The sequence below is a fragment of the Salvelinus namaycush genome, chromosome 26 (genome assembly GCF_016432855.1).
Source record: "Salvelinus namaycush isolate Seneca chromosome 26, SaNama_1.0, whole genome shotgun sequence".
In the NCBI taxonomy this organism is placed as follows: domain Eukaryota; kingdom Metazoa; phylum Chordata; class Actinopteri; order Salmoniformes; family Salmonidae; genus Salvelinus; species Salvelinus namaycush.
Window position 1 is genome coordinate 27,902,168 of NC_052332.1, and position 60,948 is coordinate 27,963,115.

The window sequence follows — 60,948 nt, forward strand, 5'->3', positions numbered from 1 at the left end:
TGGGAGATGGAGGTGCGGGGAGCTTGAAGCGAGCGATGACAACAGAGACAAGAGCGCCTCTCTGTCCTCAACATGGCTCACTCCTTGCCCCTCCTCCCATCTTCCCAGCAGCCTGGGGAAAACAGGCCAGACATTTAGCATGACTTCACACGGTTCCCACAGCCACTCAAAATACCATCGACACAAAATAGAGACGAGACACATTGCAAATTCACATTTGTGACAACACACAACTACACACAACCATGTACAAACTCTCACTAGATTGTTAAAAATAAACCTTCAGGACCCCCCCCCCCCCCCCCCCTACTGAAAGCCAAATGCCACTGAAACATCGTCCTGCATTTCTGTCATCTGCAGGGTGCAATACTGTTCTACTGGGATTGTTGTAGTTATTTAGTTTGAAGCAAGATAAAATAAGAGGAACATAAACAGAGACAGAGTCAGCCTTTCTAGTCTTTTTCCCATCTCTGCTATTCCAAGTGTATTTGTAGAGGTCTCTTTGTATATGCTGAATAAATAAGGAAGAGAGCATGAGAAAAGGAGAAGATATAGAGAAATAGAGAGAGAGGAAGAGAGAGAGAGAGCTAGGGAAATGGGAAGAGAAACACATAGATCCAACAGTGCAGCGATGGTCACATTGTATTGGATAAAAGAGCTGTGTCTTAATATTTTATTAGACACATTCAGTCTCCACTCCCCCTCATTTCTCTACTCTCTCTGCTCAACCCCAACACAGGAACTCCAAAGGCAAAACATTTCAAAATGGATGGACATCCCTGAGTGAAGTGAAGTGACCTCTCCCTCTGAGAGACAAGATACACCACGGCCAAAATCAGAACACTGATTCTCCAAAGGAAAAAGCAACAAGGACATGTATTCATAAAGTCACCAGTTAGAAAATAGGTTTTTACTGAGAACATTTTGATCTCTAATTTTATAGGAAGGTTATTTGAAAGACCATAGTTACCAACGTGTGTTATCAATAATTGGGAGTTGGGGATACGACTGTAGATATGAAGTCGTCATTTTCGCTCCCACTACTATAGCACATTCCAGAGAAGCATGATGAGTCCTTTGGAAGTCTTGAATATTTCTGGCCTCTAACAAGATATGTCATTCCCTGGAGCAGTTTTCCAAGTCTATTTATAAGTCAACTCAAAAGGATAGCAAAGATCTGTCTCCATGAGACATTTGAATAGATGATGCTCGGTGGCTTTTTCAAGCAAATTGTGAGGACTACTTGCCTTGTGCTTTGTGCTTTACAACAATGCAGGTGTGCTTTACATCAGGGGTAGACTGGGACCAAAACTCGGCCCTGGCATTTCTAACACACCGGACCATTTTTTTTGTTGAGGCCTCGACACCTCAACACTCCTCAAAGCCCACATCATCAGACAGATTATTATAATTTTGCGGGGAAGAAAACAGGCCCACTGGGCTAAAAACAGACCAGCCCATTTGGCATTTGTCCGAAATGCCAGATGGCCAGTCCACCCCAGCTTTACATTTTAAGCAAACAGCTCCATTCATCACATATGATCGCATGATAGTGTCAGGCCAATGATGAACAGTTTTTAATCCATTGTCATGATATCATCATCATGTATACAACTAACACTGAGTATACCAAACATTAGGAACACCTTCCTAATATTGAGTTGCATTCGTCGGGGCATGGACTATAAGGTGTTGAAAGCATTCCACAGGGACGCTGGCCCATGTCAATTCCAATGCTACCAACAGTAGTGTCAAGTTGGCTGGATGTCCTTTGGGTGGTGGACCATTCTTTATACACATGAGAAACTGTTGAGCGTGAAAAACCCAGCAGCGTTGCACTTCTTGACACAAACCGGTGCGTCTGGCACCTACTACCATAACCCATTCAAAGGCACTTACATTTTGTTGTCTTGCCCATTCACCCTCTGAATGGCACACATACACAACCCATGTCACAATTGTCTCAAGGCTTAAAAATCCTTCTTTAACCCGTCTCCTCCCCTTCATCTACACTGATTGAAGTGGATTTGACAAGTGACATCAACAAGGGATCATAGCTTTTCACCTGGATTCACCTGGTCAGTCTGTGTCATGGAAAGAACTGGTGTTCTTAATGTTTTGTATGCTCTGTGTATGTGTGTCCACCAATGGTAGAACAATAGTTTTTTACATATACTTTTGTAAAAATTGGATATTACCACTCGACCACAGACCGTGCAGGGTTATGGTTAGCTTTGGTTATGACACAATAGATCAAAATACATCACTGCAGTAGAAAGTGTAAGCCATGAAGCTAAAGCATCCTCTGCTTTCTGACCCTTTTCTGCTTTTTCCCCCTCAGTGGAGCAGTCATCAATTTCTGGCCCATGTTAATGCACCCTTTCAATATTTGATGTTTTTATATGGAGTGCTGACAATAGAACATGAAAATGGAGGGCACATTTTGTCGATCTAGTTCAATGGCTCTGCATCCATATTCTTAACAGAGCAATGCACTCCAATCCTCTGAGTGCTTGTCCTCTACTGGGGCCATTTTCAAAGTTTAGAGGCTCTGTGTGTTTGTGAATGAGAATCTTTGACTCATGTAAGTATCAATGTGCTAGCTTCACAAGACCAGATAGATGACACTGGCCACATGCTCTTTGTCCTCAACAATCTCTCTAAATATCTTCACCACTCCAGATACACCAATACAGGGAACAGGACTTTGCTGCTGTTTAATTATTTGTAACTTTTATTTTATATTATTTATTTTTTATATTTTTCTTCTTAATTTCTTAAAGCATTGTTGGTTAAGGACTTGTAAGTAAGCATTTCACTGTAAGGTCTACTACACCTGTTGTATTCGGCGCATGTGACAAATAAAACTTGATTTGGAAAATGAACCAGAGAACACAAAATGATCTTAAGGATCGTAGACAACAGTTAGTGCTAGGTGTCTACCTTATAAAAGTCTCCACCTCTCTTCACACAGAGTTTGATGTTTGGCCAACATTGGGTATGAGGGTTAAGCAGTGCTATGGCTTGAGTTGAATAAGGGGCAAACATTACACTTCTCAGCAGGAGTCACTTTGTGTCTTTATTCAGGAAATAGGCCATGAATGGAGGTATCCTCTCATTATTTGTGTCGGTTGTAATCTAATTAAAATCTGGTACAAGAAGTCTCTCTTGTCTTTTCTTTTACTTGTACTCAAGTCTGTCTTCATATCCCAACAGCCCTTATGAGAAAGCAACACACCAACAAATAGGTGAAACCTCCCACGACAGCTTGGAATTGCAACGGTAAAGAACTTACTACATTTTTCAATAGATTTTTTTTCAACTGAGTATTTTGTTTACCTTTTGGGGACTAACACAATAAAATAAATTCATCAAAATGTAAATTCAACAATAGATATTAGTCCTCAAAGGGCAAACGAAAAGACATTGTCATTCTTTAGTGTATAAGCCTTTATTAGTCAAAAGTCAGTTGTTTGAATGATAACCCTTTTTATACCACATACTTTAACACCTTGTATTTGTAAAAAAAACACATTTCGCTCAAACACCTAAAAAAGCTGCTTGACACTATAACATTAATTGGCATAGACAAAAAAAGGAAATACGACTTCATATTATAGAAATGTTGATAGAAAACTCATACCCCAAATGAAATAAAACACCTCATTAGATAACTGACCAAAATAAAGCGCTCAATGAGAACAAAACAATTACAGTACAAAAACTAAATGCATTTTACTTCCAGGGCAGGTTGCAAGTAGAAATACATTTCCTTTTTATGAGAAAACCACAACTACAGTAATAATAACAATCCATAACAAAATGCAACAAAATACAGCCAATTACAAAAAATATATATAAAAAATAACAATAATAATACTGATTAAAATCTTTAAAATAGATCAGGGTCGTTGGCGTTTAAATTTGTTTAGCCCATTTTTACAGAATTTTTTCTCTAGCTTTTTGTTTTGCAAGTATGTTTTCACTGGTAAAATCTCCTTGAAAGAGGGAGTTATACTGATGTATAATTGGGACTCAGCACAACCTCCTGCAAGTATCATCATAATCAGCAGCAGACCAGAACCCCCCAGTCCAGAGGCAACTCATTTAAGAGAAACGGCTGGGAATACACACTCAGCATGCAATCCCATGGCTTAAATTCAGATGCTACTGGTGAGCTTCCTTTACATCCTTTGTAGCTGGAGGGTGATTGATGTTAGTGCTAAAGCTAAACTTGATAAAACTACAGTTTGTACTTGGTGTATCGATTCCAAATTGTATGTGCTACACATTAAGTAAAAATGATAGATAGGTACATATTATTCATGTTAACCATGAATCATATAATGTACATTCTATTTTTTAGTTTTTCTCCAGTTTTATTGAATGTATAGTTTGCTTTACAGTGTTTTGTCAAGCTGGCTGTAAAACAAGTGCAACTAGAGCATGTAAACACTGGGTCCTTCCTTTCCTGTCTGTGAGAATGAAACTGATGAATAGTGTGGAATAGAAAAATACGAAAATAAACCTTTCCAAACTTAGGTCATGCAAAACAAAACCTTTATATTCTCTTCTTAAAATGTCATTTTTTTAGGTTTTGTTTGCAGAAATATGCCAATGCTATAGAAGCTGTCCATGCCATTAGCAGTGAAGCTAGCTGCTATTATGAACTTCCCTGTTTTTTTTTCATGCATTAAGAAATATTAAGCGAAAGATAACATATTTACAGTACAATTCACATGTAATTACACATATACACAAGAGGCAAGAACATTCCCATTGGAATGAGTTCAACAGTTTCTTTTTACCTCCACTACTCCTTGTACATTAATGTGTCAACAAAATAGATGTGGCATAACCAAAATAAATCATCACATGAAAAATGTGTTTCCTCACAGCTGTCAAAAAACATGAACGTGGTTTACATTTCCATATATAGTAGGTATGAGTTCAATGTAATGAGGATATTTACTGCAAGCATGCAAGGGTTTCCATACGGACCAATCATTAGTTCTTTTTTGTAAAATTAAGGAAGTTATGTTTTACTGTATGTTACAGGAAAGAATACCTGTCATTATGTGTGAAAAAAAAGAAATGCATGAGCTATCTAGTGCATTTAAGTGAAATTCAGATCAAATGGATTATTTGGATTATTTCCAATAAAAAGGGCAAAATCTTCTACTTTTACTTGATATGTTCACTATGCCGTTTAAATGCAAATGCTAAGCTAGTTCATCTTCCCCTAAATTGTTTGTTGAGTTGGATAGCTTTATGTATTTTCTTTTTGTTTTTCAAAGCTTTGTATAGTATGCTTTTGTAAGACTTGTTTGGCACTTTAAATAATTGTATTCATTGTATTGCCATTGAACATTTTCACAAAATGTTTTGGTGAACTCCATCTTGAGGCAATGTAGGCCAGGTTGATTTGTTATTTTGCTCAAGACTTACTTGGCCAATTGGGGGTGGGGAGGTTTATCTACACTGAACAAAAATATAAATGTAACATGTAAAGTGTTTGTCCCATGTTTCATGAGCTGAAATAACACATTTCATGAACTGAAATAAAAAAATCCAGAAATGTTCCATACGCACAAAAAACGTATTTCTCTCAAATGTTGTGCACAAATTTGTTTACATCCCTTTTAGTGAGCATTTCTTTTTTGCCAAGATAATCCATCCACCTGACAGGTGTAGCATATCAAGATGCTGATTTAACAGCATGATCATTACACAGGTGCACCTTTTGCTGGGGACAATAAAAGGACACTCTAAAATGTGCAGTTTTGTTACACAACACAATGCCACAGATGTCTCAAGTTTTGAGGGAGCATGCATTTGGCATGCTGCCTGCAGGAATGTCCACCAGAGCTGTTGCCAGATAATTTAATGTTCATTTCTCTACCATAAGCCGCCTCCAACGTTGTTTTAGAGAATTTGGCAGTAGGTCCAGCTGGCCTCACAAATGCAGACCACGTGTATGGCGTTGTTCGGGCGAGCGGTTTGCTGATGTTAACATTGTGAACAGAGTGCCCCATAGTGGCGGTAGGGTTATAGTATGGCCAGGCATAAGCTATGGACAATGAACACAATGGCATTTTACAGATGGCAATTTGAATGCACAGAGTTAACGTGACAAGATCTTTTTTTAAGGTATCTGTGACTAACAGATGTATATCTGTATTTCCAGGAGATAGATTAGGGCCTAATGCATTTATTTCAATTGACTGATTTCCTTATATGAATGTAACTCAGTAAAATCTTAGAAATTGTTGCATGTTGGGTTTATATTTGTGTCCAGTATAGCATGACGTTTGATATTCAGTGGGCTCCATCTATCCAGCCCTTAACACACCATAGGTGGGAAAAATGTGTAGTGCTTGTATTGACCACTGAGAGATGAAAATCAATAGAGCTCAACATTTTATCTACAGGCTGTGGACAATAACAAAATAACAAAAACCGCAAGATGGTGCCAGATCTAGATGCTTTCTGTCTAAGATCTGTTTGGACATCTGAGGCTACTCTGACGATATGATCAGATCATTCGATGTCTCCAATGAGAAATTAAGGACAAAGTGAACAATATCTTACAGTAAATGCAACATGGCACTGGGTTCATTCTGAATTCTGAAGGCTAAAGCCCATATAATGCCATCTTAACCATGACACAATCCATGTTAAAACCATTCATGGGAATCCTAATTACACTATCAAACATACATCCTTATATGTGACACCACAGGGGTCGTTTGCCAAAAGGAGATGTATGGTTACAACAACAGTTATGTCATGTTTATGAAGTATTATGTAGACTAATCTGACATAGATCAATAGGGTGCAGAAGCTCCTTCAAATCTGACGCCAGGTTCCTGAGTAACGGCGAGTGACGTCATACTTCGGCCCCCTAAAGATTAGTATCATCCACTGATTCTGCTTCAGATTAAACAGAAACTCCCCTTTTTAACCTTTAGTCCCTGTACTGCTTCATTTTCTGCTGAAGTATAACCTGGCAATGCAGGTGAGATTTAGTGCAAACTCTGGTTTCTTTCTCTCAAACGTGTTGCAGAGGCTAATCGTCATCGGTGGCACAACTACCACTGTGACAGGTAGAATATTGGAGTGGCATCCAACCATATAGATCCTATTAAAGTTTTATAATTCCTAATTCTATGCATCCAACTTACTGGGGTGAAAAATTTCAATATCCAAGATCCAAGATCTCGTCTCTGCTCCATACTACAGATATAGGATCTTAATTTGATCACTTTGTTGCAGGAGAACTTTCCTGCAGTGCTTGTAGTGTATTTGAGGTTTAAAAGGGCACCTGAAGTTTGTAATTTCCATTTAGAAATTTCAGACTTGATTTTCCCAATGTATCAACCCCTACAAAAATGTCCATGAATTATAATCCACATTATAATTCACATTTCCTGTTGCTGCAGGATTATTTTCCTGCTGTAGCAAACAGACTCAAATGAAGATCCTACATCTGTACGCTCTCTCACTTTTTCTGTATTTTCTGCATCTCTCTCTCTCTCTCGGCCACATGGTGCATCCTGTCCTGTGCTAGCCTTCCATGGGGCTTGGCGCTCCCAATTAGAGGTCCGTACCCTGCCTGTCTGGTGCCAGCCCGGCCAGGGGATGGAGACGTTGGAGAGAGAAGCTCTTGGAACTTAGGGGAGCCCATCAGTGAGCTCTGAGGAGATTAGTCACTGCAATGTGCAAGGCAGTAACTGTGATGCTCTCAACATTTTCTTCTCTCCTATCCTCTGGAATGTCCAAAGGACCCCCCATCTCTTTTTTTTTGGCTACCTCTGTATCTGATCTGTGACTTTGCTTCCCTCGGTCATCCAGTGCCATTTGATTATCATGCAAACCCAGTAGGTTCTGATTTAACAATGCTCTAGATGTTTCAGTCATAACCACGTTTACAATACAACTTTAATGTCCATAGTTACAGCCAACAACGGAAATGTGTCTTCTGCTCTCTCATTTATATCTTGGAGGAATCTTAAAGGAATTTGTCATTCCCTAGCATGAATATCAAATGCACTGCACCTCATTGCATTGTTGAATCAAAGCGATACTAGTTTGAACATGGAGATAGTCTGTAAATGCCTGTTTTAATGTATGAATGCATTTGCTCTCCTCTTCACTCTAGACAGAACCAAATAACGAAAAAAAAGGTATTGTTTTTCTCCTGTAAAGGTACAGTTTGGATCAACATGGCATCAACCCTGCAGTGGACATATCATTGGTTAGTAGATCTGAGCCAATGGAAATTAGTGACTTTAAGAGCAAAATCAAAAAAGAAAATGGGGATTATAGGCCTTTTTGGTTGTCTCTTTAGTTCATGGCTATTTATCACACATCTTGTCTTGCCTCTAGAAACTTAAACCCCTTTCTTCAGATTCTAATGATGTTTCTGATCTTCTGGGTTTGATCCTCCGTGACATTTGAAGGGTGGGTGGGTCTGCAGTTTTTTCAGAGGTACTGAGTGTGAGAGGTTGAGTTTTTTTCTAATCCCGCCCCTCTGCTACAACCCTTAAATAAATAGAGTAAATTTGGATTTAAGACAGGCATGTTTCATAGGAACTATAATATCAGTACCCAACATTCTAAGGGTGAATTATTATTTTTTTACAGTGAGAGAATAGTACAACAACAGGTCACACAATGCGATGAAATGTTGATTTCAATATCAAACAAATAAACAATGGCAATATCTCTTTTTAATGCACAATATTTGTTCTCTCACAACTTTATAGTGGAATAACTTTAAATAATTCACTATAGTTGTCCTTCCTTCCTCACAGAACACAAAGCTGGATATGAGGCAATGAATACTGTATCTACAAATGAATCAAGCACAGGAAGTTAAAGAAAGAGTACAATTATATTTGCCAACTATGTCCTTGAGGATACTGGATGACAAAATTTACTGTATATGTCTATTTCTCAAACAAAATGAGTAATTCATACCTGTGACTATTTTTATAATAATGCACTAACTCTAGAACAAGTGACACTCTCCCAAAAACACAATATTTTCAAGTATTTTTTTTTACAATAATCATCATCTTTGTAACCATAATGAAAACACCCCAAAGAACTGCTCTAAAAACAAACATGAGAAGAGAAATGAAGATAAGTTTGCACTGACTCTGGACAGGAACACAGTGACCTAACATCCCATCCTGATGGGCCCCAATGTAGACCAGCATTGTACCAGAGCTGATGTCCCATAAAGAGAACAATGTCACTCGAAAAAATCCAAGGAACGACACATAATCCAAACAAGGTTGCTGTACAGAGTAGAACTGGTGAATTCCTGCATGTTATCCATGGGAGATGGGGGGTAAAGCTGGATATAAGGGACTCTGCCGATGCCTGAACACACAATCCACCTCTGATTTGATGAGCTGCAGTAGAGGACGCTGATTACAGAGTATCAATAAAAAGCCAATGAGACTCTGAGACATCTCTTCTCTCAAGAGCTTTCGCTTTCTTTTTAGCAAAAATATCATGCAGTCTTTAGTTCCAAAATCCCCCAAAGGGATTTGATGGTTGTTCGTTAGTTAGTTTGTTTGTTTGTTTCAGGAGAAATTTCAAAGGCTTGAAATGTTTCTCTCGCAATTATTCTTAAACATTCAAGTCATTCTAATGCTTTATACAGGAGAAAAGTCCTTCAGATTTACACACACACACGTGTATATAGAAATATAATATATAGAAATATGCATATACATATGTATCAACTTGTACATGTGTATACATATTTTCAACTGTATCAAAGCCAATTTAATGTGCTCTCAAAATATGGCCCATGATTCCTAGTGGGATGCACATCAATTCACATAGTACAACCAGTAGATTAGGTTGAAAAATCCAAACATGATGGGGAAAAGGACCCGGGACCATTTGTCAATGGTGCTGACATCTGCCAGATTAGGGATTTTCAGCTTGAGCTTGGAGGAGCGCCGTCGTAGCCGACAGTTGGCCCTGCTGCGCATGGCGCTGCGGTCCAGTGAGTGGTGGCTGAAGCCATCGCGGGGAGCCATGGGCTTCCTGAACTGGACCCCGGAGCTGTCGAATGACATCACTGAATTCCGGGAGTCACTGACACTACTTCCCACATCTGACGGCATCACCTCATTATTCATCTCCAATGTGGTGAGCAGGATGTTCCCATAAGCGTCCACCTTGGAGGACAGAGGGGAGAGAAAAAATGTCAAGGAGAAGCAGAACACGGTGACATTACCCCAAACTGCCCTAATAATAATCTACACCCACCCATTTCATTTTCATTTTTCAAGCTAAAGCAAATGTAATGATGATGTGGAAGGAAATGTAATCTTTTCATGCCTCTTTAAAGAATTCTGAATTTATGCACTTTTCCCATTTTCTCCCTTATAGCTGATGCCTTACGGTGCTTTTTCACTGAGAGTAAATTGACACAAATTAATTGCCATCACTCTATCAACCATTTTATCAGACCTCTATTAGACTGCAGTCCCACAGCTCATATGATTTCTAAATGCATGTACCCCAACTTTTCTTTGCTCCTCGAGGTACAGATTTCTTCTCTGTGTATATGACCTGAGGGTGTTGGTTTGAAACGGCGTGGCAATGGAGTCCTTGCAATGAAAAACAATTATTCAACATTAAACGCCTATAAAACACTGACAATTAAGCACATCTTAAAAATACAGAATGCATAAACATAAGGTTAACAAGAACAACTTTGCATAAGCATGGCATGTCATATTTCAGACACAGAGACAAGGGGCTTCATTCAGTCGGACCGTTTTAGCATTTCCCTCTGAATACTAATGTTTCTGCCTGCATACCCATTCAAATTTGTCAAAAGTGGGTGAATGTTGGTAAAGATGCAACTCCCAGGACAGCACAGACTGAATCAAATCAACAGCCAAAACAAAGACAACAACCTGAGAGGAGAATGGGAATGTAGTTAAATGAACAGCTACAGTATATCTCAATGCCAAAAAAACTATGTTCATTAAAATCAAAGAGTCAGTGCTGGAGAAAAAGCAATGGAGGATGGCTGTTGTATATGTATCTGGTGGAGTAGCATCTTCAGCTTTGTGAAAGTACTGTCTTACGTCAAACCAACATAAAGGAATGCGTATTTTGCAGTCTTGTGATGTCTGTGCTCGGGATTGTTTTACGCTAGGATTCTGATTCTGATACAGAAAGAAAAAGGAAGCTGAAGATGCAAACCTGTTCCCTCAGGCGCTTCTCTTCGTATCGCGGGCGCTCGTTGTTGGTTTTGTTCAGCCGCTCGTGGATTTTCTTCTGTTGCTGGGGGCCCCGGCCAAAGAACACGTAGTTTACGAAGGCATATTCGAGCAGGGCCAGGAACACAAACACAAAACAGCCCATGAGGTAGACGTCGATGGCTTTCACATACGGGATCTTTGGGAGGGTCTCCCTAAGGTGGGTGTTAATGGTTGTCATGGTGAGCACCGTTGTAACACCTGGAAATTGCAAACACAAACATAAATAGATTATTATTAGATATAAATCAGTAGTCATCACCATTAAAGTCAAATATTTGGTCCAAAGTGCAAGGTAATGATTTTGAGTGGGAAGTTTGTGCGCCTCTACACGTTGTTTGACAAGTTGCTCCTGCTGGGTACATTTATACCTTTCTGTTTTCAATGGAAAGTGCAAACTATGAGTGGTAGTAATGGCTCCTTTTTGTAAGTGGGAGATGGTCACTAATCTGTTTATGGCGATTCAAAATTGTGCTTTGCGTAGCATTTTGTAAGGCAACATGTTAGAGCAAACTTGTGAGAAACGTTGAAGACAACCTTGCCCACTGTGTTCACTGAGAATAAATTGTGTTGCTGAAACACTGCAGTGGAGATGGAGTCTTACCCAGGGCCACCCGAGCTGCAGAGGCATCGTAGTTGATCCAGAAGGAGACCCAGGAGAGGATGGTGATCAGGATGGAGGGCATGTATGTCTGCAGGATGAAGTAGCCTATGTTCCTTTTAATCCTGAAACTCAACGATAGCCTGGGATAGGAACCTTTCACAGAGAACAAGAGAGAAGGAGAGAGGATGGAGTGATGGAGGGATTGAGAGGGGCAGAGGAAACACATCAGTGCAGAAAAGGAAGAACCGCTGGCACAATTTATGAGTTCCTAAGTCTGCACTTTGACAATGCGCGGGGTAGTCATTTCTCCATTCGTTCAGACTGAGCACTTCATTTCCCCAAAGCAATGGATTCCTTTCCAGGGACAAGTTCGATTCCAATTAAACATGGCAGAAAGTCGCAAGCACAGCAGATTTTTCTGCAAGCCCCCCATCTCAGCAGGCAGCTCCAGCATCCCTCTGAGAATTGTCATGGAGAGCTGCTGTGTTTTTCTCTGTTTAGCACTTTCTCTGTCCTCTAAATATCACCAAAAGGGGATTTAAAAAGGCCCGTAATTGGAGAGCACGTCTTCTCACTACTTAAGTGAGGAGGAGGAACCCACATGAGACTGTGATGTAGCTGGTGGGGTGAACCTATGGCGATTAACATTAATGCATGTTGCAGAGAAAAATGTCAGCTCGTTATGATGAGACATTAATTGGTTGCATTGAATGTATTGATTATTCAAACAAGCTCAACAACAAGATGTTAATGAGAAAGATAGATTCCCCTGTGGCTTTGACTTTCCCCTACTTCAGCTAGAGAGAAATGTTTACCGCTATGAATGCATAACTAATTCCCTCAAGGGAGTTTGTATGACCACTTTATCAAAATGAGAGAAAGGGCCTAAGATAGTCATGATGGTTTTAATTTAAAAGGCAATCGACTGTGTGCTACACACAATGAAAAATGACCCTTTCATCTCCCTGGTCTGGTAAATCTTTTAATGAATCAATATCCGGGCATACATATTTTATTCCTTTCTGCTATACCTCGTGAATATAAATAAACAAGTGCACACACAAGGGCAAGACTACTTAAAGACTAGACTACTAAATTAACTCAAGTTAACTGTCACATGGAGATTACTTTAAATATTCTGCAGGAAACGTTCTCTGAACTGTTAAGCAGCTAGTTGGAAGTGCTACCCATTGGAATAACATTAATAACACAAAACAGTGAGTGGAACTGGACTGACAGTTTAACTAATCCTACAAGCAAGCCTACATTCAATCATTGTTAAGTTGAAAAATAACTAACATGTACATACAGGACCATCAAAATGTATTTCTGCATATTTCTTAGAATGTATTCTTATGGCATTACTACCCCTTCAGCACAGATATGAGGTGTGGAGGCCTTACCTGTGGTAAACCTGACCTCCCTGGACACCAGGCGAAGTGCTACGATGGAGAACTGAGGAAGCTCCAGCTTATCCACCCCCGTCACCGCAGTGTCACCTCCGTGCCAGTAGAAAACAATGTCATCTGTGGTGTACCCATCTGTCTCAGGTTACAGAGAATGAGTGGAGGGGATTTGAGGAGAATGAACAGGTTCAGTACTGGTAGAATATCTCACCTTTGACATTAGGGAAGCAGAATGGACCAAAGCAGAGGAGAATAGGCCTTCAGTCCCTTGGTACTGTATATAACACCCACTTAGCTAAACTGTATGACAACAAATCAAATCAACATTTATTTGTCACATGTGCCGAATAGAACAGGTATAGACTTTACTTTGAAATGCTTACTTATGAGCCCGTTCCCAACAATGCAGAGTTGAAAAGCAAGAATAATTTGTTAAAAAATGAAATAGTAACACAATAAAATAACAAACACAGGGCTACATACAAGGAGTACCGGTACCGAGTCAATGTGCAGGGTTACAAGGTAGTTGAGGTAGTTGAGGTAATTGAGATAATATGCACATGTAGGTAGGGGTAAAAGTGACTAGGTAATCAGGATAGATAACAGAGTAGCAGCAGCGTATGTGAACAGTGTGAAAGAGTGGGAAAGTGTGTCTATGTGTGAGTGTGTTTGTCTGTGGCGTCAATGTGCATGTGTGTGTGTGATTTGTGTGAGCATATGTAGTGTATGTGTGTGTGTGTGTGTGTGTGTGTGTGTGTGTGTGTGTGTGTGTGTGTGTGTGTGTGTGTGTGTGTGTGTGTGTGTGTGTGTGTGAGTATGTGTGTGTTGGAGTGTTAGTGTAATATGTTGTGAGTGTGTGGGTAGTCCTGTGATTGTGCATAGAGCTGGTGCAAGAGAGTCAGTGCAAATAAAAAGGGGGTCAATGCAAATAGTCAGGGTAGCCATTTGATTAACTGTTCAGCAGTCTCCGTTTCCTATAATCCACGATCAGCTCTTTTGTCTTGCTGACGTTGAGGTAGAGGTTGTTGTCCTGGCACCACACTCCTAGGTCTCTGACTTCCTCCCTGTAGGCGGTCTTATTGTCGTTGGTGATCAGGCCTACACACCGTCGTGTCGTCGGTAAATTTAACAATGGTGATGTATTCGTTTGCGGCCACACAGTCTTGGGTGAACAGGGTGTACAGGAGGGGACTAAGCACGTACCCCTGACGGACCCGCGTGTTGAGGGTTAGCGTGGCACGTGTTGTTGCCCACCCTCACCACTTGCCTTTCAAAGCATTTCATGGCTACAGATGTGAGTGCTACGGGGCAATTAGTCATTTAGACAGGTTACCTTGGCGTTCTTGGGCACAGGGACTAAGGTGGTCTGCTTGAATCATGTAGGTATTAGAGATTGGGTCAGGGAGAGGTTGAAAATGCCAGTGAAGACACTTGCCAGCTGGTCAGCGCATGCTCTGAGTATGTGTCCTGGTAATTCGTCTGGCACTGCAGCCTAGTGAATGCTAAACCTGTTTAAAGGTCTTACTCACATTGGCTACTGAGAGCGTGATCACACAGTCATCCGGAACAGCTGGTGCTCTCATGCATGGTTCAGTGTTGCTAGCCTCGAAGCGAGCATAGAAGGCATTTAGCTTGTCTGGTAGCCTCTCATCAGTGGGCAGCTCGCGGCTGGGGTTCCCTAATCCGTGATAATTTGCAAGCCCTGCCACATCCAATGAGTGTCAGAGCTGGTGTAGTAGGATTCGATCTTAGTCATGTATTGATGCTTTTCCTGTTTGATGGTTTGTCAGAGGCCGTAGCGGGATTTCTTATAATCGTCCGGATTAGTGTCCCACTCCTTGAAAGCGGCAGCTCTTTAGCACAGTGAGGATGTTGCCTGTAATCCATGGCTTCTGGTTGGGATGTGTATGTACGGTCACTGTGGGGACGACGTCGTCGAAGCACTTGTTAATGTGGTAAACTCCTCAATACCATCGGATGAATCACAGAACATATTCCAGTTTGTGCAAGCAAAACAATCCTGTAGCTAGGAATTCGCTTTATCGGTCCACTTTCGTATTGAGTAAGTCACTGGTACTTCCTGTTTGAGTTTTTCATTAGCCCATAGAAACACACTGAATAACAGATGAATCCATGGAAAAACAGACAGTAAAACATTTAATCAAAAGGAAGTATGTTTTGAAGTGTGTGTCCTATTTCTGAGAGATATAAAAAAACTCAGATTTGTATGTTTTATTTTTTTACTGTGGAATTACCTGTAGAATTTTGACGTGGAAATATCCTATTCACTTCCATTCATTTTTTGGCCCAGTAACGGATTACCTCCATCGTGTCCGTGAGAGTCCCATCTTTCCATAGTGGTCATTTTAATTTCAAGACCGTTTGGACGCTACAGATGTGTAACGGATTTCCTCTTCGTCTGAGGAGGAGTAGCAAGGATCGGACCAATGTGCAGTGTGGTAAGTGTCCATAATTAGATTTTTAATAAAATCAAATGAACACAGAACAAAATAACAAAAACACGAACAAACAACCGAAACAGTCCCGTATGGTGCAAACACTGAAATGGAAAATAACCACCCACAACACACAATGGAAAACAGGCTACCTAAATATGGCTCCCAATCAGAGACAACGATAAACAGCTGCCTCTGATTGGGAACCACACCAGGCCAAACACATAGAAAACAAACAATCTAGAAAAAAGAACATAGACTGCCCACCCCAACTCACGCCCTGACCAACCTAACACAAAGACATAAAAAAGAAACTAAGGTCAGAACGTGACAAGATGTTACCATGAGAAGACTGATTGAGATGTCTCCTGGTATGACAAACACCGTTGTAGCTCTTCCACCTTCCACCGGAGATGTGGAAGGCTGACATTTGTGGATGTGGTTGATTGAGACGCAGCCCATGCAAAACAGATGCTTAAAGAGACAGACTTTGACGTGGATTTATTTGATTTATTATGCCTCGAACGGAGCATGGGGGGGCCTGAAGCGGAGAAGTTATTTTAACATTTTATATATATATGCATACAGTATCATCAAGGGGCCCAGCTCATAAGGCCCCTTGATGAGGCGAGGCCTGAGGCAATTGCCTCTACTGCCTATGGTGAGTCCACCAGTGTCTCCAGGGCTCCATCACAATGCCAGTGGAATCAAAGTGAGAAGTATGAGATAGATTTACAGTGCCTTCGGAAGTATTCAGACCCCTTGACTTATTCCACATTTTGTTATGTTACAGCGTTATTCTTAAATTTGCTTAAATCGTTTTTTCCCCTCATCAATCGACACACAATACTCCGTAATGGCAAAGCAACAAAATAGGTTTTTAGAAATGTTTGCACATTTATTACCAATAAAAAACGTAAATACCACATTTAAATAAGAATTCAGACCCTTTACTCAGTACTTTGTTCAAGCACCTTAGGCAGCGATTACAGCATCGAGTCTTCTTGAGTATGACGCTATAAGCTTTGCACACCTGTATTTGGGGAGTTTCTCCCATTCTTCTCTGCACATCGTGTCAAGCTCTGTCAGGTTGGATTGGGAGTGTTGCTGCACAGCTATTCTCAGGTATCTCCAGAGATGTTCGATCGGGTTCAAGTTAGGCCACTCAAGGACATTCAGAGACTTGTCCTGAAGCCACTCCTGCATTGTCTTGGCTGTGCGCTTAGGGTCGTTGTTCTGTTGGAAGGTGAACCTTCGTCCCAGTCTGAGGGCCTGAGCACTCTGGAGCAGGTTTTCATCAAAGATCTCTCTGTGCTTTGGTCCTTTCATCTTTGCCTCGATCCTGACTAGTCTCCCAGTCCCTGCCACTGAAAAACATCCCCACAGCATGATGCTGCCACCACCATGCTTCACCATAGGGATGGTGCCAGGTTTCCTCCAGACGTGATGCTTGGCATTCAGAGAATCTTGTTTCTCATGGTCTGAGAGTCTTTAGGTGCCTTTTGACAAACTCCAAGTGGGCTGTCATGTGCCTTTTACTGAGGAGTGGCTTCCGTCTGGCCACTCTACAATAACGGTCTGATTGGTGGAGAGCTGCAGAGATGGTTGTCCTTCTGAAAGTTTCTCCCATCTTCACAGAGGAACTCTAGAGCTCTGTCAGAGTGACCATCGGATTTTTGGTCACCTCCCTGACCAAGGCCATTCTCCCCCGATTGCTCGGGCGGCCAGCTCTAGGAAGAGCCTTGGAGGCTACTGTGTTCTTGGGGACCTTCAATGCTGCAGACATTTTTTGGTACCATTCCCCAGATCTGTGCCTCGACACAATCCTGTCTCTGAGCTCTACGGACAATTCCTTCAACCTCATGGCTTGGTTTTTGCTCTGACATGCACTGTCAAATGTGGTACTTTCCAAATCATGTCCAATCAATTGAATGTACCACATATTTAGAAGCATACTGAAAATCATATCAACATGGCATGTATTGTGGACCCTTTACCACAGTGGAGTAGGCTATAAACAGCTGTACCGTTATCCTGAATTTTAATTGTATGCCCTCATAATTTGCGTGGATGAAATTTGGAAACCCAAGCTACAGGCTTCTGTACAATTTGTATCATGTTTAATATCAGCCACTATCGGGAGTCACCGTAAGTAATACCCACATACATTTATAACTGTCACTTTTGTGATAGTTTCCTTCAATTTGTTGCCTACATTTTGTATCATTCCATTCCGTTTACCTTTCTTCCCTCTGGCATGTCTGCGTCGTTGTTCCTGAGGGTCGCTAGCATTAGTGGATCATATTAGGTGTATTCTAGTGAGTTTGTTGACAAAATTCTAATTAAAGGTACACCGTATTTAAAGGGATGGCTTAAGATAATTGTACTGAAAATTCTATTGAATGAAAACTACACAAGAAAAGCTACATCAGAATCACCTGGGAGTCAAAGCTACATCAAAATCACCAGCGAGTCTAAGCTACATCAGAATCACCAGCGAGTCTAAGCTACATCAGAATCACCCGGGAGTCAAAGCTACATCAGAATCACCCGGGAGTCTAAGCTACATCAGAATCACCCGGGAGTCTAAGCTACATCAGAATGACCCAGGAGTCTAAGCTACATCAGAAAAACCAGGGAGTCTAAGCTACATCAGAATCAACCGGGAGTCTAAGCTACATCAGAATCACCCGGGAGTCAAAGAAACATCAGAATGACCAGGGAGTCAAAGCTACATCAGAATCACCCGGGAGTCAAAGAAACATCAGAATGACCTGGGAGTCTAAGCTACATCAGAATCACCAGGGAGTCTAAGCTACATCAGAATCACCCGGGAGTCAAAGCTACATCAGAATCACCCGGGAGTCTAAGCTACATCAGAATCACCCGGGAGTCTAAGCTACATCAGAATCACCAGGGAGTCTAAGTTACATCAGAATCACCAGGGAGTCTAAGCTACATCAGAATCACCAGGGAGTCTAAGCTAGAGGGTGAAGTTAGACTGTATGGAGAATTTTGGTCGAATTACTTGGGTTTCATCTCTCATTAACACCTCAAGCCTGCAGGCATAACACATTATAATGCAGTTAAAATGCATTGTAAGACTTCTCGTTTCAGAAAATATGTGAATTACACTCATGCAAACCATACTGCAAAAGGTTAAATTCCAAATATGTTTTGTAAATATTGACAGAAACAACATGAAGTAAACAACATGAAATTCAATAGGCTACTAGAGACATACAGTACCGTATGACAGGTCTAAAGGTTGGCTTTTATTTTAAATGTATAGAGAGACTTGAGATGAATTAAAAAAAACACTAACTGTCTGGGATCATGGGCTGTCCCTACCCAGTGAAAGTGGCAGGGTGACATTCCTGCTGAGATCCTTGAGAAGCCCAGGCAGGCAGTTGTGAGAGGGGGGGGGGGGGGGGGGGGGGGGTGTTATTTAGCCAGAGTGGGGAGGAATGGGGGTGAAGACGTTTGTATTAAGTCCACCTACAGCTTTCGATTTCCAGGGTGCAGTTCTGTTCGTCGAGCGGGTACCTCCTCAAGTCCATCATGCAAGCTGCTGTGGTGGTTATTCTGGAAAAAAAGGAGAGCAGAGACATAGAGTGTGAGAGAAAAGGGGGGTAGAGAGAACCGCTGTTACCTTGGTAACCTTTAAGAAATTGTAGCTTAGCCTTGACTGCACGATGTGAATCTTTAAATGAGTAATGTTAGGCAGTTGTCTCGTATTGAAAAAAAGAAAAAAGGAAATGCAATCATTGGCAGTCTAGTGTTGCATACAGACCTGTCCAAGGTCTATTTCTTAGGAGCGAGGGATGAGAAAAGAAGGGGGAAGGAGAGAAAGATACATGTGGGTTCATTTCTCATAATCTGGCCAACTGTTTGAGACCTTCCATAATAGCTGTGGTCAGCTCTTTATGAATTTTAAATGAATGAAATAGCAGAAGGTGAGGTTGTTGGGAATGTGTTCTGACTGAGGCAAGTAGATTCCAAATAGAGAGAAGTTGTAATACAAAACGAATGTGTCTCAGTGAGTAGCATTTTTGTGCTCACAGAGGTCTTATGACAGCCCTAATCTATGTTGTGACAGCAACCTCATGCACTGGAGATATTAGCTTCATATTTACACTTCCACCCATAGAAGAAACACCATGAATGAATTCAAACTGTTAAACCACTAACTTCAAACAAAACCATAGGTACATCCTAAGTGTTTCATGTAAACATCTAATTCAATCAAGCCCCAAAGCCAACAACCAAATGCAGAAAGTCAAATATAGCAAGCTTGTTTTATTCCCTTGGGATACATTGAATCAGTTGAAAAATTTAGCAAAATGTTAGCACCTGTGCATTGAGTATGTGCTTTAATCTCACACTAAATTGTGATTGACTGCTATATATAAATATATTCATTAAATTCAATTCCAATAAATCCAGAAGCCTAGGAAAATCCCACGGGTTACAGATGATTTGTGTATGATATATTTACCAGTGCAGCACATTTTAATAATTACATCTGCTCTGTTAAATCATACCAGCTTTCGCCTGTTTTCAGGCTTCTGGTTTAAATGAAATACGGAGCTCACTGGTTTGCCTGAATGGAAAAAGTAACTGAGTTACAACTCATCACCCCTATGTGTCAGATGGACTGCCCATTCACAGAGAGAGTTTGATAGGTACAGTACACAGTTTGTGTGTTTGTGTGTTTTAGGAGGCGAGAGAGAGTGGTGGGGAAGTTCACCCTTTACAACAGCCTATTTTACATTTGGGATCCATAATTTAAGATGCCTAAGTCCATGCTGTCTTCCAGGTTGCTGGACGATTCTGCATATAGCAAGAGGTTTATAGTGTGCAGGCTAATACAAGCCACTACAACTACTGTCAAACACAAGTGTATAGAGTGCAAAAGAAAAACAATGTGGAGTGTTTTCTGCAGCGGCTATACAACCATGATGAAAACAGAACACAGTTCCATACAGTAAGTCACCTTTTGTGACGACGTACTTTTTGACTATCTTCACTTTGTTGTGTTAAGGCATGATGCCGTAGCAAAGGTATTCTGACTCTCCCCAAGGCCCAACACACCATAACCTCATCATCACTCCCCTCCGGCTATATCATAGACGAAGGGCATTTCACTCTGCACTGCATATTGTTTTCTATTTCACAGCTTTACTGTACATGACTCCTGAAAAGCAAAGCTGCAACATGTTGGGTGAAGAAACAAAGCCTGTGACCCCTGGGGCTCCGGCTGCTGTGTTGCTTTGAAAGGGCCCCAAGATGCTCCTCTCCCCCCAGCAGCCCCCCAGTCATCTGGGTGGGTCCCTGCGAGAACCTCACTGCAGACTCACTGTCTGGGCTGGTTCATTGATGAAACTGGGACATTGTGGTGATGAGGGATTAGAAGGTTTTTTGTTGCCTTTTTCTGGGGCACAGAATTCTGGATGGGAAGTGCGCCACCTCCTCCTCCTCCTCACATCCCAGCAAAACAAAATAGCCAGGAATAAGTGGTGTGCTATATTTGTTTGTCTCGTTCAGTACAATAGTGACTACTACGTTCGTTCTGTTGGACAATAAAAACAATGTTGTGTCCCTGTGTCATGCCTGCTGAAAACACTCCAGGCTTATACTGTAAGAGAAGCTCACATGTCAATCAATCAAATTAACAGGAAAGTATGACTTTTTATGTCTTCCTGTGAATGGTAAAGGGGTCATGGTCTTTACGATAAGTCATAGAGGCTCACCTCACCCCAAATCTAATGGCACAATCTTAAAATCAGTAAAATTATATTTTCACATTAACAAATAACCTTCAATTCATTACATGTTCATCTCTCTTATCAAAATTAAGAGAACCAATAAATACATTTACTCAATAACATTTTATTTTTCAAATTATCTTTCTCAAAAAGTTTGTATATAGTCCCATAAAATAATCTGTACTCTAAATACCTCCCCACCCCACCCCCTTTATTTTGTTGATTTGAATTAAAAATTTGGCAATCCCACTTGCAATTCCCCATGACCCCAGCTTTGAATAGCACTGCCCTACAGTCCCTCTGTACTCTACACAGGATTTTGTCCTCACTTTATGATTCTGTCCTCAATTCATTCCTCCACCTTTTCACCAACTCCCTCTGGGCAGCAGGAGAAGCTGCTACCACCTCCACCCCTCCATCCCTCCCTCCCCTGCACCCACAGCTGATTCCACCAAGAGACATATTAAGTAAGCATTTACCAGCCCATTAGTTCCCCCTCTCACTTCCAAACATCATCAAACTCTCTCATTAATACGAAGGTCCGCATTTAAAAAAATACTACAGTTATATATATATAGAATACAAACAGTACTTACTATAGAATTATGTAGTAAGCTGAAGAATACTATAGTAAACACTACAATATACTACAGACCACAAAAACAGTACAGTAAATACTACAGAAATGTCTGCAAAAACACTATACTCCGCAAAAACACGACAGTAATTACTATAGTACAGTGCCTTCAGAAAGTATTCACACCCCTTGACTTTTTCCACATTTTGTTGTGCTACAGTCTGAATTTAGAATTAATTCAATTTAGATTTAAATTGTCACTGGGCTACACACAATACCCAATAATGCCAAAGTGGAATTATATTTTAATATTATATATATATATATATATATATTTACAAATTCATAAAAAATGATAAGCGGAAATGTCTTGAGTCAATAAGTATTCAACCTCTTTGTTATGGCAAGCCTGAATACGTTTAGGAGTTAAAATGTGCTTAACGAGTCAATAATAAATTGCATGGTCTGTGTGCAGCAACAGTGTTTAACATGATTTTTGAATGACTACCTCATCTCTGTACTCCACACATACAATTGTCTGCAAGGTCACTCAGTCGAGCAGTGAATTTCAAACACAGATTCAACCACAAAGACCAGGGAGGTTTTCCAATGCCTTGCAAAGAACCTTTTGGTAGATGGGTAAAAAAAGCAGACATTGAATATGGTGAAGTCATTAATTCAACTTTGGATGGTGTATTCATACAATCAATACACCCAGTCACTACAAATATACAGGCGTCCTTCCTAACTTGCCGGAGAGAAATTAAACCACTCAGGGATTTCTCCATGAATGAGGCCAATGGTGACTTTAAATCAGTTACAGAGTTTAATGGCTGTGATAGGAGAAAACTGATGATGGATCAACAACACTGTAGTTACTCCACAATTCTAGCCTGAATGACAGATTGAAAATAAGGAAATATTCCAAAACATGCATCCTGTTTGCAATAAGGCACAAAAGTAAAACTGCAAAAAGTTATGGCAAAGAAATTAACTTTATGTAGTGAAAAGTTTATGTCCTGATTACAAAGCATTATGTTTGGGGCAAATCCAGCACAATATATCACTGAGCACCACTCGTCATATTTTTAAGAATGGTGATGGCTGCATCATGTTATGGGTATGCTTGTCATCGGCAAGGACTAGGGAGTTATTGGGGGGCTAAAAATAAACAGAATAGAGCTAAGCACAGGCACAATCCTAGAGGAAACGCCTGGTTCACTCTGCTTTCCTACAGACACTGGGAGACAAATTCAACTTTCAGCAGGACAATAACCTAAAACACAAGGCTAAATATACACTGTTGCTTACCAAGATGTCATTGAATGTTCCTGAGTGGCCTATTTGCAGTTTGACTTAAATCGGCTTGAAAATGTATGGTAGACAACCAACTTGACAGAGCATGAAGAATTTTTAAAAGAATAATGTGCAAATATTGTACAATCCAGGGGCGCAAAGCTCTTAAAGATTTACCCAGATAGACTCACAGCTGTAATCGCTGCCAAAGGTGATTCTAACATGTTTTGACTCAGGGGGTGAATACATATGTAATCAAGATATATTAGGGTTTTTATAAAAAATTTATGTTAGAATTCTTCTTCCACTTTGGCAGTACAGAGTATTTTGTGTAGATCATTGACAGAGAATTACTATTAAATACATTTTCATCCCACCTTGTAACACACATTTTTGGGGAATAAATCAAGGGGTGTGAATACTTTCTGAAGACACTGTATATACTACAGTATTTAATTTGCATATAGCCCGCCCATCCCACTCCCCAATATACCAATTTGTGCCACACATAAGTGAGAATCCTACATGCCAAGTATAGATTGTGTTTGTTACAGGTTATAGAAAAGAGCAGAAGCTCTGAACTATCCGTTCTGACCCCAGTCCTCCCTACCTACCTTCCTACCTACAGGTTATGGAAAATTTGCTCTTTTAGTATTTCTTCAGTAAGTTTCCTCAAGGAGAAAGCCTCCACTTCTATGTCAAAGATAATATAACTAAAACACTATAGCAAATACTACAGTGATGTCTGCCAAAAGACTACAGTAAATCCAATATTATACCACAGTCCGCAAAAACACTACAGTAAATACTATAGTATAGTACATTCCGCATATACACTATATTAATTACTACAATATATACTACCATTTTCTTTTACTACAGTATTTATACAATAGTTAACTGTAAATACTACACTATACTACAGTAAATACTAAAGTATCCACTACAGTGTTTTTGCTGACTTTAGTAAAGTCTGCAAAAACACTACAGTGAATACTAGAGTATTTATACCATTGTATGCTATAGTATTTGTTCATGTGGGAATGGAGACGACTGTCATATCTTACAGACACTCATTATATTTCATATCAATGGGCATGTGCAAAGTCCCCCATTCTTGAAAATAACAAAATCCTTTTCCAGAGGCTTATCTAAGATATATTTAATATTCTAGACAATAAGGAAAGCTCATGACAAGAGCTAAATGCCATCTCCACTGATTGTGGTGTGGAATGAGGTAATAGCAGTGGCATAACATAGTCATGTTGCCATTTCAGCAGCATCTGTGCATTTAGCTGTAAGCTTCCTATAATTAACATTTGCAGCTGAATTTGATTTTAGCGTTGAAACATTTCAAAATGGGACTGCCCTGTGGAACAAATCAACAAACATCAGCATTACATAACCCAAAGAGCACTGACTCTCTGTCTTGTCCTCCAAGGCCTCCATTCACCAGAGACAAATGATGCACCAGAAATAGACTTAATGGAAATTCATTGATTTAAAAACCCAAACATGTGCACCATATGTACAGTCAGGTCCATAATTATTGACACCCTTGATAAAGATGTGCAAAAAAGACTGTAAAAAATAAAGTATACAAATACTGAGCAATATTGTATGCTCAAAAAACGGCAGAATGGTCTGAGATCCCTCCCAACGTGTTCTCCAATCTCCTAAAACATTTTAGAAAAAGGCTCAGTGTTGTTATCCTCACAAGGGAAGAACGCTAGAGTACTGTAAACGGGTAGCAATCATTTTGCCCCTTATCTTTTTTAGATTTTTTTGTATTACCGGTACTTGTTAAACAAAATCCCTTTCTCTGAGCAATTGTATTAGTATAAAATAATACACTGCTCAAAAAAATAAAGGGAACACTTAAACAACACAATGTAACTCCAAGTCAATCACACTTCTGTGAAATCAAACTGTCCACTTAGGAAGCAACACTGATTGACAATAAATTTCACATGCTGTTGTGCAAATGGAATAGACAAAAGGTGGAAATTATAGGCAATTAGCAAGACACCCCCAATAAAGGAGTGATTCTGCAGGTGGTGACCACAGACCACTTCTCAGTTCCTATGCTTCCTGGCTGATGTTTTGGTCACTTTTGAATGCTGGCGGTGCTCTCACTCTAGTGGTAGCATGAGACGGAGTCTACAACCCACACAAGTGGCTCAGGTAGTGCAGCTCATCCAGGATGGCACATCAATGCGAGCTGTGGCAAGAAGGTTTGCTGTGTCTGTCAGCGTAGTAACCAGAGCATGGAGGCGCTACCAGGAGACAGGCCAGTACATCAGGAGACGTGGAGGAGGCCGTAGGAGGGCAACAACCCAGCAGCAGGACCGCTACCTCCGCCTTTGAGCAGGAAGAGCACTGCCAGAGCCCTGCAAAATGACCTCCAGCAGGCCACAAATGTGCATGTGTCTGCTCAAACGGTCAGAAACAGACTCCATGAGGGTGGTATGAGGGCCCGACGTCCACAGGTGGGGGTTGTGCTTACAGCCCAACACCGTGCAGGACGTTTGGCATTTGCCAGAGAACACCAAGATTGGCAAATTCGCCACTGGCGCCCTGTGCTCTTCACAGATGAAAGCAGGTTCACACTGAGCACATGAGCACATGTGACAGACGTGACAGAGTCTGGAGACGCCGTGGAGAACGTTCTGCTGCCTGCAACATCCTCCAGCATGACCGGTTTGGCGGTGGGTCAGTCATGGTGTGGGGTGGCATTTCTTTGTGGGGCCGCACAGCCCTCCATGTGCTCGCCAGAGGTAGCCTGACTGCCATTAGGTACCGAGATGAGATCCTCAGAGCCCTTGTGAGACCATATGCTGACACATGCACATTTGTGGCCTGCTGGAGGTCATTTTGCAGGGCTCTGGCAGTGCTTCTCCTGCTCAAAGGCGGAGGTAGCGGTCCTGCTGCTGGGTTGTTGCCCTCCTACGGCCTCCTCCACGTCTCCTGATGTACTGGCCTGTCTCCTGGTAGCGCCTCCATGCTCTGGTTACTACGCTGACAGACACAGCAAACTTTCTTGCCACAGCTCGCATTGATGTGCCATCCTGGATGAGCTGCACTACCTGAGCCACTTGTGTGGGTTGTATACTCCGTCTCATGCTACCACTAGAGTGAAAGCACCGCCAGCATTCAAAAGTGACCAAAACATCAGCCAGGAAGCATAGGAATGAGAAGTGGTCTGTGGTCACCACCTGCAGAATCACTCCTTTATTGGGGGTGTCTTGCTAATTGCCTATAATTTCCACCTTTTGTCTATTCCATTTGCACAACAGCATGTGAAATGTATTGTCAATCAGTGTTGCTTCCTAAGTGGACAGTTTGATTTCACAGAAGTGTGATTGACTTGGAGTTACATTGTGTTGTTTAAGTGTTCCCTTTATTTTTTTGAGCAGTGTATAATATCCCAATTCGGGTACTGTATGCTCCTTTGAGCATACAATATAGCTCAGTATTTGTATCATTTATTTTATACAGTATTTTTTGCTCATCTTTATGGACCTGACTGTATACAGCATGTCATGTCATTGTCAAGGCAGGCTATAACTACTTACAATTGAATTCTGGCTTCAGCAATTCAGCAAAATAATTCAAGTTAGTTGTGTTTTCATCTGTGATTCTCTAGACTGTTTATTTCTGGGAAGGAAGGAAGGAACGTTAAAAGGCGGGAGGGTCGTGATACTATTTAGACACAGACCTATTTCCTTCCATGCCTCACTGTTCCCAAGGTATCTTCCAGTTCTGTCTTACAGGCCAGGCTTTAACCACTTTAGGTACAGTAGAATTCCAATGAAAGTTAGCTTTACCTGAGTCCATATAACACGGTGCCATCAGGATGCAGTCGAATCATACGGTTCTTCACTGTCACACCATGCAGAAAGGACTTCTTGTCGTTAAGGAAGTAGGTGTCTGGGAGCCACAGCTGGTCCGCCACGCGGTTATCCAGAGTCAGGTTGAGGGGCAGCTCAGCGTATGCCAAACGCTTGTCTCGCCAACTTTGCTGGAAATACATTGTGATGGTATAATCCTGTGAAAAAGGGGAGACAGCACTGTCAGATTGAGAAGAACTAGTTGTTATGCATGAACAAAAGCTCAAACTATGCGAAGTACAAGTTACCCCTACTGTACTTGCCCTATCCAACTCCAAGCTCCAACTATGGGAAGTCCAAGTTACACCTACTGTACTTGCCCTATCCAACTCCAAGCTCCAACTATGGGAAGTCCAAGTTACACCTACTGTACTTGCCCTATCCAACTCCAAGCTCCAACTATGGGAAGTCCAAGTTACACCTACTGTACTTGCCCTATCCAACTCCAAGCTCCAACTATGGGAAGTCCAAGTTACACCTACTGTACTTGCCCTATCCAACTCCAAGCTCCAACTATGGGAAGTACAAGTTACACCTGCTGTACTTGCCCTATCCAACTCCAAGCTCCAACTATGGAAAGTACAAGTTACACCTACTGTACTTGCCCTATCCAACTCCAAGCTCCAACTATGGAAAGTACAAGTTACCTCTACTGTACTTGCCCTATCCAACTCCAAGCTCCAACTATGGAAAGTACAAGTTACCTCTACTGTACTTGCCCTATCCAACTCCAAGCTCCAACTATGGAAAGTACAAGTTACACCTACTGTACTTGCCCTATCCAACTCCAAGCTCCAACTATGGAAAGTACAAGTTACCTCTACTGTACTTGCCCTATCCAACTCCAAGCTCCAACTATGGAAAGTACAAGTTACACCTACTGTACTTGCCCTATCCAACTCCAAGCTCCAACTATGGAAAGTACAAGTTACACCTACTGTACTTGCCCTATCCGACACCATACACATACTACCATTACATGTATTATCATAATCATTATGTGCACAGAATATCAGAAAGCGCTAACAGTGATTTTCTAGGATACAATGGAACCATAATGAAAGGAAAGACTTACAGGGAAGTGATTTAAAGGCCAAGTTAAGATTAATACGTCCTCCGATGACAGTACAGATTAATACGTCCTCCGATGACAGTACAGATTAATACGTCCTCCGATGACAGTACAGATTAATACGTCCTCCGATGACAGTACAGATTAATACGTCCTCCGATGACAGTACAGATTAATACGTCCTCCGATGACAGTACAGATTAATACGTCCTCCGATGACAGTACAGATTAATACGTCCTCCGATGACAGTACAGATTAATACGTCCTCCGATGACAGTACAGATTAATACGTCCTCCGATGACAGTACAGATTAATACGTCCTCCGATGACAGTACAGATTAATACGTCCTCCGATGACAGTACAGATTAATACGTCCTCCGATGACAGTACAGATTAATACGTCCTCCGATGACAGTACAGATGAATACGTCCTCCGATGACAGTACAGATTAATACGTCCTCCGATGACAGTACAGATTAATACGTCCTCCGATGACAGTACAGATTAATACGTCCTCCGATGACAGTACAGATTAATACGTCCTCCGATGACAGTACAGATTAATACGTCCTCCGATGACAGTACAGATTAATACGTCCTCCGATGACAGTACAGATTAATACGTCCTCCGATGACAGTACAGATTAATACGTCCTCCGATGACAGTACAGATTAATACGTCCTCCGATGACAGTACAGATTAATACGTCCTCCGATGACAGTACAGATTAATACGTCCTCCGATGACAGTACAGATTAATACGTCCTCCGATGACAGTACAGTCCTTCTGAATTTTGCATGATAAATGCTGCCAATTATTCTGGGAACCTCAGTGTCCCGAAATCTCAATATAATTGTCTTAAAATACAAGTGAACCATAATGTACGTCACATATTATAAGCGGACTGAGAGCTAATCTGAGTGGTTATTCAGATGGACATGACCTACATTCTCTCAGTCTTACCCTATGAAAAGGCTAGTCCATATTTTCCATAAAAATATATATATTTGCAGCATCCTGAAAAAATATAATTAAATGAAATGTTTTTTTTAATGAAATATTTGTTTTTACATGGCTTTTGTCTGATTGCAATTTTTTCGGGTGGAATTTGTTATTCTTTTGCTATGACTATGTTGGCTTGCTGACAAAGTACAAAAATGAACAGCTAAAATAGACAAGTTATGGTGTTAGACATAACACACATGTTGAGATTATCAAGAGTTTTCCAAGTTGAGAAATGTCATATTGTTTTCTGTCTGTCTTTGTTCACCAGAAGTTTGTTCAACCTTTCAGCTTTACACTTGATGCTGCCTTCTCAAATGGCCAGGGAAACCAAAATAACATACAACATAAGCTAAAACTTGCTGTGTCTTTAAAAACACAGGAGTACAAAATACATCTCTACAATAACTTCAAGATTAATAAATCAAAGGGCCTCACTTGCATGTGCTTAAAAATAAAGAAAACAGCTAGATACATTAGTGACTACCTCTAACAAATTAAACATGATATCTGCTGTCGCTTGAAACTGGATGAAAATCCTCTAGTGACCCCAAATGGCAATGTTGTAGGGAGAACAAACCCAAAACCCAACAGCAAAGCTCTTCTGGCTTGTGGGTGGAGTGAACTCTGAGTGTGACTGTGCCCCACTAAATACAATTATATTTTTTTAAATACAAGGGAGAGGAGAGCGACAGAATGATGTCATTGCTGAGACACCAGCCATATTGTCTTCTTTAAGGATGTACAAGACTGTGCCTGATTTCTCACCGCTCTCTAATGAACACAAGTTAACGCATAATATAATCAAGAAAAACAGATGCACAACATGTCTATGGTTATCTAATGTTGGCAAGGGCAAATATGACTGATTGAAATGGTATTGTGTTGCAAACACTCAAAGACCCTTGGATCCTTTCTTGATTTCTTGATATTACTATAACTCGACTATAGTCTCTTGCACATTGTTAGATCATCTTCATGTGGTCAGATTATATTATTATATTATTTTGTGAATAATCAAGAAATCAAGAAGGGTCCAAGGGTCATTTAATTAGTTCAATTTGAGTGTTTGTAACTAGGTACCTGTAAGGTTCAGCTTTTCTTTTCTTTGTCAACCTTGTGTCCTTTTTCTTTGTGTTCTTGAACGTAGCCCTGTCTTTCATTTTTGTTCATTTATTTCACCTGTGTTCGTTTCTCACCTAGTCTCATCAGCTCCCTATTTAGTTCAGTTTCTGTTTATATGGTTGTGAGGTATTGTTTGTTTTTGACTGCCTACCTGTGTTTGACCATTGCCTGCCTGTGACCACGATTCCTGCCTTCTGCGAAGGCTTAATAAACATCTGCCGAGCTCTGCGTGTCAATCTACACCTCTTTCTCCCTGAGTATTCATTACAGTACCCTTATAAATAAGAATTGACACATTGAGTCTATGTACTATATAGACAGTGCTACTGTAAGAGAAGGGGTTTTGTAACTCACCATGTTCACTTCTGAGATGGAGTCAATGCTAGCGATGTTGATGCTCATTCCTACGATGACTGGGGCACCTGAGGGAACACAGGAGGCCGTGCAGTCACACACAAACTCACACAGATTATTTACACTGAGCCAGAAATACACTTTTGGCATCTGTTTTAAAAATAACGTAGGAAAACCAATTCTCTTCACATGGTGGGCTATCTCAGTGAATTATCATGATATTACTGCATGTACCATGATATAACTCTTTTTTTGGGATGCATTATGCATTAAACTAGAACTGGACATTTCTGATGTGGGAGAGAGTATCACAATCAAACATTCTCTGAAAACTGTGGGAACAAGCCTCATATGAGCAGGAGTAGGCCATTGATGGTAGCGAGATAGACAAGAGGAGACACAGGAGGAAAGCATGAAGGAAACAGACCAGCATTACTTAAACCTTGAACCCATTTACCTTTCTCATACAGTATGTGCAAAGTGACCAAAAGGGCGGCAGAATAAAGTGGCACAAAAAGACTAAAATGCAGAGGAGGCAAATGAATTGTAACATCCATTTTTTGGGAGGAAAGAGTGTCTCTTTAGGGTCACTGTGTTTAAACAGCCATATAAAATCGGACTAAATCTTTCTTTAATCTTCATAAAATTTGAATCTATATGACATTCAGGTACACCATGCTAATTTCACGCTCAATATTCTCGCCCCCTCAAATCATGTAATCGTATTATCTCATCCTACCGCTTTCTCCTTACAAGAAACTGAAACATTAAAGTGAAAGGGATGTCAAAGTGTGTTGATATTCAGCAATGTCAAAGAGAATAATTAAAGGAAATGTTACTTCAGTTTTAGTTACATTCAGATATAACTGGCCTTCAGTATAAAGTGGCCTGGATTCTATAACGGACTGTAGATCTGTGTTGAGTCGGTTAAAATAACAAATTAAAACGGCATTATGTGCGTGCACCTGTGGGCCTAGTCATAGTAAATGGCAGGTCAAAAAACAAGGCTTACAATTATCCACATATACTGTATACTCAACTACTGTGTATGACTCATTTACTCAATTTGGCCTTTGTCTTAGTAGTGAGGAGTTAGTCAGCCCTGTACAGAGCCTTGCCCCGGGGAGTGCGTTAACCTTCGTTAAAATCAAGGATATTAGAAGAAACCGGTTGAGAGACCTTTGCTCCCATAAGAAATAGCAGTTGTCATTGTGTATTCGTCAAAGCTAATGTTGAATCTTTGGTTTTAAGAAGTGCTGTGCTGAACATGTGACTGCAGGGCGCGAGAAGAGTGCGCATCTTGTGTATAATCTTGTGTTCAATTAATAATTGATTTGAAAATGTGTGCATATTTAACATAAATTCACCTGTCCATATACTGTTTATGCACCATCTAAAAGGTTCATAGGTTGTGTCAAAGAGTGATGCTGAAATAGTGGCATGGTCAATGTGCCACAGGTGGCAGATAGCCTAGCGGTTAAGAGCTTTGGGCCAAAAGGTCGCTGGTTCGAATCCCCGAGCTGACTAGGTGAAAAGTCTGTCAATGTATGCTTAAGCAAGGCACTTAACCCTAATTTCTCTGGATAAGTGTGCCTGCTAAAGGACTAAATTGTACTTTAAGAGCTCTCTGTCTAGAAGATATGTGCAGGCAATTGTTTTGGAAAACTGTAGAAACATACTGCCAGTACTGACACTAAAAATATATTCTGAATGTCACTTAACTTGTGAATATCTCTGGATAGGAGCATCTGCTTAATCAATGAACATACATGAGGATACAGTTTATCTGCATACAGTAAGTTGGTGTTAGAAACAGAATGTAGCTAAATCTGTAACCATGAAAATGGATAGGCCTACACATGTAAAAAATGTAAATAAAAAAGGCATTTTAAACGTTCTAGAAGTTGGGCTATTTCATACTGTAGGTTTTTCACGTTCATGACATCTGCCGATAATTCATGCAGCGCCAACTTTATGGGTCAAAGCAAGGACACCCCCCTCCCCTCACCCCAAATGTTCACTCCTTGATCTGTAAAAAAAATCCAAAATCTCTGCACAAGGGAAATGTGTCACCCTCAAAATGAATTCATTAGCCATTTCCTAATTAGCAGACCACTGAATCATGATGATCAGGTGAAGGAGAAATGAAGTGTAAGCACAAAAACAATGACCAGATGCACACAGAAAAAGCTGAGAGTAACATCCAACCTTTTGTTGCGGAACTTCTCCAAAGCTTCCCCTTTTTTCTAGTAGTGGCCTGGGAAGAGCCATCTCAACCACTGGGTTCAATGCAAGTTATTACAACAGTATGATTTAGGTAAACTACTATTTCCTTGAGCTAAAAGTGATGTAAGTAAAAGAGGCCTACAGCTAGTGTGTGTAGCTATGTACATGTCATGTACCGTGCACTTACAAATAGGCAGATAAGCTGTTACAGTAAGGACCTAAACAATCAATTGAAACATTTTTTTTACTTCAACATCTGTTTCAATGGTCTTTGTTATCGTTAGAGCTTCCAAAGTAGCCAATATGGTCCAGTAAATTCATTCTTTGATAAAATATTTTTTTCCCACAGACCAGTGCTTGGGAGAGTTGCTTGAACAGTTACCTGGGCATTGTCTACTTCATCAGGTGTGTTTTGCTCACAGAGTCACAGATTTGCTTATGAGAAACAAGCTCCCTGCAGGCTTTTGAAATGGCTGGCTTGCCACCAACAGCAATGTTTTTTTAGTTGCATTAATATTTCAGAGGGGGTTTACACACAACAGGACAAGTGCTGCAATGTTGGGCATTTAACAAAATAATCTCTCAAACTACGCCAGGCAAAGGAGACCCATCCAGCAAAAGGTGTTCCATCTTCCCTCCAGAGAAACAACACACAGACAAAGAAACAGAGAGAGGACTGTGGGAAAGATGTACCTAAAAATATGGCTACTGTAACTGCATGTCAGAATGCCATTCAATCCATTGCCTTTCAATTTGTGCTCATTTTTCAAGGGAGTGAAATGAATCTTGAAAACAGTGATTTTCAGAGTCTGTGTAAAATCCCTTATTGTTGTTTATGTGTACTCTCTTTCCTTCCTTCAAATAATCTGCAGATGACTCCCGGTCCAGCCTACTACGGAACAATCTGACAATTACCATGTTTCTCAAAATACTGGCACTGAAATATTAACCAGCACAGCACTTGACTTAGAGTGCACATCTCTCCTCTTTTTTTGTAATCCTATTTTCTTTCCCCCTCTCCTCCAACTCCAGCTGCCATGACAAGGCAGTCCACATCTCTCTTCAATGCCCTGCAGCTTTGTCATATTCCCTGACCCATCTCTTTCTGAGAAAAAAAAATCTGAAAATGTGGGGCCATTTTCCATTGCGCTTGTGAAGGCAACCAGTAACAATTTTCCCCAGAGATGTCAAAGTACATTCGTTCGCTGGTTGTAAACAGAAAGCACCAGGATCTCTCTCTCTTACTGCATATGTTGTACCCTGCTTCAATGAAACAGAGGGATCCACTTTGCCACCGTGGCTTTCTCAAAATAAAAGCACTTACCTGCAGATGCACTTTTGCGAGCTGTAAGGAAATATCGCTTCAGCAACAGCAGCCCGAGAGGCTCAGATATGTCTGCTTTTATCAATTCACGTGTTCTCATTGGAACACATTTCAGAAAATGTGGTATCTTAAAATAGAACAAGCAGGATATTAAATCAGATAATTATGTGTTTGTGTGTGGGTGTGCGCATCCATTTGTGCGTGCTTGTGTGTCTGTGTGTGCTAATGTGTGTGTGTGAGTGAAATGGGGATATAGCAATGTCCAGAGCCAAACCCAAACTACTATTAGCAATTATCCCATCAGAGTGTGTCAGCACTTTCCACTGCTTTCCCAATTAGCCGCATCTAAGCCACTGACTGCTGTGACCTGATGCTGTTCGCCGACATCAAACTCTGACCTGATCTCCCAGAGTAGGGACTACTTCCAGCTGAGTCTCATAACTTGCCGAGTATTGACGTGGTACATTAAAGGAATGTGGAGTATAGAAAAGAGCCTTTAAAAAAGTCAGGCTTGAATCCAACTCCGCGTCCAGCTTCCAGGCACTTCATCTCCTGATCTTTGATTGTCTGCCAGTCTCCTCTCTCCCCTCTGATCTCAGCACATTCCCCCTGCCAAGGAGGGCACAGCCCTCTGAGGAACCAAACAAATTCTACCACTTGGCCATAGTCTTAATTTAAATTTTGAACAGAAGAAGAATGGATATTCTTAATCCGTGGTTTACAGTTGTTTATCCCAGAGTCTTTGAAAGTGGCTGTGAGTATCTGATGCAGCTATTGGTATAGGTGGGTGGGGTCCCTATGGCAAGAAGCATAGTAAGTGCACAGCCTGTAACTCAGTTTAAATTCGTCAGCACTGAGGTTAGTATCGATGTGAAGGCAGACACAGACAACAACATTAAAATATTTACCAATCCTGTCAGCAACATTAAAAAAAGCATGAGTACTTTCAAAAATATTTCTATAACACATCTGCAGTTCACTAACATACAATGATAAAACAGGAAGAAAATATTAGCACTCAATTCCTGTGTCTGCCCCTGACCAGGAATCATCTATGGACAGCACCAGTGAATGAGAAAAACCTGTTTGTTTGTCAATGGAGCTGCTGCATTGTAGACCACTCCAAGCCATAGCACACAGATTCCTCACACCTCTCTGCCTTTCTCTGTTTGACATTTTGCCTCTACTCTCTCTACTTAGGTTGTGCTCTTGGGCTTCTCTGAGCAGATCCACTGCTTCCTCAAAACCTCAGTTATTTTCCTACATTTTTACACTCAGCAGCCTGATGGCCCCATCATCTGTGTCCATATTTAAATGCCAAAGGTGAAGCAGGTGGCACCATGGAGTGCCTGGGCTTTATTAACCCTTTACTCTCGTGGGAATTGACCTATATGGATAGGGCTAAATTGAAATGTTTCTTATGGAAGAAATGTGCAAAACATATGCAAAACCACGGTAGCAATTGAAAGGAAAGAGTTTGGAGATAATGGGAAAAGTTTTAGACTAAAGGTGAGGACACAACAGTTCACCTGACACAAGACTGAATCCAAACATTACACTGTTGATTTGATTTTCATTTTACATGTGGGATACATTTTGCCACATTTTTTGATAACAAAATCTCAAAAGACTCTGGATACATTCGGTAACTTGATGAGACTATTCCTAGAAAATATGGGGTAGGTGCCGCATAAGACAAATAAAATGGATTGTGGCCACACAGTTCCTAAGTAATTTCAATGCACTTTTATGACTAAAAGAAGAGTCTTCAACTATAAAGTGCTTTTTTGAGCTTTCCTAGCTGTGCTGTTGAGAAACTAGAGCAAGCACACTTGTAGTTGTTTAATTTGGAACACATCCCCGCCATCACACAATTACTGTTGTTGTTTACGCAATCCAAAAACGCTCCATTATAAATCGCAATCTGGGTCAGGTGGGCATGATTTGAAAGCTTGTTCTATTGCCAACATGACGAGCTAAGTCACTTTAATAACTCTACCAACATGTACATATTACCTCAACTAACCGGTGCCCCCCCCCCCCCCACATTGACTCTGTACCGGTACCCCCCTGTATACAGTCTCGCTATTATTATTTTACTGCTGCTCTTTAATTACTTGTTACTTTTATTCCTTATTCTTATCCGTATTTAAAAAAAACTGCATTGTTGGTTAGAGGCTCGTAAGTAAGCATTTCACTGTAAGGTCTACACCTGTTGTATTCGGCGCATGTGACTAACAACATTTGATTTGATTTGAAGTTATAAAATATGATCTTACAGTGTTAGTCTTTCACAAGGCAATACAGAGCAACAGATCATAGTTTTGGTGCCCATAGATATGAATGCATTCAGGTCCGTGTACAACGGCAAATTTGCTTCGCAATAAACAAACATAGTCTCATTCTGTTCAGAACAACCTAGACTATGACGCCATGTCATCTTGTAACTAAACTGTACATCAAAAATAGTGATCAATAATAGTTGACACTGTATATGACATGAGTTTCATGATTTGGAAATGTGAAGTGCACATTTGGACTCACGGGAGGGATGGGGGCAACTTTTTGTCGTGCGCGGTGCTCAAGTTCAGAACAGCTGTCAGTCAATATCCATACAGAGCTGTGAAGTGCAGAGCCAGAGCTCTGACGTCATGTATAGGATGATACTGTACAGCCACAACGTTCCAATTTAGGATATTATCAGTGCCCAAATCTAAAATTTTCAACCTGCATATGGGTAGGAGTGTAAAGGGTTAAACAGAGGGCTCCGTCCCTGGAATACCTCAGGTGGATGGGGCCGTTTAGACTGGCTCCCTCTTCAGGGCCAACAATCCCTTCTCAGTATGTTTTTATCCCTGATGCGGCAGTGTTTCCTGTCATACACGTAAAGACGATAATAATGATCTCAAATTGCATAACAGTAGGAGGTTGGGGACGGAGAAGGAATCACTTGCAGTAGGTACAGTATATCTGCATGCTAGAAAAAGTGCTGGTTTCGCAGTAGCTCAGGTAAGATTTATGATCCTAATTATCTAAGTAGGCTGGGGCCAGTGGTGAAGCTGGAATGCATGTTGGTGATAAGAAAGTAGAACGTCAGGACCTAAACGTGTCAGTACAAAGCCCACACCTCCCACTACGCCCTGAATACGCTCACAACGTTCATTTGCTTTGACTACATTTGTAGGTCGATATGTGCATTTGCGGGGCACAACAAAAAAGAAACCAAGACAAGCGTCAAGCAGTACTGCTCCCTAAATTCCCTTTCTCCTCTGTGTCTCACTCACTCAATTGCATTCTGACCGCTCCCTCTACAATGAGTGTGCACACAAGCTCCCATTAGGCCTACAGAAATAAATGCTTATAGAAACATATCTGACTGATGGGATACACAAGCTCCCATTAGGCCTACAGAAATAAATGCTTTTAGAAACATATCTGACTGATGGGATACACAATCTCCCATTAGGCCTACAGAAATAAATGCTTATAGAAACATATCTGACTGATGGGATACACAAGCTCCCATTAGGCCTACAGAAATAAATGCTTATAGAAACATATCTGACTGATGGGATACACAAGCTCCCATTAGGCCTACAGAAATAAATGCTTATAGAAACATATCTGACTGATGGGATACACAAGCTCCCATTAGGCCTACAGAAATAAATGCTTATAGAAACATATCTGACTGATGGGATACACAAGCTCCCATTAGGCCTACAGAAATAAATGCTTATAGAAACATATCTGACTGATGGGATACACAAGCTCCCATTAGGCCTACAGAAATAAATGCCTATAAAAATATATCTGACTGATGGGATACACAAGCTCCCATTAGGCCTACAGAAATAAATGCTTATAGAAACATATCTGACTGATGGGATACACAAGCTCCCATTAGGCCTACAGAAATAAATGCTTATAGAAACATATCTGACTGATGGGATACACAAGCTCCCATTAGGCCTACAGAAATAAATGCTTATAGAAACATATCTGACTGATGGGATACACAAGCTCCCATTAGGCCTACAGAAATAAATGCTTATAGAAACATATCTGATTGATGGGATACACAAGCTCCCATTAGGCTTACAGAAATAAATGCTTATAGAAACATATCTGACTGATGGGATACACAAGCTCCCATTAGGCCTACAGAAATAAATGCTTATAGAAACATATCTGACTGATGGGATACACAAGCTCCCATTAGGCCTACAGAAATAAATGCTTATAGAAACATATCTGACTGATGGGATACACAAGCTCCCATTAGGCCTACAGAAATAAATGCTTATAGAAACATATCTGACTGATGGGATACACAAGCTCCCATTAGGCCTACAGAAATAAATGCCTATAAAAACATATCTGACTGATGGGATACACAAGCTCCCATTAGGCCTACAGAAATAAATGCTTATAGAAACATATCTGACTGATGGGATACACAAGCTCCCATTAGGCCTACAGAAATAAATGCTTATAGAAACATATCTGACTGATGGGATACACAAGCTCCCATTAGGCCTACAGAAATAAATGCTTATAGAAACATATCTGACTGATGGGATACACAAGCTCCCATTAGGCCTACAGAAATAAATGCCTATAGAAACATATCTGACTGATGGGATACACAAGCTCCCATTAGGCCTACAGAAATAAATGCTTATAGAAACATATCTGACTGATGGGATACACAAGCTCCCATTAGGCCTACAGAAATAAATGCTTATAGAAACATATCTGACTGATGGGATACACAAGCTCCCATTAGGCCTACAGAAATAAATGCCTATAAAAACATATCTGACTGATGGGATACACAAGCTCCCATTAGGCCTACAGAAATAAATGCTTATAGAAACATATCTGACTGATGGGATACACAAGCTCCCATTAGGCCTACAGAAATAAATGCTTATAGAAACATATCTGACTGATGGGATACACAAGCTCCCATTAGGCCTACAGAAATAAATGCTTATAGAAACATATCTGACTGATGGGATACACAAGGTCCCATTAGGCCTACAGAAATAAATGCTTATAGAAACATATCTGACTGATGGGATACACAAGCTCCCATTAGGCCTACAGAAATAAATGCTTATAGAAACATATCTGACTGATGGGATACACAAGCTCCCATTAGGCCTACAGAAATAAATGCTTATAGAAACATATCTGACTGATGGGATACACAAGCTCCCATTAGGCCTACAGAAATAAATGCTTATAGAAACATATCTGACTGATGGGATACACAAGCTCCCATTAGGCCTACAGAAATAAATGCCTATAAAAACATATCTGACTGATGGGACACACAACTACATTCCTTGCCAAATGACGACAGTTCATGACAAATGCAAAATGGACTGGTTGATTGAAGTAGGGAATTATTGGATCCCGTCTATTTTCCGCTTAGGCTACTTTGCGAACTGCTAGTGCCATTTAGAATTGGTTAGCCTAGGGCTAGGCTATAACCCTCCTAAACATAGACACTAGCAGTTTGAAAAGTTCACTGAATATATGAAAAAACATTTGTTTGATAAAGACAAAGAGCTTATTTTCATTAGAATCATGAAGCGTAGGCCTAGTCACCAAATAGATGTTGTGGCCATAATTCATCATCATGCAGTGTCCAATGTGGAATTGTCCATTTAGACAATTCCAAAGAATAGGCAGAATAAATTAAATTAAACGTCTGTATATGGAAAATAACCCTGAAAGAATTGTCTTTCAACTCGCCAAATTGAGCCACGTTTCAAATGATCACTCTGAGAATAACTGTTCCAGACTCGCGAGATGCGCATCACTCGCCACTAGCAACGTTGAAATATTTTGTTATATTTTATTCTGTTATATTACATCATGTTTTTTAATATAAATATATTAATATATTTTAATATAATATAATATAAAATAGGAGTGTCTTGACTGCGATAGGGGCTCAGGAAATAAGAGCGTCTTGTCTGGTGAATGAACACAACAAGGCTCTGCCATTGCACAGACATAGGCTTTAAGCAAGATCCACTATCTGTTTGAAGACTGTGTTCCATAATATCACCAGTTGATATTACAGTTTCAATGAATCAATCTTAAATTGCAAAAAACATTTTTGGAGTGAATATACTGTATATGGGGCAATTTAGCAATTAGGATTTGTTATCTGTAATGGTTATGATAAATTAGGCATTGTGGCGCACTGTTGGCATATAGATAAATGTGCAATTTTTTTCTGGCCTTCTGTGCAAAAATTATTGTGGCAAAACCATAAATATAAATTCCGTGTGAAGAAACAGTGTAGAATTGAAGGAAATGGTTAAAAATATATCAATAATTACTGTTGGCACCCCCACAAAGTCAGGAGTCCATGGGTACATACACATACAGTACACATACAGTACACACCATGAAGTGCCTTCTACTGGCTTCTACCTTTCTACCATCTGTTTTGCTGTTGATCACCAGAAAAGGACTGTGTTGTATTATGCCTTACAAGGAATACAACTATACATAGGGGATTACTTTGAAAGGTGTCATCTCACTGCTATTTGTCAGGTGGTGTCTGCAGTAGTAGTCTTTCTAGATGATCAGGATGTTGATGTTATTGCACTTTGGCTTTGTGCCCATTTCATGTTACTCTGGTGTAATTGCATTACTTGTGAGGTTTGTGTCGATCATGTTATTCCATGAATGCAGTCAATTGAACACTGAAAACACATTTGCTGGATAACGCCATTGCACAAAAAATATCACTCTGCCTCTGATATAAAAAACGAATAATTGACTCATTGCTTAGCAACAGAGGGTTCCATGGCAACTGCGAAGCATTCTCACTATAACATTACAAGGGAAGCACGGTGCTTTACATACATTGTGTTGAATTTGCACTCACTTTTGTGTTCAATGGCCACTGCTGTCATAAAAGCTCCTTCTTGAGACAATAAACCAATAAACCTCCATGCTGTGTTGCCATGCAATGCTTTTTATGCATCAAATGTATGACTTTAAAGTTGTGTGCCAACATGCATACCAGTGGTGGCTGCTGAGGGGAGGAATGGTTCATAATAATGGCTGGAATGGAGTCAATGGAAAGGTATCAACCACATGGAAACCACGTGTTTGATGAGTTTGATGCCATTCTATTGACTCCATTCCAGCCATTATTATTAGCCATCCTCCCCTCAGCAGCCTCCACTGATGCATACTCTTCCCGAGACATAGGCCAAGGGATTGAATATCCATCATACCTGATATTTGTCATCATCAATAGATTGTTGACATTTCCAACATGTGTAGCTGGAAGCTATGAGTCATAATTAAGGTTTGGCTCGTTACGCTTTAATAGTCATCAGAAACAGCCACACTATCAAGACCACTGTGGAGACGAACAACGGAATCCTATATAATTAGTCCACATCGTCTTTTTTCATTGTGCTTATTACCATGATATATTGGTTAATATTATTAGTAGTAGCAGTAGTGACAGTCGATGCAGTAGTGAAAGCAGAGGTGTATTAGTATTGACAACTGTGCTACTTAAGTGGAGTTCTCAATGTATTCCTATTTACACGCTGGAAAGCATGTCTTCAAATGACTCTCCCTCATACATTCATTGCTTTCCTCAACCACTTATGGTAATAGAACCTCCATCACCAACACACCTGTCGTTGAGAAGCCCCTGATCTGCAAGCTACAGGTGTAGGATCTTAATTAGATTACCCTGTTGTTTCAGGAAATGTCCTGCACAGCAGGAAATGCAAACTTGTAGTGCTTTCAAGGTTTCTAAAGCTTGTAATTTCTACTTACAAATTTCAGACTTGATTTGCCTAAAAACCAAAAATGTATCAACCTCTACTAAAATGTCCATTAATAATAATCCACACAATAATTCACATTTCCTGTTGCTGCAGTATTATTTTCCTGCTGTGTGAAACAGGCCAAATTAAGATCCTGCATCTGTACTTTAATCTGGGTCTGGGAAAGCAGACCAATGACTGCATTAGTAAACCAAAATACTACATTGTCTCATCAGAGCCACAGAGATCAGACATACAATTAACGTAACTAATGCTAATGAAATAGCCTTCTGAGTTGACATGATCGTGGATGGATGAAGGGAGATCATTCCACTAGTTATATAGTGACGTCAGACATAGAGGGCACAGTGAAGACAGAGTACATGAGAAAGAGAGAGGGAGAGAGAGAAAGAGGGACAGAGCATGCAGAAGGACACCGGCCCCATCCAACAAAACTATCCAATGACTCCAGAAAGCTGAGTTTCAGTAATGAGATGGGCTTTTAAACATGCTTCCTGGCATTGGGGCTGGTGGCATCAATCTCTGGGTGCCGTAAATGACATTTCTTTCCTTGTTTATCTATCTAAACAATTGGATAGCCGCATCCCGCCCTTGGCCGGTCCCTCCCGGCCCGCTCAAGTACACATCTCCCATCAATCACTGGGGGTGCAAAAAGGGCGTCACTGGGGGCATGAGGAGGGGAGTCGAAAAGGGGAAAAATGCCCTGCGTGCAAGATGCCTTGACAGTGTGCGACTTTTGGTTTCTGTACTTCGCAGTACGCTGGGATGCATTTGGATGTAATTTCCATCAGCGCTTTTTTTCTCTCTCCAGTTCAAAGTTGCTGAATTTGAAGATGAAGCAACTCTGATCGCCTGCATGCCTTCCCTCACACCCTGCCCCCCATCCCTGCCCCCCACACCCTGGCCACATCCCTGCTCCCCACCCATGCCCCCCATCAATGCCCCCCACACCCCTTTTCACCTTCTACTCCCTCTGCAATAAATAATTTGCTGTTCTCTCGTCATCAGGATAGATATCAATCCTGCACACACAAACGTCCATCCTGCTGTTCTGATAACTCACTCCTGTTTTGTGCTGAATGGGAATTCATTCTGCACTGTTACAGTCGGCCCATCATTTAACATGTGGAGACACACCAAGAACAGATTGCCTCCAACATGCTAGAGGTGTTGGGTGAAATTTAGATCGGAGCATCATGGGAAAATCTGTAAAAAACATTTAAGGGCTGTTGCCGATATATGAAGTTCGTACGGATGGGCTCGTATGCATTAAATACGAGTCATGTTTATAATGAACACACTGCAAAGCACGGGAATAACTCTCTCTACACACTATATGTGTCACGTTCCTGACCTGTTTTCCTTTGTCATGTATTTGTTTTAGTTGGTCAGGGCGTGAGTTGGGTGGGTTGGTCTAGGTTTGATTTTCTATGTTGGGATTTTGTGTTCGGCCTGGTATGATTCTCAATCAGAGACAGCTGTCAATCGTTGTCCCTGATTGAGAATCATACTAAGGCAGCCAGGGTTTCACTTGTGTTTTGTGGGTGTTTGTTCCTGTGGAGGTTTTGTTGCCACACAGGACGGTTTCGGTTTTGTCACGTTGGTTGTTTTTGTATTTTAAAGTGTTTTGTTGATTTTCATTAAAAGAATGAACACTAACCACTCTGCGTTTTGGTCCCCACCTTCTGTCAGCGAGGACAGCCGTAACAGAAACACCCACCACAAGAGGACCAAGCGGAGTGGAGAAGGGCAGCGACAGCAGCAGAGACAGACAGAGGAATGGACATGGGAAGACGTCTTGAACGGCAAGGGTTGCTACACATGGGAGGAGATCCTGGCTGGAAAGGATCGCCTCCCATGGGAACAGCTGGAGGCAGCGAGGAGAGCAGAGGCAACCGGAGAGAGGAACCGGAGGTATGAGGGTACGCGGCTAGCACGGAAGCCCGAGAGGCTCACCCAAAAATTTCTTGGGGGGGGGGGGGGGGGGGGGGGGGGCTAAAGGGGAGTGTGGCGAAGCCGGGTTGGATACCTGAGCCAACTCCCCGGGCTTACCGTGGAGTGAGAGGGCGTCGTACTGGTCAGACACCGTGTTATGCGGTGGAGCGCACGGTGTCCCCAATACGCGTGCTTAGCCCAGTGCGGGCTATTCCACCTTGCCGCACTGGGAGGGCTAGGTTGGGCATCGAGCCGGGTGCCATGAAGCCGGCCCAACATATCTGGCCTCCAGTACGTCTCCTCGGGCCGGCGTACATGGCACCAGCCTTACAGGTGGTGTCCCCGGTTCGCCTGCATAGCCCAGTGCGGGCTATTCCACCTCGCCGCACTGGCAGGGCTACGGGGACCATTCAACCTGGTAGGGTTGGGGAGGCTCGGTGCTCAAGAGCGCGTGTCCTCCTTCACGGTCCGGTATATCCGGCGCCACCTTCCCACCCCAGCCCAGTACCATCAGTGCCAACACCAGGCACCAGGCTTCCAGTGCGTTTCCAGAGCCCTGTTCCTCCTCCACGCACTCTCCCTGTGGTGCGTGTCTCCAGCCCAGTGCCTCCAGTTCCGGCACCACGCACCAGGCCTACTGTGCGCCTCAGCAGGTCAGAGTCGGCCGTCTGCCCAACGCCGCCTGCGCTGCTTGCCTGCTCAGCGCTGCCTGAACTGTCTGCCTGCCCAGCGTGGTCTGAACTGTCTGCCTGCCCAGCGCTGCCCGTCTGTCCCGAGCCTTCAGAGCCGTCCAGCCAGGACCAGCCAGAGCCGTCCAGCCAGGACCAGCCAGAGCCGTCCAGCCAGGACCAGCCAGAGCCGTCCAGCCAGGACCAGCCAGAGCCGTCCAGCCAGGACCAGCCAGAGCCAGCCAGCCAGGAGCTGCCAGCCAGCCAGGATCCGCCAGAGCCTTCCGCCAGCCAGGATCCGCCAGAGCCTTCCGCCAGCCAGGATCCGCCAGAGCCTTCCGCCAGCCAGGATCCGCCAGAGCCTTCCGCCAGCCAGGATCCGCCAGAGCCAGCCAGCCAGGATCCGCCCCTCAGTCAGGTGCTACCCCTCAGTCAGGTGCTACCCCTCAGTCAGGTGCTACCCCTCAGTCAGGTGCTACCCCTCAGTCAGGTGCTACCCCTCAGTCAGGTGCTACCCCTCAGTCTGTTACTGCCCTTTGGAATAGTGGGATTGACATGGAGGGTGAATATTGGGAGGAGGCCACGGAAGCGGGGGTTGACTATGGTGGGGTGGGGACCACGACCAGCGCCAGAGCCGCCACCGTGGACAGACGCCCACCCAGACCCTCCCCTAGACTTTGGGCTGGTGCGCCCGGAGTTCGCACCTTAAGGGGGGGGGGGTTCTGTCACGTTCCTGACCTGTTTTCCTTTGTCATGTATTTGTTTTAGTTGGTCAGGGCGTGAGTTGGGTGGGTTGGTCTAGGTTTGATTTTCTATGTTGGGATTTTGTGTTCGGCCTGGTATGATTCTCAATCAGAGACAGCTGTCAATCGTTGTCCCTGATTGAGAATCATACTAAGGCAGCCAGGGTTTCACTTGTGTTTTGTGGGTGTTTGTTCCTGTGGAGGTTTTGTTGCCACACAGGACGGTTTCGGTTTTGTCACGTTGGTTGTTTTTGTATTTTGAAGTGTTTTGTTGATTTTCATTAAAAGAATGAACACTAACCACTCTGCGTTTTGGTCCCCACCTTCTGTCAGCGAGGACAGCCGTAACAATATGTAAAGAATAAATGTTCTGTGGGAGCCATTCTGCTTTCATAAACAGACTTGAGGGGGCGTGTTTTATTGGATACTGTTACAGATAATATAGCAAAGAAGATGAACAGCAGCTATTATGATAGCTAGGCCTCGCCTTCTCAGATGGAAGACACGATTGAATCTCATAAACAACTTTTGCATTCGGTCAGTGAGATGTACATAAATACTGTACTGTACTGAGCATCAATGTCACTGCAATGACTGTGCTGTTTCATTACTACATTTACTGCTCTGCCATTACAAATGAGATCAGGCTGCAGCTGGGACTCATTTGGGCTAAATGGGGAATGAGATCAGTAAAAAGAGGGTTGCGTGTGGAGGAGGGGGACTGACTGGTGGCCGTGCTCTGATGCCATGGCCGAGGGGTGAACTGGCACTGAGAGTGTTGGAGTGTGTGCCTGGGTCACCCATAGTGGGAGCCCAGGTGCTTATGGTTATAGCTGAATGATGCGTCTCAGACTCCTACTCCACATGGCTGGAGGCCCTCACTGCGCTCCACACTGTACAGGATCATGGAACTGGTCCTTGGACTGGAACCAATAACACTAATGGCCAGGAGCTTTACAGTAGACTGAGACCAACCCACAATTCAGGAACTTTACAGTAGACTGAGACCAACCCCCAATTCAGGAGCTTTACAGTAGACTGAGACCAACCCACAATTCAGGAGCTTTACAGTAGACTGAGACCAACCCACAATTCAGTAGCTTTACAGTAGACTGAGACCAACCCACAATTCAGGAGCTTTACAGTAGACTGAGACCAACCCACAATTCAGGAGCTTTACAGTAGACTGAGACCAACCCACAATTCAGGAGCTTTACAGTAGACTGAGACCAACCCACAATTCAGGAGCTTTACAGTAGACTGAGACCAACCCCCAATTCAGGAGCTTTACAGTAGACTGAGACCAACCCACAATTCAGGAGCTTTACAGTAGACTGAGACCAACCCACAATTCAGGAGCTTTACAGTAGACTGAGACCAACCCACAATTCAGGAGCTTTACAGTAGACTGAGACCAATCCCCAATTCAGGAGCTTTACAGTAGACTGAGACCAACCCACAATTCAGGAGCTTTACAGTAGACTGAGACCAACCCACAATTCAGGAGCTTTACAGTAGACTGAGACCAACCCACAATTCAGGAACTTTACAGTAGACTGAGACCAACCCACAATTCAGGAGCTTTACAGTAGACTGAGACCAACCCACAATTCAGGAGCTTTACAGTAGACTGAGACCAACCCACAATTCAGGAGCTTTACAGCAGACTGAGACCAACCCACAATTCAGGAGCTTTACAGTAGACTGAGACCAACCCACAATTCAGGAGCTTTACAGTAGACTGAGACCAACCCACAATTCAGGAGCTTTACAGTAGACTGAGACCAATCCCCAATTCAGGAGCTTTACAGTAGACTGAGACCAACCCACAATTCAGGAGCTTTACAGTAGACTGAGACCAACCCACAATTCAGGAGCTTTACAGTAGACTGAGACCAACCCACAATTCAGGAGCTTTACAGTAGACTGAGACCAACCCACAATTCAGGAGCTTTACAGTAGACTGAGACCAACCCCCAATTCAGGAGCTTTACAGTAGACTGAGACCAACCCACAATTCAGGAGCTTTACAGTAGACTGAGACCAACCCACAATTCAAGAGCTTTACAGTAGACTGAGACCAACCCACAATTCAGGAGCTTTACAGTAGACTGAGACCAACCCACAATTCAAGAGCTTTACAGTAGACTGAGACCAACCCACAATTCAGGAGCTTTACAGTAGACTGAGACCAACCCCCAATTCAAGAGCTTTACAGTAGACTGAGACCAACCCACAATTCAGGAGCTTTACAGTAGACTGAGACCTACCCCCAATTCAGGAGCTTTACGGTAGACTGAGACCAACCCCCAGGACAGAAGCTTTACAGTAGACTGGGACCAACCCCCAATTCAGGAGCTTTACAGTAGACTGGGAACACCCCCCAATTCAGGAGCTTTACAGTAGACTGGGACCACCTCCCAGGGCAGGAGCTTTACAGCAGACTGGGACCAACCCCCAATTCAGGAGCTTTACAGTAGACTGGGACCACCCTCTAGGACAGGAGCTTTACAGTAGACTGGGACCACCCCCCAGGACAGGAGCTTTACAGTAGACTGGGACCAACCCCCAATTCAGGAGCTTTACAGTAGACTGGGACCACCCCCCAGGACAGGAGCTTTACAGTAGACTGGGACCAACCCCCAATTCAGGAGCTTTACAGTAGACTGAGACCAACCCCGAGGACAGGCGCTTTACAGTAGACTGGGACCACCCCCCAGGACTGGAGCTTTACAGTAGACTGAGACCAACCCCCAGGACAGGAGCTTTACAGTAGACTGAGACCAACCCCCAGGACAGGAGCTTTACAGTAGACTGGGACCAACCCTCAGGACAGGAGCTTTACAATAGACTGGGACCACCCCCCAGGACATGAGGTTTACAGTAGACTGGGACCACCCCCTAGGACTGGAGCTTTACAGTAGACTGAGACCAACCCCCAGGACAGGAGCTTTACAGTAGACTGAGACCAACCCCCAGGACAGGAGCTTTACAGTAGACTGGGACCACCCTCCAGGACAGGAGCTTTACAGTAGACTGGGACCACCTCCCAGGACAGGAGCTTTACAGTAGACTGGGACCACCCCCCAGGACAGGAGCTTTACAGTAGACTGAGACCAACCCCCAGGACAGAAGCTTTACAGTAGACTGAGACCAACCCCCAGGACAGAAGCTTTATAGTAGACTGAGACCAACCCCCAATTCAGGAGCTTTATAGTAGACTGGGACCAACCCCCAGGACAGAAGCTTTATAGTAGACTGAGACCAACCCCCAGGACAGAAGCTTTATAGTAGACTGGGACCAACCCCCAGGACAGAAGCTTTATAGTAGACTGAGACCAACCCCCAATTCAGGAGCTTTATAGTAGACTGAGACCACCCTCCAGGACAGGAGCTTTACAGTAGACTGAGACCACCCCCCAGGGCAGGAGCTTTACAGTAGACTGGGACCAACCCCCAGGACAGGAGCTTTACAGTAGACTGGGACCACCCCCCAGGGCAGGACCTTTACAGTAGACTGGGACGAACCCCCAGGACAGGAGCTTTACAGTAGACTGGGACCACCCCCCAGGACAGGAGCTTTACAGTAGACTGGGACCACCCCCAGGACAGGAGCTTTACATTAGACTCAGACCAACCCCCAGGACAGGAGCTTTACAGTAGACTGGGACCACCCCCCAGGACAGGAGCTTTACAGTAGACTTAGACTAACCCCCAGTACAGGAGCTTTACAGTAGACTTAGACCAACCCCCAGTACAGGCTTAGGGGAGTCATCAAAGAAGGTTTGTTACATGGCAGCTTGTGAATCTGGCTCCACAAGAGGGCCAGCCGGGCAACAGAGGCACCTACACAGGAAGAGAGCGTGTCATCCCCACAACCTTTCAGTTGTAGGGATGAAAACTAAGGATGGGCATGCTGACAAATACGACATAGTAACCCCCTTGGGCCTGTACTGAACTTCTACTAAATATCACAGTCTTTCATGCCATATTGTCATTATTTGTCTCAAGACAATGCTACTCCATTTTATATAACTTTAATTCCAATGTCTGCTCTCATATATGAAGGTAACCTACCTACCTACCTCCCCCACCAACACACACACACACACACACACACACACACACACACACACACACACACACACACACACACACACACACACACACACACACACACACACACACACACACACACACACACACACACACACACACACACACACACACACACACACACACACACAGGGATGCCTAGCTCTGGGCCCAGGGGTGAGAGGGGCATGTTCACAGCACCAGTGATATGTCACCTCCATTTCAAGCTTTGTTAGCGGTGGAAGCCTGGACGAGCGGTGATGACAGCTAGATTTAAAGTACGTTCTCTTGGGGGGAGGGGTGTGGGACGAAGGGGACTGCTAAGCTGGGCACTCTCGCCGCTTGGCACTGACTCGGCCGGGGCTTCGCTTTTTGTTTTGCGACTCTTGTGAGAGATCATTACACTGAATTCCCCACTGTAAGATCCAGAGCACTGCACACCTACCAAAATCAATGACGGTGGGAGAGACAAGAGGCAGAGACACAGGCAGAGGCAGAGCCATGCTCCGGTCTCCCCGCCCCCCATCCACAGCCAAGCACCAACACGGCCCACAGAAAGGAGAGAGCAGCAGCCAGGACATCCAACAGCATCATTACACAGCTGTAGAGAACAAACTAGCAGTCTAAACAGAGATTCACAACAGAAAGAGATAACACAACATGAGAGAAACAATTTATCTCAAAGCAACCCACAATATCCATGTGTGGCAGCATAGCAGCATGGTCTTTAACAAAATCAAGTATTCACTGAGAGGTCAACTAGCATTTAGCAAAGTGATGAAGAAAATTACTTCTTGGAAGTACAGTATTGGGAGAACAGGTATTGTGGTTTAGTCAACCCACGAAACAACAATCACCAGAGGATAGAGAACAATGTGTGATGCCCTCATACTACAAAACAGGGCTCATTGTAGCAGTCATCTCCCTGACTATGACAACATTACACAATACCCTCCATTTTGTTAAATTGTATAATATAGATGCTATATAGGTTGCATTTGGCATGTATAATGCACAATAAATATGAATACAATACGAATACATCCATGTGCTTTATAATGGTGTCTCATATGTGTTACAGATGCATGGTGGGAAGGGACCAGGAGGACCCAGAAGCCCTGGGTCAGTGTTGTTCTGTGGACTGGCCGCCCCTGTCTGTGGCTAGGGCTGTTAAATCACATCTCTAACGAGTTCCGCTCCCCTCAGGCTGCCATTTGTCTGAGACACGCAGGTCCATTCCACTTATATATAGGTCCTGCAATGGAAATTGCCATATAAATCAGATGTGTATGGCCCACCTTGTTTAGGTTCTTAATTCAACCTTGAGATAATAGTACACAGTTATCTAGAGTATATGGAAGCATGAAGTATAGTATGACAACACATTTCTATGAACACACACATATTACTACAACAGACTAAGCTGTTCAACAACCTCCAGCTAAACCCTGCAGCAGAATCAAGTTGACAAAACATGCTACAGTAGAGAAATACCATATCCATTCCAACATACAGTTACACAGAAGGCTGTCTACATGTAATGATATTGAAGATGGACATGTAGACAGAGTGAGATACAATTGAGATAATTCCCCCTTTTAAAACAAATTTGCCTATAAATTACTCGACAAAGCTTTTAAAAGTAACTGCCAATGGCGCTCAAATGGTAGAGGATGTAGCTAACATAGAGAAAAACACTTACTGGTACATTTACAGACCACTGGTTTTTATTAGATTTCACACAGTCCGTTGAGGCCACTTAAAACTCCCAATGGTGAGCAGCTCAAAGATAATGTAATTAGCGGTTTTCAGTTCATGGTGTCATTTCTATGGGCTCTCCCTATTTAACCATCGCCTTAATTATTCAGCACTTATTTCCTGATATGACCACCTGACCACTGTGATCACATGATGGTTTGGCAGACTGGACAACCTTGTTTGAAATGTTTTTTAAGACAAAATGATTATAATGAACTAATAAGTGGTCATCATGTTATAATTGACTATGAGACAATGTCAAGCTTCGAATTTGGATGGACTTTGAATTATTATTTTATTTTTTTGTCCTGTCTTCAATGAAGATCACAGCATTTAAAAAATACTACAGGCCTAATGGTTTGTCAGAAGTCATGGCTGCCTAACAGTATTGAACTTGCATTGTGTCTTATCAGAACATATTTTAAAACCACCAAAAGACAACATGTACTGTACTTCAGCAGCTACAGTAGCATTCTATCTCCCTGATTAAGGTTGACTGAAAAGTGAGATTATAGCCATCTGGGATGTACACTTTAGATTCTAATCTTGGTGGTAGCCGACTAGGATAGAGATCTCAGTACAAAATGATCCTCTGATGCAAAGAGATAGGCAGCCTCTCCTTCAGTCAGAGCTTGCTTGTGTGTGTGTACGTGAGTGTGCGTGCGTGCATGTGTGTATGTGCGTGTGTCTGTGTGCATGTGTGCGTACGTGTATGCATGTGTGTGCTTCCCTGCATGAGTGACGTGTGTGTGACGGAGAGAGTGGTCAAGAGTGTGTATGAGGGAGTGTGTATGCATGCATGTATTTATGTGAGAGAGGGAACAAGACGGTATGGTGACTAAGATGGGGATGAAAAGGGTTAGAATTAGACTGTTAGTTCTGTGTGTGAGAGAGAGAGAGAGAGAGAGAGAGAGAGAGAGAGAGAGAGAGAGAGAGAGAGAGAGAGAGAGAGAGAAAAGAGGGAGAGGGAGAGAGAGAGAGAGAGAGAGAGAGAGTGAGAGAGAGAGAGAGAAAGAGGGAAAGAGGGAGAGAGAGAGAGAGAGAGAGAGAGAGAGAGAGAGAGAAAAAAAGAAGGAAAGAGGGAGAGAGAGAGAGAGAGAGAGAGAGAGAGAGAGAGAGAGAGAGAGAGAGAGAGAGAGAGAGAGAGAGAGAGAGAGCGAGAGCGTGCCTGCATTTATGTGGGAGGGGCTTTAGTACTGTCCACATGCTCCCAGCGCTGTGACTTCCCTACAGTGACAGAGGGATGGTGACGTGTCCTCACATCGTTGAAATTAAACCAAATTAAAGTGCAACACATTAGTCACTGTTGAAACCACACCACATTTTTCTCACAGACCCTATTATCAAACCACAAAACTAAAGGAGTGAAAATTCCACTTTGTGTATCCTGGCCTTGGGTGTGACATGTTGCGTATCCAGGCAACTGCTTCCCTTTTCAGTTTGACTAATTAAACTTTGGGACATGTTCTGTATGAGATGACCTTAAATGGTCTCTGTCATCATGAGACCGCCCCTGTGTGGGGTCACATGGGCCTGTCTTTGTTGAAAGGCCTGGCTCCAAATGACAAACCACAATCTCATAAAAATCAAGGTTGTTGAAAGCTGACATGATAATAGAGGTTGTAAATCAAGCCTTTATAGAAGGTAATCACTTTAGTGGCAGCATCGCTGAGACAATAGCTGATTCCATTTCATTTTTATGGTGAGAATTTTATATAAATCCATACAATATCTGTCCATAAGTGCATAAAAACATGTGTTCAATTAGAGATGGCAGTGTACTTTATGATTTAAGAGATTCTTGTCTAAATGTAAAACAGCAGTTGACAATGGCCTACATTTGCATATTGACTACACAACAGCATTTACGGTTGAGTGAAAACAAATAGCCCATGGACTCGGTAGCATTTTAAAAAGGCAATGAAGAGGCTTGAAACAACACAAATAAACAACATTTCTAAAATGCACTTCACTTTCTACTCTAAGAAGGGACAGAGACAAGAGATGATTACCATCATAAACTCTCTCTCTCTATCGCTTTATTTCATTTATTTCTCTACATATTTCTTCCTATTGTCAAGTAACATTAGCCAAAGCCAAATCAAGAAAATATTACAGAAATATAGCAATACAATGAATTTAATGCCATCTATAAACCAACCACTGACCTTACCACCATGGCCATCCTCATCATCAAGCACTTTAATGTATTATTTTCCTGTGCTGTTTGTCTGTCTAGTTACCTCAATGCATAATCAGATTCAACAGAGCACCAGGGTGGTTTGGATTCTCAGCAAAGGCTCTTTCTCAGTCAGACAGTACACGACATCCATGGGCTATTTGTTGAGAAGTAAGAGCCAAAGCCAATCATCTACACAAAAAAATAAAGGAGTACAATTGTTTTATTTATTTAACTAGGCAAGTCAGTTAAAACCTCTTGCAAATAGGGGGCGCCCTTTTCACTTTGGGAAAAAATAGTGCCCAAATTAAACGGCCTCGTACTCTGTTCTAGATCATACGATATGCATATTATTATTACTATTGGATAAAAAACACTCTGAAGTTTCTAAAACTGTTTGAATTATATCTGTGAGTAAAACAGAACTCATTTGGAAGGCAAAGTTCCAAACAGGAAGTGAAAATTCTGAAATGGGTCTCTGTGACAGGCCTCGCCTATTCAATTGCCTTGTATTTATGGATATGTATGCACTTCATACGCCTTCCACTAGATGTCAACAGGCAGTAGAATGTTGAATGAGGTGTCTAGCCTGATGTGGGACCGAATGAGAGCTTTTGGAGTGACAGGTCCGCCATATTGGCAGTATTTTGCTGCGCACCTGGGAGCACGATATCATTTTCTGCAATGCGTTAGGTAGACACGAAGAAATGCTCCGTCTGGGACGTTATTGGATACATATGAGAAAAACATCATAAAGATGGATTTTCAACTGAGTTTGACCAGTTTATTCGACTTTTATTATGACTTTTGGAATTTTTCGTTCCATGCGCCAAGCGTTCATGGACACGTGAGCACCATTATGCTAGCCAAAGTTGCTAATTCGACAGAAGAAATGGACATTCTAAAACAAAACAACGATTTATTGTGGAACTAGGACTCCTTGCACTGCATTCTGATGAAAGATCATCAAAGGTAAGAGAATATTTATGATGTTATTTCGTATTTTTGTGGAATATGTTGACTCCAACATGGCGGAGAATGGCTGAGCGCTGTCTCAGATTATTGCATGCTGTGCTTTGTACTAAAGTTATTTTTTTTAAAATCTAACACAGCGGTTGCATTAAGAACCAGTGTATCTTTCATTTGCTGTACAACATGTATTTTTCAGCAAAGTTTATGATGAGTTTTTTGGTTAGATTACGTGGCTGTGTAAAATTTCTCCGGACAATTTGGTGCTATTTGTGACGATGGCTGCGTTGTAAACCAGAGATTTGTAGCTATAAATATGCAAATTTTCGAACAAAACATAAATGTATTGTATAACATGATGTCATAAGACTGTCATCTGATGAAGTTGTTCAAAGGTTAGTGATTAATTTTATCTCTATTTGTGGGTTTTGTGAAAGCTATCTTTACGGTGAAAAAATGGCGTTGTGTTTTGGGCTATTGTGGTGAGCTAACATAAATATATGTTGTGTTTTCGCTGTAAAACATTTTAAAAATCGGACATGTTGGCTGGATTCACAAGATGTTTATCTTTCATTTGCTGTATTGGACTTGTGATTTCATGAAATTATATTATATGATATTCCCTGTGGTGCTAGGCTATGCTATGCTAGTCAGCGTTTCTGATGAGGAGGATCCCGGATCCGGGAGGGTGATTAAGTAGAGGTTATTAAGAACAAATTCTTATTTACAATGATGACCTACAGCGGCCAAACCCTCCCCTAACCCAGACAAGGCTGGGCCAATTGTGCGCCGCCCTATGGGACTCCCGATCACGGCCGGTTGTGATACAGCCTGGGAATGAACCAAGGTCTGTAGTGACACCTCTAGCACTGTGATGTAGTGCCTTAGACAGCTGCGCCACTCAGGAAGTCAGAGGAGAGAAATACAAGGCATCACCATCGGCAGCTAACCCAACACTGAATACTACAGGAACATATCAGAGGAGAGTACAGTGAGTTGGAAAAGCTACGTCTTTATTGTTTCATTACAGACTTACAATATCATCCGTATGATTTTTCTAGGCTGTGTCACAATACTATCTTAGCATACTGTGGTCTCACCATTTAGCTTACCTTGCTAATCGTACTGTATGTAAATAAACTTCAAAATTGGACCCAGATACGGGTAGAGAAAAGTCACAGTAGCCCTTCAGCCCTACAGTTGTCATTCGCGCTACAACGTAAAGGTTTACTAGTTTGTCCTTAAACAAAAGCATAGAGAATGAAATCCCATTGATATGATCCCCCTGAGTAGTGGGGGGAGGTGGTTGTTGGGGGGATAGTGTGTGAAAGCCTGGCGTTGGGTTGTGTTGACCATTTTAGGGCTCTGTCAGTTGAATTCCAGTTTGGCTCAGAGATCAATGAAGAGGAGAGAGGACAGGGGGCTGTGTGGAGTGAGTGCCGCCTGGGCTTTTCATGCGGAGCTACCAGAGTTAAGGCCACCACACATCAACTGGTTCCCACGGCAGCACCCTGGGCAACCATTTAAACTACAGCCTCTATCCTCAACAAGGATAGTGTTCTAAGCCAATTTCCTCTATTCTGGTTTGGGCTGGGAGTTCTCTATTCTGGTTCGGACTGGGAGTTCTCTATTCTGGTTCAGACTTACAGCACAATAGCCACACTGTCAGAGTCCAGCATGGGGCACCAGTTAGAAGGCAGGCCAAGTTCTTTTGGCTCTCCGGAGCTGAAGTTGATCAGCAGTTGTGTCAGGAGAGAAGTGGCTGACTGATGATGGAGTTATCAGGATGTGATGGACTACAGCTCCCTGGCCCGAGGCAGCCGTGGCTGGAGGAAGAGGCGCTGCCACTGCCTGCCCGGGACACTCAGACTAACAACTTAGTGTGCTGCAGTGTGGAGGAGCAATAGGAACTGACTAGGGCTGCAAAGCAGGGATAGAGCTGGACGAAAAAAAGCTTCCTGCACTGTTTTTATGGTGATCTCAAGTGTAGACCATTAAGCAAAGCATCATTCAAAGGTTCTGCTCCCACTAATGACCAGCAGGCTAAATGAGAGAGTGAGAGAGAGAGAGAGAGAGAGAGAACGAGAGAGAGAACGAGAGAGAGAGAGAACGAGAGAGACAGTGGGAGCGAGCGAGTGAGAGAGAGAGGGAGCGAGCGAGCGAGAGAGAGAGAGAAAGGGAGAGAGAGATAGAGAGAGAGAGAGCGAAAGAGAGAGAGAGAGAGACTACTATTCTACTATTCCACTATTCTAGAAAAATCCTCAGCCCCTGGTGTTAGTCTCCATAATTCAGAAGTTAAATGCCTACTCTTCGCAGATGACCTATGCCTGTTGTCACCCACAGCACATGGCCTACAGCAGAGCCTGGATCTGCTAGAGCAGTACTGCCAGACCTGGGCCCTGGCAGTAAACCCCAAAAAGACTAAAATAATGATTTTCCAGAGAAGATCCAGATCTCAGGGAATTAGACCAAAGTTCTCAATTGGTACAAAATATATAGAGTACTGCACACACTACAATTACTTAGGTTTAAAAATAAGCTCAACTGGACACCTTAATGAGGCAGTGAATGAACTGAGAGAGAAAGCACGCAGGGCATTCTACGCAATTAAAAAGCAAATTCAAATTGAAATACCTATTAAAATTTGGCTAAAACTAATTGAATATGTCATTGAACCAATTGCACTTTATGGCAGCGAGGTGTGGGGTCCACTTGCAAAACAAGATTTCATCAAATGGGACAAACATCCCATTGAAACCCTGCATGCAGAGTTCTGTAAGATTCTCCTACATGTCCAGAGGAAAACTACAAACAATGCATGCAGGGCAGAATTAGGCAAATATCCACTAATAATAAAAACTCAAAAAAGAGCAATTAAGTTTTGGAAACATCTAAAATACAGTGACCCCCTCTCATATCACTACCAAGCCCTGCAATACCAAGAGCTGAGCAAAGAAAAGAGTCCCCTCATCCAGCTGGTCCTGGGGCTGAGTTCACAAACCTGTTCTACTAACACACTGAAGCCTCAGGACCAGAACATCCAATCAATCAGAATAAACCAAATTACAACACAGTTAAAACAAAACTACATTGCTTATTGGGAAACACAAGCACAAGCACAGAGCAAAATGCAGTGCTATCTGGCCCTAAATCGACAGTACACCGTGGCTAACTATTTGACTATGGTTACTGATCAAAACCTTAGAAAAACCTTGACAAAGTACAGGCTCAGTGAGCACAGCCTTGCCATTGAGAAGGGTAGACACAGGAAAACCTGGCTCCCTGTAGAGGAAAGGCTGTGCAACCACTGCACAACAGCAGAACCTGAGACGGAGCTGCATTTCCTGACAAAATGTCAAAAATATAAAACAATTAGAGAGTGTCATTTCCCCAAATTTGAAACTCTTATTCAAGGTTTCAAAGACCTCTCTGATGAGGATAGGCTACCCGTCCTGTTAGGGGAGGACGCAGAGAGCTGTGGGTTGGCAGCGCACTACATTGCTGCCTGCCACAAGTTGAGGGACAGTGTCTGACAGACCAATCAACCTGCACATGTACTCTACTGTATGTTTATTGTTATTGTTGAATGTATGGCTATTTTGACCCTTGGTTATTGTTGTTACTGTTGTCCCGTTGACCATTTTGATTCTCATTTTTATATTGTAAATAAGCTTTGGCAATATGTACATTGTTACGTCATGCCAATAAAGCAAATTGAATTGAATTGAATTGAAATTGAGAGAGAGAGAGAGAGAGCGAGAGAGAGAGAGAGAGAGAGAGAGAGAGAAACTAGTGTTTCACCCCATTATGTTGTACTCTATGGTTAACAGTATACTAGTATACTACTCTCTAACAGTATACTAGACCCTACTATTAATTGCTTTTGGCACAAGCTGCATCAAAGCCTCTTTCTGAAGTTAGTTGTAATTTTCTATTCCAAAGACTTTGTGTACATTTTCAACCCTTGGTTCACAATCCTTCAATATAGCTCCATGCCAAGAAACATAGTGTTAGACTGGTTCTCTATGCGTGTGCCCCACTTCTAGAGAAGTATCCATCTTCCATATGTGGTGATGAATAGATGCATAGCAATGAGATGGTTGCAGTCACCTCAAAGCATCTGCCTTTGCTGTTCCAAAGGCTAACATTTCAACTGGATTCAGGAAAATAATGACCCAATAGCCTACATCGTTGATGAAGGGGGAGTGGGGTTTCAGTTTCAAGCACAGCACAGGTACAGTATATCTCACATACCTCCAAAATCAGGCCTTAGACGGATGTCATACCCCTTCAGCAACTTGTCCACGGTGGCCTTGGCCACAGATATTCCAGTTTGTCCAGTGGAGGTGCTGAGGAAAGACATCACGGTTTTAAGACCCTGTCAGGAGCCTTGAGTGGAAACTCAACTTGAAGCTCAGTTAGCCTACTTTTGAATATGTTTCAAAATACACTTGCAGCCTTCAACGTGCTCAATATTCAATACCAAACCTAAAAGATGATTTCAACATTTCTAATTGGTAAGCCTGTTGTCTTGAGGGGATCTGAATTCGGCTACACCTTGCATGCTAAAGATTCCACTCCTATTCACCTCTATCCTATCTAAATGCATGGCAGTGTCAGTAGGACCATGAGAAAACAGAAGTATTTTGAGATAATAGCTCAAATTAAACGAACGGCCTGATATGTTAGTTGTTAACAATGAATAACAATGTAATTAACCACATGATTCATGAGGCAATAACAAGTATGAAATCAAAGAGCAGATTTGTCGATGCTTGTATGCGCGTGTGAAGTGTAATTAATGCGAACTTCCCGTATATTTCCTGTCACGAAAGGCCTCTATGAGATCGAAATGGCAAAATGGAAGACCCAGTTTGGGGCCCCCTCTACTTGATTAGCGGGAGAATGTTGTCAGTCTCTTTAAAAATAATGCATTGTAGCCCAGCTGGGAATATACCATGGTAACGTGGTGAATATAGACCTTATTTTTATCGGCCTACATGATGTCTTCATTTACACTGAACATGACAAAGCCTATATTGGTCAAGAAATCGTCCATCTATAGTTAAGCCTACTTCAGCATCTCCCCTAGGGCGGTTACAGGTGCTCAAAATACGCAATATTGAAGGACTGAAGAGTAGTGTGAATATTGAATTTAAAAGGTTTAATCTAATTTAGAAGTGATGATGACCTACTTTAAATGACTGACAGGCGTTTTGGTTTGATTTTCTCCTGCTGATCAATTATGAATCGGTAGTAGGCCTATACAGTCTATAGTTAATATCCATGTCTTAAATGAAGGTAAGGACGTGGCTTACATTCCTCTGGCAACATCCATTAAACAGCTAGTCATGCTGATTGATCAATGATATGGCTAATTTAATGGACCCAGCCTTAATACTGCCTAATTATCGGGTATGTTCAGTATGACTATCTATTTAATAGGATTGATACTCGCCCCAGCCAATTAGCCGCTATTTACAATTTGGATCAAGGAGTGCATTTTACAATAGACAGCATGCACGCGCATCCCTTGCTCCCACACACAGGCGTGTGCGCCGCAGAAAAGGGTTTCGTATAAGTGCAATATGAGTAATGTCGCCTTAATGTCGGTGCCGAGAAAAACTGGTTACAGTGTGTTTTTAGCTTCCTATACGGCAGCTTTATGATAAGCCTTTGCTCTTATGGAAATACATCTTAGAATGCTCTCTTACCTTTGAGCAAAGCAAACGAAGGACAGAGCCGCCAAAGCAGAGAAAATTCCACATAATTTATCTTCTTGAGGACCCAACATTTCCACAAATCCTTATATAGTTTCAATAATCCAACCGCCTGTGGTCCAAAGAAAATTGTGAAAATAAAGTTTTAAAAAAGCAATTAAAAGAAATTGCTGAAAAAAAAATATGATACATTTGGTCATGTAATGGCTTTATAAAAAAACATGCGTGTGTTTAAACCTCGTAATTGGTCCCAGCTGTTTTCCCAAGCTATGGAAATCCGTGCAGGTCACAGACCCCCTCAACCAACACCAGAAGATCCGACATCTTGCTCAAAACTGCCTACAGAAGACTTTCAAAAAGTGATAACAAGTCGTTTTCCTTAAAAACTAAAAAGTCCGGCAAAAATGAGAGACGATTTATAAAGAACAGTAGCGCCTTGTTGATTAAATTGCCAGTTGCAATTTCCCAGTCCAAACCTGCGGAATAAACATGGTTCCAGCGGTGCTCCGGCTCTATAGATTGTTCCACAATATAGGCTATGATGTGTTTAAGGATTTGTTTTAGCTGTAAACGTTGGGGGGTGAGGGGCAGAGGAGGGTAAAAAAATGACAAATGAAATCTTCATTCCCTTTTTGTT

The 60,948-nt window shown here is 42.2% G+C and overlaps 1 protein-coding gene across 1 annotated transcript; it reads right to left on the bottom strand.

The window, feature by feature from the left end:
- Positions 1–9,848: 9,848 nt before the first annotated feature.
- On the bottom strand, positions 9,849–58,912 carry LOC120021712 (gamma-aminobutyric acid receptor subunit beta-4). Its single transcript, XM_038965557.1, has 8 exons — positions 58,846–58,912; positions 30,854–30,921; positions 27,232–27,452; positions 19,266–19,348; positions 13,305–13,442; positions 11,902–12,054; positions 11,242–11,498; positions 9,849–10,202 (listed from the first exon to the last, which is right to left on the bottom strand). Exons 2-8 carry the CDS (start codon positions 30,899–30,901, stop codon positions 9,849–9,851), a joined length of 1,254 nt encoding a protein of 417 aa, XP_038821485.1. The 5' UTR covers positions 30,902–30,921; positions 58,846–58,912.
- Positions 58,913–60,948: the final 2,036 nt, after the last annotated feature.

What these genes read in the sequence shown, in the direction of transcription:
- LOC120021712 (XM_038965557.1), bottom strand. Translation starts at nt 30,901, where the DNA reads ATGAGCATCAACATCGCTAGCATTGACTCCATCTCAGAAGTGAACATG. An exon ending in TGCAGCTCGGGTGGCCCTGG is followed by an intron (nt 11,499 to 11,901) that starts GTAAGACTCCAT and finishes TGCAATTTCCAG; the next exon opens with GTGTTACAACGGTGCTCACC. An exon ending in AGAAGCGCCTGAGGGAACAG is followed by an intron (nt 10,203 to 11,241) that starts GTTTGCATCTTC and finishes CTGTCCTCCAAG; the next exon opens with GTGGACGCTTATGGGAACAT.